The following is a 72,089-nucleotide window of genomic DNA, read 5'->3' as shown; positions in this document are numbered from 1 at the left end:
TACGCTGTGTGCTCGATGTAAGCCATACAAAAGGCAATACACTGTTGTGTGAATGCGATTGTACGCTAATGTTATCAATACCCCTATCTGGACTAAGGTTCAAATAGTGTATCCCTGTGGGGAATCGAACCGGAGTCTCATTGAGGAGCGTACGCTCCACCCGCTAGATTACTAAGAAACCATCCTCCAAGTAATAACACTTTTCTCTGGTTAAAAAAAGACGTAAGCACTTGATTGCATTTTACGATCTGATGAATTTTCGCCCTTGTCTTTCAATAACCGTCACTGTATATGAACACGAGACCCGCCTCTATGAAGTGAAGGTCAATATTATCTTATTCATGAAGTCATTACAACCATCCTGACGGAGTGCGGATTTAAAAGCTTTCCATAAAAATATTTATGTTTTATTTCCCTCCAACAACCGTCAACAACTACCACCATTGATGAAACACGTGTTTGGCTTTTGGTTAGAAAGGACCGACTCTTGTCACGGTGATTTTATCATCAATCTTTGTCCATCTTCAGGCACAGTTAATGGATACATCTCGTGAAACCACGCGTGATGTTGACGTTTATAGCACAAATGCACGTGCAGGCTGACGTCAAGTGACCACTGAAAAGGTGAAGCACGGGCGAGACTGGTCAAGCAGCTCGCGCGGAAATGACTCTCTGTCGGCCATTGTTCCTTGGCCAAGGTTTCTACAGGTGCAATTGTTGGTGGTCAGAGTTAATTGGTAATCAGGTAGGGCTCAGGCGCGCTCACCGGACCAGACCAAATGGAAACATTAACAAAGACGCGACACGTGGCTATCGCCAGATCACATGGATGGCTTCTGTTTGATTTGGTCAGCGGTAAGTGAAGCACGGTTCAACACGATGAGCTCGGATTAACGAGGTTTCGGGGAAGAGTTACCTGGATAATATGGATTACAGGAGACAATAGGACAAGGTGTGATATCGTCAGTTTTGGAACATTGGCATTTCCAAATTAAGTTAGGGAAATCCTTCAAAAGTTATAAACAATGATAGTCATCGGAAGAGTTCAATGTCTTTGGTTGATATGGAATGGCTTATTGATTTGTGACACCAACTTGCAAGGGCTTTGGGTGATGGTAACAGAAGAGTGGTTGAAACAACAACTTTTGATCAACTTTTATATGAAAATATAATTACTGTCATCTGATAAAATCAACTTGGATCAAGTACTTTTTTTCTTCTTATTTAGGCATTAGTAACAGGCGCTCCCAAATTCAACTTATCCGTTTTCTAGATAATTTTATGCCAAAAACAGCATTGCAAGGAAATCCCAAAACTTGATTATTTGATAAAAATGCAAACTGTCAATCAAATGAATAATATCAGTTTACCTGACGTTTACAATTTTGCAATTATTACCAGGGTCCACTTGCACAAAGCGATCTTAGCGCTAAGGTGATCGTAACTCCCATACTTCAGCATAGGCTTACAATACCCATGAATGGCTCCATTGAAGATCCCTGTTGGAATTGGTCAAGATCCGGGGTAGAATTGGTCTTCAGCAACCCATGCTTGCCGTAAAACGCGACTATGATTGTCGTAAGAGGCGACAAACGGGATTTGGTGGTCAGGCTCGCTGACTTGGTTGATGCATGCCATCGTATCCCAATTGCGTAGATCGATTCTTATAATATCAATAACTGGATTGTCTAGTCGAGATTCGATTATTTACAGACCACCGTCATACAGCTGGAATATCGCTGAGTGCAGCGTTAAACCAAACAAAAATACAACAACTCATAAATGGTTGCAAAAATAATTTTCCGCAAGCTGTTTATGCCATTAATTCTTGAATACGATTCAGGACGAAACAGATCGTGAAATAAATCTTTATTTTGAGAATACATTCAAAATGAACAGTGACGTGTAAATGAAAAAGACAGCTGATGTTATCATCTGAAAACAACATCAACTAAGCTATTTTCTAATCACTCCCAACTGACACAAGCCATCAGTTGTGTGTACATGCAGTTGTGGATTAGATCGCTACCGATAACGCCCGAACAATTACGATATTCTCCGAATGTGTAACAGCGATCCGACAAGACAGTGGGAGGATGCCCGCATACAATCACAGAGATAGCTGAAGGCATACGAGGTGGTAAAAGACAGCTCCGAGTTGTGGTTGACATTGAAAGAAGAACGGGAGGGGGTCGGGATAACGCGCGTTCTCACGCGAGGGGGAAGGGTAATTGCCCGCGTTATTCAATGAATCAAACCAGTCCTTGCTAAGCATTCATTGACACCTCTGGTTGAGGGAGCAATCAGTACCCTGGTGCCCGAGGGAGATGTGCCAGAACCTCCCCACCCCTATGTTCAGGGTGACGGTGAATCTGTACAAGCGTCCGCGTTAGATGTCTGAAAACAGATACGTTGGATAGACGGACGCCGGACAGGGCCATACGTGAGTCAGTGGGTTAAAACAGTATTTTTGTACAGTATTTCAGTTATATCATGGCATGTCAGTTTGAGAAAGCCCCAGACCGCCGTCATATATCTGCGATATTGCTGAGTGAGGCGTTAAACGACCAACACACTTGGGTGAAACCCGTGGGCATGATGCTGATGAATCTAAAACATACTCAGGGCGAAGCTGGAAAACCAAAGCACATAGGATTCTGGCATGCATGAGGGGACGCAACTCTGCATAGCGAAGAAAGCCGATCGCAGTAGATTCCTACTTTGGTGAAATCACGAGTATGGTGCTGGCAAACCATTGATGACAAACAGATCTTGGCATGAACAGTTAGACCAAGATAGATCAGGGAAACTGTAGGATGTCACTCACACAATCTGCAACAGGGTTCATCATTATGGGGTGGGGTGGGGGGTGGGGGTTGCGCACGGGTGACCCAGTCGTCTAAGGCGCCGCGATTCGCTGTGCGGAGTTGCGTCCCCTGGGCACGCCAGATATCTATGATTGTGGGATGGAATCCCGATTCGTCCCAATGATGTTTCTAGGTTTGCCAGCACCGTACCTGTGCTCGTGGGTTTCACCGAAGTGGTAAACGTCTGAGACTTGCATCACTTCGGGCTCTCCTCCCACATTAAGCTGACACGCCGTGATATAACTGGAATACTGTTAAAAGCGGCGTTAAACCCAACTCACTCACTCACTCCTCATTATGGCATCACTTTGTGTTCAGTACTGGTTGGTATATTTTGTAGTCCAATAAATATGAGTTGGTTTATTTAGTACTACACTACATATTAGTTGGTATATTTAGCAGTTCAATCAATTTTAGTTTGTTGCTGAATCTTTACAGGTTTCAAGCAGTGAAGTAGAAGAGTCAGTGGTATCTGTCACTGTAATCTCGCAAAATACAGATCAGAAATAGATTTTCACTACTTACTGCATTCCGGTCACACCCATTATTGAATGGGTCATGCCAAAATTCTAGATAACCTATGAACTTTAAGATTAAGATTTTTTTATTTTAAACATATATACATGCTCTCAGTGGTTCTTTCATAAATGAATTGTCATACATTGTAATTGTTATAAAATTGTCCAATGTCAGTTGAAATATTGTTATAAAATTACACGCATAAAACACCAACCATAGTATTTGTTTGTTGTCTTTTTCACTAAAACTGGAAGATGCCATTACTGTGACTGGGGGATTAGGTTTGAGAATGGCGGTGCAATCAACCTTAATATTTGCTGTTTCAGCGGTTGTGCATTTTGGTAGAGATACCCATCCGTATGATAAATACATGATAATCTTATTACTTCAGTAGGTCCACCAGCAGTGTTCGGAAAATGGGACTCGGAGCTAGATAATTACATAGATTGGCGACAAACGTTTTTGCAAATTAGAAAAAGTACGAAATTACTAATTTTTCAATTCAAATTCTTACACAGAAATATTTACACTAAACGAGAATTTTGAAAATGAAACTCGACAACGATACCTGCATCTTTCTGTGGAATAGTGAAGAAAATATATACCGTGTTTGTCTAGAATTCACAAATGTCAACAACTGTTGAGACGATCTTAAACAATTCCGATGTACCATGACATATTATTCAATTTACTAACAGAAAAGTCATCTGGGAGGGCTTAAACACAACTATCTTAATCCTACTGGCAGCAAAAAGACACATTTATGTTATGAGAATAGAAAGGGTTAAAGCCCTGGCTCTCCAAATTTCGAAAAGCTATAGAAGATATTAATTATGTGAAATGAATTATTGCTAGAAGAAACAATACAATATTAATACATCGCTTTAACTTGAAATGGGGAAATTGTACTTTTATATCAAATGCCCGCTTATACTTATTATATATTCGTATTTAAGAAATGCACTCCACTACACCGGGTCCCTCACGTTCCTATGTTATTGTTATCACATTCGACTAATGTGAAGTTTGTTGCGGTACATACACATGTGTACAGTGTGACTACACTACCTGTATGTATTATTGTACCAACTGAACTGAATACACATTGGACAAATACACACCCAGGCACAGTAAAGCAATGTTCGCGTAGGTCTCGACCGACAGGTCACTGAAGTCTCATGTCTGTCCTTGAAGTTCTCCGCCGTGGTTACAACACACGGGCTCATGGGGTCTCTATTTATGGAAGCTGCAGGCTACAGAGATTATCCTCACCTGCAGACAACACGAGGAAGAGCTGGTTAGTCAAGCGAATGCAAGCCTCAGAGAACAAAGTGGTATGGCTTCACATTCTGATTTATATGTTATATTTTAGAAACACCCCTAATGCGTATATGTGTGTATGTAAATGAATATACATCATTTTAAATTAACAAAACGAGTGGTATATATGAATCTCGTCTTAATACTTTCTTTGCCGACAACATGGCAAATCAACAAACAAATTCAAGATTTCACAATATTAGCCGTATGAGATTCTTTGAAGTTCGGATTCTGAATTTTTTGTTAAAGAAAATAATGGTTTTATTTGCAATAACAATATTGCCCTCTCGAGCATTTGCATTACTTTGAAACCCATATTACTTAAATGTTACATGTTCAGCAAATCATAGCTATCCACACAGCTGATAAGTTCAAACAAGCAGTAAGTGCACACTTCCCAAGCGTGTTGTTTAACACTCAGTCCGTGCAGTCTCTGATGTTCTTTTTCATCCTTCCTTCAGTCTCAACCTCTCGTCTAATTGCCCGCTATGTCTTCCAGCGCCTAGCAGCCATCTTCGAGAAGCACAAAGCCCTGTTGCCCTCTTACCGTCTCCCACCTCTCCTTCCCTCCCCCCGACCCGCCCCTCCCTCTGTCCTAGCACCTGAGCCGGGAGGGGGTGGGGGAACACCACCCTAACGCCCCCTGGCGAGGCGGGCTGTAATTACAGGGGAGGTAATCGAGGCTCGTCAAGGAGAAGAGGTCTTAGCTTGAGCAGAGAGCTGCGCTACTTAAGATTGTATACAGATCATAATAGGTCTTTTCTTCAGCGGCCGTCTTTTCTTCAAGTTATCAATTTATGTACAGCGATTGAATCGGTATTTGAGAAAAACACCGACAGAGTCACAGCTTCTGACTATTGTTATATGACGTGCGGTATTTGACGGCTTTGTCATAGACCTGGCGGTGATGTCTTACGTCGGCTAACATCAGAAAGACAAACGTGACATTGTCAGTTTCAGATTTGGGCCGTTTGGCAGACAAAGAAAAAACCAAATCTCCGCATATAAATTCATTAATACATTGGCTTCTGGGAACATGTCATACTTTTCCGTCGGAGTTGATAATTGTTTGAATAATTATTTGAATGTTTCAGTTTAATAAAGTGGTACAGTTTATTTTCGTAGTAACTTACATGAAGCTGAGGTATATTTCGTTTCTTTAGGTAGGTTAACGCCAAATTGTGTCTGTGGACACGTGGTGTGACCAAAGGCATCTTAAGATTAATATATTGGAAGTAAATATTAACTTAATCTACAATGAAATATTTAACACGATATTCAGAATGTGTATAAAATGTAAAAAATTGAACTTGTATTTTACTACTTTTTTAACCTTATATTGTGTTACGATGTTTATGGGAAGGTGTTATTTGAAGACATATTTCATCAAAGAAAAGAGTAAAACCCTTCAAGACGACCCTCCCCGGGGTCAATGAGAAGTAACAGGGAATGGAGTCACAAGATTCCATCAAACTGGAGGAGGTTTTATATAAGGTACTCATCCTATATGGTAACCGCTGGTTCCAGTTTCTTTTAAAATCTAACCCAAATATCATGTTGTCACGTCTTCCTGCCGAAGAAGACCGCCATGTCTAACCAAGTGCAGCTCAAGGCAACAGTGACTTCTGACACCTCAAGTAGAGCTCTCCCACTGGCTGTTGCTTTCTTGACTCGGGGCGCACTTGATTCGCTGCAAAAGGACTGCCGGATTCGTCTTTTGTCATGTTCTGACCGCGGGCCTGTCATTAGAGGTCTTCAGCAATCACAGACCAAGTTCTCGGAGTTCCCCAGGCAGCTTTGCCTTGTCCTATTATGCCGACAAGCCGACGAGTTTGCTAATGATTTGTTATTCTTAGTACTTTTTAAGCATTTGAAAAGGCCGGGTTTGCATCTTGCTCAAGGAAAGATTTCTTAAAGGTTTACCCTATTGAAAGACATGTTATATGATTTCAGCATTGTGCTCTCCCACCATTGATTCATGGTGGTTCTTGTGGTGATAATGATGATGATGGTTCTGGTAACGATGAAGATGTATGTTGATAGAGGTTAAAGGGAGGTGCTCTTCACGTATAACTGGTAGATGTAGCGCGAAATTATTTTCAAGTTTTACGCTTTGCCCGAACGTTTGTCGAGTCTTTGTGAGCCAGTCATGTTGCATCGCCACAGTAGTAGCTTTGCTTCATGAAATATAACATTTATTACTTTCTCGAACAATGCGAACATAATCGTGAAATAGGCAGTCCACAAATTGGGGCCTGACAGTCTGTTCCCCGAATGCATGGATCGATGTTCATGCTGTCAACCCCTTGTTTGTGTGGTCCATTAACTCACCATTGCCGACACGGCTCCCGCTGGTCTTCTCGGAGTGAGTGCGGCACAGATTACTTCAGATTACTACGACTGTCAGATTCCATATATCTTACAAAGAGATGTTTCAAAATGATTCGTTATAACCGTAGTTCGTTATAAGCATTTATAAGCCAATAGCCTGGACAGAAAAACAGTTTATTATATCCCTCATTTCATTATAAACGTGTTCTTTATAAACGTATTTTACCGTACTGTGTTTTGTCCATTCTACATGACAAAATTAAATGTTAACACTTTGGTGTAAGGTAAGGCATATAGTGAAGTGGCATAGGTTGAGTTTAACAAACTGACGTCCAAAAGAAACTTTACCAGAGTTTGAAATCACTCTTGCTCAAAAACAACAAAATATACATGATTGAGAAGATCAATATATCAACATAATCAACACTGAAAATGACAATCATACCGAGAATGACGTCAGAGCCCCCCAAAGTTGGGTGTGGTACAGCTTTCAGAATCATGGACAATAGGCAGAGTACGTAAACAATCGCTCACGTTCATTCACAAGTCATTAGTAGCGTGTGACCACCAAATGCCTCAATACACGCAAAAACTCTTCGACGCACAGAAAAAGTCAGTCGTCTGATGAGGTCACGTGGGATTTGACGCCATTCTTCTTGGAGGGCCAAGATCAGTTCTTGCCGGTTAGCTGGCGAGTGTGGTCGTTGTCGAACACGACGATCCATCAAGTCCCAGAGGCAGGCCACGGCAGGACGTTGGCGTCGTTGTTGGCTGCGAGGAAGTAAGTGACAATTCTGGCTGTATGGGCTCTAGCGTTGTCATGCTGATAAATGACTCCACGTGGCTGCTGTTGGAGAAATAGTAGGACGACTGGACGAAGAATGTTATCCATGTAACGCTGAGCTGTCAAGTTTCCGTCAACGATGACCAGCGGTGTCCTCTTCTGCCCACAGATCCATCCCCACACCATGACACTCCCTCCACCATATGGTATGACCTCCTGCACGCAACACGCCGCCGTTCGTTCACCCCTTCGGCGGTAAACACGTTGTCTTCCATCAGCCCTAAACATACAGAATCGACTTTCGTCAATGAAGACAACCCTCTGCCAGTCACGTCGTTGCCAACGTCGTACAGCCCGGGCCCATCTCAATCGCAGACGACAATGTTGCGCTGTCAATAGCTGTACTCTGTATGGCCCTGATTCCATGAGCCCTGAGTCTCCTGGCCACTGTCTGTCGACTAACCCTGTGACCTAATGCATTTGTCGCCGATGACGTCACTGTCAGGAAGCGATTTCGGAGGTGCAAGGTACGCAAGTACCGGTCATCATGGGGCGTGGTCATCCTGGGTCTGCCTGTTCTTGGCCTGTCAGCGGTCCGCCCTGTCTGTCTGTAACGTTGCATCAAGTTGGTAACGGCAACACGGGAGCAACCGAAGGTTCGTGCAATATGGGCGTGGGTGGCTCCCATCTGTACCATACCCAAGGCTCGTTCACGTTGTTCGACTGTGAGTCGTGGCATTTCTTTTGACTTTTTTTTTATCACTGTAGATGTCTGACTTGCCGTTGCAATCGTTTTATACCCTTACCCGCACGTGCATTTGCAGTTGTCCGTGGTGTTTGTATTTTTCACTTTTTCGCGTGTTATCTCGCAAACATGTAACAGAAGATTAACATTTTCTGCATACACTATTGTTGTATTTAGGTTATGTGTTTTAGATAGACTTCATCGAAAAAAAAACTTTTTCTGAAATTTATATTTTCAGTTGGTAATGTTTCTTTTGGACGTCAGTTTATTTTCAGTTGGTTGTCGATATGAATTAATGAAATACCTAAAGAAAATTAAGCAAGCCTCGCAGGTTTTAGTTCTATACGCGTAACTGTATTGTATTGTGGCAGATTAGATATAAGCCTTCGTGGTACCTAAAACTTGAACTACACTGTCTATGTCGATTTCTATCGTGTTTTCTACCCATAATGCATTGTCACATATACTTTGAATATTGTAAAAACCGCATTCTGCATGTTTGAAACCTATACATGTGCACACATGGGTACAATGTGTGCAGCCCATTTCTGGTGTCCCCCACCATGATATAGCTGGAAAAACGCCAAAAGTGGCTTAAAATCCAAATCATTCACTCACGTTAATTGATCATATCATTATTTGTGAACGCCTACTGATAATGACTCAGAAAGAAGTGCTTTTCAATAAATGTAAGCTTCCGCTGCTCTCAAATCGGCTGTTTCGAGCAGACGTTGTTGTTGTGATTTGATGCTTCCGATTGACCAATCGGATTTTTTTTAAGTGTCGTCGGTCGTGACTATTTACCTGTTCAGTGAACCAACGAGTGAGTGAGGGGATAGCGGTTAACGCCGCTGTGAGCAGTATCTCTACTCTGTCTCAATCGGTCATCTCAATGCTGGAGGAAAGCCCAAAGTGATGCAGAACACGAGCACGGATATGGTGCTCACAAACAAAGGATCGTGTTAGTTTACATTTGGTTATGAACTGTACGGATAATGATATCCTTCCTCGTAGTCTTGGGAGCATGGGCGGCCCAGTCGTCCAAGGCGCCGTGATTCGCTGTGCAGAGTTGCGTCTCTTGCGCACGCCAGAAACCTATGATTGTGAGTTCGAATCCCGGTTCGCCCGGATTGTGCTCTAGGTTTGTCAGCACCATACCCGTGCTCGTGGGTTTCACTGAAGTGGTAAACGCCTTAGACCTGCATCACTTCGGGCTTTCCTCCCACATTAAGCTGACACGCCGCGATATAACTGTTATAGTGTTAAAAGGTAGGTATTTCAATATTGTTACAAAACTTCTTTTTTTTAATTTTGCAAAGCAAATGGTGTATCCTTAGTTGAAGACGAGTTTCACTTTTTGTGTATTTGTCCACAAAATAATCATAACAGAGCTAAATGTTGACCGATTGTATTGGGAATGCCCGTAAGAATACCAATGCGTCCAGTCGTTACAGTCAAAATCGAAGATAACTTTACCTGACTTTTCCAGATTTATTAAATGTTCAACGTAATAAATCAAGAGTTACCTGTTCCAGGCCGGGCTCTATGCTCTGATATGAATATGTATATGTAATAGTGAGTGAGTTGGGGTTAACGCTGCTGTGAACAGTATCCCAGTCATATCAGCTTAACGTAGGAGGAAAGTCCGAAGTGCTGCAGGTCTTAGATGTTTATCATCTGATGAAACCCACGAACACGGGCAGGGTGCTGACAATCCCAGAAACATAATCGACGCGAACTGGGATTCCATTCCATAATCACGGGTTTCTTTCATGTCCAAAGGACGCAACTGCAAAGCCATTGCGGCGCCTGTTCTGTTCTGTTCTGCTAATCTGGGATTCGAACCTACAATTAGAGAATCTTTCATCTTCTCTCATGACGTATTCGTTTGTAGAATTACATTACTGTAACATGGAGAAAGTCAATTGTTAGTGGGTCATACCATTTACAAAAATGTATACCGTTTGTAGTTCAAGGGCATAAAATCATATTGCCATTGTTAGCAAAACCCTTTGTATTGTTGGTGTAAATAACGTTTCTTTAAAACGTATTATAGACATATATCCAAAATAGCGCCATGTATGTATTATATAAAAAACAACAACTTTGAAATATTCTCTGTAATATGAAGTTAAAGTTACATCGTCCCACATGCCATCACACCTGGATTAACGGAATCCTCCTTCGGTTTTAGATGTCCAGTCAATCGGAAGAAACTCAATCTGTATTGCTGGTTTTAATTCCACGTCCCAAAAGCTTTAAAATATATTTACCTTCTCATAACAATTTGATACTGCAGACATTTTGCTTAAAACACACATGATAAAAAACTGATTGCCTAGCGTTTGATCGCAAAATACCTTCGCCAGGTACTATTGGCCATGGCCACACATCACATTGTATACACATTTGCGGATATGGACGCGGTCGACTTCATCGCAATATTCCTCAAAATGATGTCTATTTCTCCAGTATTTACACCCATTTGACTGATTGTGCCATTCGGTTCCATTTCTCACGTGTAATGCTTCCGATTAAATGGCACTTTGCTGTTGCGACGCTTTGATGTAACGTTGCTATTGACCTCGTCATTAAGGCAGAACGCTTTCCATAATGGTCTAGTCACCTGGGACTTGAAAAGGACATCACATATCAGGAACCATTGGGAAGGATTGCTCTGTTGGCTTCCTGATAAATAAACTACTCATTTATTGTGAATGAGATTGAAAGCCGAGGCGATACGCCGGTCCCTCTGTGCACGGTTTGATCGTTTTGCCGTTTTCGTTTCATTTAGGATATTGAAAATTGTGTACATTATTGATACGAGTACACAACTGACGGCTGGCGAGTCCCAGGTGTGGAATCAAATCTTGCTCGAACCTGAGCACTTTTAGAACAATCGTTGACCATTCCTGAAATTAGATGCCGAGAGAAATGGTCAGTGGTATCCCGTGAACTAGACTTGGTCAAACTGTTTTCAGTTAAAAGTGTATGTTCTTGTAAACCTGTCGAAAAACATGCAGAGGGGGAAGAAAATAGATATCGGTAATTAGAAAAAAATATCATTACGTTTCAAGGGGATAACAAAACACCAAGAGAATATAATTACAAACGTACATGCATTTCGGGTATTTGATTTTTAAGCGGGACTGGGCCAAGTCTATGGAGCCATAGTTTCCTTGAATTTGATGACTACAGAAATAGCAGGTTTCCGCCCACATTATTCTGGATTCAACAAGAGATCGTGCGAGGAAATATCTTTTTCTCCTCATGCCGGATAATTATATTTGGTCTGGAAGGAAAGAATAAAAAGAACGTTGAGTTTTTGTTTGGCAAATGGTAATAAGAATGGGATGTGACAAGTTGGACTTTCTGAATTTTGAATTTCATTTTCAAGATGTGTTTTTGCTCCATGGTTGGCAGGTATTAACTTCATCGAAGAATGGTCTAAAATGTGGTTAAACTGTTTCGGAATGATACGATGTATGTGTGCACGAGCACTCGTACGTCGATGTATAAAGAGTCAAAACTCTTCGTAAAGCCACCAAAGAGCTTTATAGCAAATTTGGTACATGTTTCAGTTCAAATGTGCAAATCAGATTCACAGGCAAATTCAAAACGCATATACTATCATAACTTACAATGTACTTGGTACACTATTAACACAAAAATGTACAAATGATTTAATAATGACATTGAAAATTTGTTGTGGCAACTGTTTCCGTGACACAGGTGGTAGCGTGAAGGACTACATATAAGGATTTTGCAGGGTCATATTCCGCCGAGTTTTAAAAGTGTTGCGTTCATAAATGTGTTACACACAATCCCAAAAATATCTAAACCTGAACATGTCAAAATTATGGGAGAAGGAACGTGTTGGGATTTGTGTTTAGGGCCTAAACACATTTTTTTACAGTGTAAGTCGTATCATTATAATTCTTTGTGTTATCATAATCATCTTCGTAACAATAATCATCATAATGATCTACATTGCTGAAATATTGCCTATGCAACGTCAAATCATTAGAATCATCACCTTCGTCGTCGTAATCACCATCACCATCTACATCACCATCATTATTGACATCATCATCGTCGTCCTAAGTAGTAGTAGTGGTGGTGGTGGAAACATTTCACCGAACTCATAAATCCCACAGAAGAAATGCCTCAAATGTGAACAGAAATTTCAAAAACTAAAGAGTATTTAAGTAAACGTTATAATGATTTAAAATGAAACATACTGGCCTTGGTAAAGCCCTTTAATCTATTGTTAAATGCTAATACACCCATTTAAGACAAATATTATGACGAACAACCTTGTGTATGTACGTTAATGATGTTTAGCTACCAATGATAACTTTGAAAGGGTGTATAATGTGTACTGTGTAGTGAAAGGGTATTTTGTAGATACTTTGAAACCCATTAACCCCTCGACTGCTAATAATGCACCCGGAAGCCGAATATATTTGTTTCCGACTTTGAAATTGTCGTTTCGTGTGTTGGTCCCCAGATGGCGTTCAAGGAGTTTGTGAATTCTGCATCCGGGTACCGATAGAATGCACTAACTGCATGTCTCCATTCAATAAATGCGGACACTTTTTAACGTTGAACGATCTCTCCAAATGGTAAAAACAATTACTATATTTTTATTCTATTTGTATGACTGATTTTAGGTTATTACTATTTTGCTTATATTACAGATTGTATATTTTATGTTGCATCTTATATAGCGACGTGGGTGGTTTCCTTTTAGTTGAGTTGAGTTTAATTAAAGCACTGATTCGATAAGTAGGTTCCTCATTCTGGCCTCACTTTGACATTGTGTTAAATACTGGTTGGTATATTTTGTAGTCCAATAAATATTAGTTGGTTAATATAGTACTACACTACATATTAGTTGGTTTATTTAGTATTACAATATATGTTAATTAGTTTATTTCGTACTAAACTAAATATTACTTTGTATATTTAGTGGTTCAAAAAATATTACTTGGTTTATTTAGTACATCTAGTACTTTAAATATTAGTTGGTTTATTTAGTAGTACATGTACAAAAAATATTACTTGGTTTATTTAGTAGTACTTGTACAATAAACATTCCATGGTTTATTTAGTAGAACTTGTACTATAAATATTACTTTGTTTATTTAGTAGTACTTGTACCATGAATATTAGTTGGTTTATTCAGTAGTACAATATATATTAATTAGTTAATTTCGTACAAAACTGAATATTACTTTGTATATTTAGTGGTTCAAAAAATATTAGTTGGTTTATCTAGTAGTACAATGAATATTACTTGGGTTTTTTAGTAGTGCAAGAAATATTTATTGTTTTGTAATAGTACAATGGATATTTGTTTGTGTATTTAGTAGTACAATCAATATTAGTTGGTTTTTATTAGAAGTACAAGAAATATTAGCTTTACGCAAGCACTAACTTCATAACATAGCGAAGCATTGTGTCTTTGATAGATTGAACCTGGCATCTATGTTGATGGTGGAGCGACTGATCATCAGCTAACCCTGATTACCCAAATAAACAACTGCAAACAACGCCCTAGACACATACAGAGAATCTCACCCGAGTGTCTTTTGATATCAAATATATCAACACGAGTTGATAAAAGTGGAAAAAACACGAGGCTTGCCGAGGAGTTTTTTCCCTTTTTGTCAACGAGTGTTGATATATTTGATATCAAAAGACACGAGAGTGAATTTTATTTATCATTCAACATCATTCTTCCAACTTTTTCTGTTTTAAGACAGTAATATGCAGTGTCTTAAGTCTTAAAACGTACTGCTCACAGCTTCAGTAGCAGAGCCATTAGTGATGTCATTTGATTGTGACGTCATTATTACCAATGATGTCACAATGGTCTGCAAAGCATATTGAAGCAATTTCATTGCAGCAATATCTACAATGTAATTATCGCTTGATCTCACCCGAGCGATATCTCCTGTGGGAGCCAGTTGGGATGATAAATAGACATTTACATACATACATTCATTCATGTACAGGCAAGGAAACAGTGTACTAAATTGTTTCTCATTATGTTCCAAAAGACAACCATGGCAACCCCCCCTACCACATTTGATAGCCAACATATACTGCTGGAAATTAACAAGGGAACGCTTAGTTTTAGACACAGATTATATGCTGTCATGGATTCCCAGTCTTAACTGCCAAATACGCGCTGGAAACAATGCACACAAACACGTCTCAACATTTGACCTGTTTAATTTGTATGCACGCAGTATATTCCAGGTTCCGCCGGCATGCTAAGGTTTGTTTGGGATTGGCGTAAGGCCCCTGACACTAAGAGCATGTCGCTGCCATGGACCTGTCCAAGGCTTTTTGCTGTACCCCTCATGATCTGTGTGTGGCACAGCTGTTGGTTTCGGGCTGTCGGCAGCAGGTCGAAATGGGTTCGGATTGCAGCGATTGGTCTAATATTATCAAGGGGTTACCTCAAGGGTCTACACCAGGGCGATTGCTTTTTAACGTTTGTAATAACGATATTTTCTACTGTCAGGTTAAATCTTCTCTGTGCAAGTATGCGATAATATGCGCAATAAATATCCCGCAATTCTCATGTCCACAATTGAAAATGACTGTGAAATTCACTCTAAGTTGTTTGACAGCAACCAGATTTCGACCAACCCAGGCAAGTTTCAGGTCATGTGCTTAGGGAGTAGAACCGACCCATATCTTGGATATTGACAAAGAGCTGACCTTTAATAAACATTTTTCTTTTATCTGTAGGAAATCTTAAAGAGATTTGGTACAAACAAAATCTGACCAGAGTCGGTAAAATGGTCAACTACAAATCATATATATTATTTCTAATTTAAATTAGTGTCATCTTGTTTGGCTGTAACAGGTAGAAAATCAATCAGGATCGAGCCATTCGCTTTGTTTATAATGACTACTGTTCTCTCCTTTCATGTCTTCTTCAAAACGCTGTTACAGACTTTCTACATGTAAGGCGTATCAAGGACATGGCACAAGAGGTCTTCAAACTTTTCAATAAAACATCACCCTTTTTTTATTAAAAAATGAATTGAAATCAAAACCCGTATGTAACAGTTCATGGCTGAATTAGTTGAGGTTAATACAATGAAATTCGGCCTCTAGTCTTTGGCGTATGAGGCTGCTAGGGTCTGGAACAGCCTGGCGAATGAATTCCGTAAGAATTCTGCAGTTCTGCAGACTGGTCGGAAACTGGGCCGTTCAGTATACCGATGACTCTCGTCGATTCTAGTATTTATTTTATATTTTGCTTCTATCCATCTTCTGGTTTCGTTTAATTATTTCATGCCCTGTGTGTATATTCTTTTTCTTGTTTATATTTCTGTGTTGTACATTTTTCAAACTGTTTCGTCGGAAAAACAATCCGACGCTAAATAAAGCTATTTGTGTCTTGTATCGTGTACCTTGTATATTGTATGATACAAGCCAGTTCATATTCAGTGTTCTCCTACCAACTACCCATGGGTTATCAGTAGTATTGTCAAAATTGTAATGAATAATAAATCAATATCGTCAGTATAGATATCCCCAAAACTATCGTAAATAAAACTCTGCGGGGAGAATAAATCACTCGGGGCTGCACCCTTCATGGTTTATTTTCCTTGCAGTGTTTTATTGTACGATGAACAACGACCACGAGTCGTTTATTTCTTAAATATCTCGAAGATCTTACAATATGTCTTACAATATACTAGTAGCACTGCGGGGAGAATAAACCATGAGAGACGCAGCCTCGACTGGTTTATTTTCTCTGCTGTGTTTTATTGTACGATAAACAACGACCACGAGTCGTATATTTCTTATATGAGATATCAACATTATGTACAGCCTCTTTGAGGATGTTAATAAAATAAAGCCTTAAAAAATATTTACCCGTATTTAAATAATGATGACTCCCTGAATAGAATCCGACTTCACTAATGTCGACAAGTCCATTTTATGAACAGGGTTGGTTAAGGTTGGTATCTCACGGATATTCTCACAATCCTCACGTCGATTATCTGTACCTATTCTCCCAATACCAATTGTCATCTCTCTGCCACTTTTGGATGCGATCGTTCGGTCATTGCGTTTATCTGCGTTGTCTAGCTAAATCTATGGAGAACAACTCACTAGACACTTCCCTCTCTAAATTGACGACGTCTAATGTACTACGTCATCAAGTTGCGAGTGTGTGTTTGAATCTTCCGAAATGACGTCATGATAGAACAATGTTTTACGCTTATATGATATAATATAAAATACAATATAATATGATATAGCATATATAATATGAAAAAAGAAGAGTTGGTGCTATTCCATGTGGATGACCTTGACATGTTTCATAATGTTGATACTTAGTGTTAAGAACTAGTGCGTGCAATTACATATTGCGCTGTTTATAATAAACAAATGTTCGACAAATGGGCCGGTTATCAGCAGGCTAGACAGGTGTGTCAGGTGTGCTGCAGGTGTGCTGCAGGTGTGCCCTGTGCATGTCCCAGTTCGAGTGCCTCGAGATATCCTTGACAGGAGACTGACTTTTTCCCCAAACACCCATTCCATATACAGGAATTGCTGATCTCGATTTCATTTTTTTCGGAAACTAAGGGGCAATAAAAAAGCATCTATCTTCGTCCAAAGTTATGACACATATCTTAACATACATTGAATTATAACTCTGGGTGCTAAATTAGACGCGTTTGAATCAGAAACAAACTCTTTAAAGAATACATACCAGTTTGTATCTTGCAAGCCGCTCAACATAATTTCTGCGTAGGTTTGTGGACTTAACGTTGAATCACAAGTATGGAGTTTATAAATGATATACAATTAATTCTGCTTCCAACTCAACTGCGTGATGAAGCGTCCGTATGCGTGTGTGTGTGTGTGTGTGTGTGTGTGCGTGCGTGCGTGCGTGTGTGTGAGTGCGTGTGCGTGTGCGCGCGTGTGTGTGTGTGTGCGTGCGTGCGTGCGTGCGTGCGTGCGTGTGTGTGTGTGTGCGTGTGCGTGTGTTAATTATTCAGAAATATAACAGTCACTGTTTAAAACGCTTTGCATTTTTTTACATGTATGTTTTAATCAACTCATGGACACTGGTGTAGTAAGACCAACGTTTCTGATATCATACATGGAGGGTGGCGGGTGGTGAAAGCGTTCGCTCGTCACGCCGAAGACCCGGGTTCGATTCCCCACATGGGTACAATGTGTGAAGCCCAATTCCGGTGTCCCCCGTCGTGATATTGCTGGAATATTGCTAAAAGCGGCGTAAAGCCATGGTCCACCACTCCATCGTGGATATTATATTACGTGTTATTACTGGAGCCCTTCAGCGGAATCCTACATACAATGACACCAGGGCCCACTTGCACAAAGCGATCTTAGTGCTACGACTACTGTAAGCCTCTGTTAAAGTATGGGAGTTACGATCATCTTAGCGCTAGCTATAAACCGAGGGGCAAAGGAAAGTCAACCGAGTTTGTTTTGGGTGGAATTGAAAATTAAAAGAACTGTTGTTAAATTTGCTTGTGTCTATAGCTATCGCTCATCCCTGCAACGATTTCTAAAAAGTAATCAGTGGCTGGATAATATTGTGTGAAAATATATTCGTTCAATGAAGACTGGGGTAAGAAATGAATTTGCAACCACATGACCCCTACCATGTTTGTCAAAAAGAGAATTTACTGATTTTTAAAGAATCTTTCTTTACGATACCCATCAGCAGGTGTGTATTATATACATACCAAATGAGACGGGAAATATCCGATGTTAAAACATTTGGAAAGAGCAGCGGGTTAGGTGGAGGTGGTACATATATCCAACAATTGTTGGCCAATCACAGACTGACATACACAGAGTGCCCGGTGACGTCGCGTTCAGCTTAAGACCTGGTGATCACACAAATGTATCGAGTAATGAGTGCGGTAAAGACGTTGTAATAGTGATTCAGTCGAGTTACACGAGTTCGTGTTAACGAGGTTTCATTGTATTCCAAGCGTTGTTACAGCTTTAGAGAAGGTAGTGTATGCTTGATGCTTGATGCTGGGGGAATAAAAAGAAAACCCAGAAACAATTTGCGTTTTGAAGTATTGTTATTTTGTTTTAAACATACAACTAACTTCATACGTTTACATGTTTAATTCGTATGCTTTAAAAAGGTGGCGCACCCCATTTCGCCTGACATCACAATAAGATAGATAGGTCTAGTACATTTCAAGGACAAATGTTTCAGATTGTCACATGTCACTACCGGAAATGCACGTATTTGAGCCTCTCGGTGTTATAGTTCATGGGCTTAATAATGAGATATTCTTTTTGTGTTTCAGTCTGTAGGTATAAAGTTATCTAGTTTCAGCTCGCGTTTTTCCTTGTGTTACTGTCGATTTTCTAACCATAGCTGTTACCCCGCCGCGCCACAACAAAACAACGGCATTGATTTCACCGTAGTTTGTCAGTACAAGAGATGGAAGTAACATACAGACTACAATTCACATCAATTTACGGAATCAACAAATACCAATTTTTACCAGATTATAATAAATGTCCATGGGTTAACATGTATCATAGATCGATGCTGTGTCAATATTCATATCAAAAGAATGATTCGGGAATTCTAGAAAAGTACGAAGTATACAGGGTAGATCAAGTTGATCCATGTTTGAATCAAGTCAACCAGTGCAAAAGTCGCAATCAATTGTGTCCGTGTAAATGTTGAACTGACGGTCGGTGTGATCAAAGGGGCCGTCGTTGTTATAAGCCAGTTGTTGTCAAGTTTTTGTCTTTTGGAAACCTGCTAAATCAATGTCATTAGGCTCTCACTATGTTGTGTTCAGCGAATGGCTAAATGTGTTATTGTAAGTTTACGGTTCACGGTTGTACGGCAAAATATGAACACCAAAATAGAAATGTCAATGGTCACATTCAAATAGCGACTTTTCGTGTTTCTTCTGTTTTAATGTAACTTGGTCCATTAATCTGTAACGAACCCCTGTGTCATAATTCAAGCAGCATTACTCATTGACTCTATATTACCATATAACAACCCGGAGAACGGGTGGCCCTGCCGTCTGAGGCGCCGCAGTTCATATGCGTTATATGATCGTGGGGTTGAATCCTGTATTTGCCCTATCAGCACCATGCACGCGCTGGTGGGTTTCACCAAAGATGCAAACGTCTCCGATCTTCATCACAAGCAACTTTCCTCCTCACACGCCGTGATATGATTAAATACGTATTGTGTGAAGCGAAGATAAACCCAAACTCACTCACTCTCTGACAACCGGTGCAGTCCACAATCCACGAGTGGTATCAGGTCAATTGCAACATGGTCAAAGGGAAACAACTCTTTATCGACGCGCCTTGTTAATACTTGGTTATCTTCAGATAAAATTAATTTTAATGCATTTACAGCACAAATTCTCGCATCGCTATGAGAACCTGGAACCACCCATTCCTCAAAACAATCTGGGCCTAGATTGCCGAAACGATATTATTTATAGGGCTAGCCCACTGAGATACCATGCCGCACTTCAACATGAACACCCCCTCAGACACAGTATACTGACTCCCAGCCAACCAGTCCCCAATGCCGAGCGTCAGGCAGGGTAACGACAAGTACCATCTTTTAACGTGTTGTGGTATGACACGGCCAGGGATCGAACACCGGACCGTCCGCACTCCGGGTGGACGCTCTACCACAAGACCGCGGAGGTGAGGAAGAATCCTCACACTATGTGTGCTATGCTACATGGTGTAAACTCTTTGTAACTTATAATATTTGATACTTTTGTAAATCATGGTTTTTTAATACTGTATTGTGTTGTAGCTATATAATGAACTTCTCACATATCAATTATGTGCTCAACTTGAATTAAAGGTCGATAACTCTTTGCTTTGAAGCATTTGAAGCTCTCATAAAATACCTAATCTTTACCATTTATGAGCTTTGTTTATACCCAGAGTGTTTAGCTCATGGATATTTATATTTGTAAACTGTTTGCAAGAGAAACACTTACCATATTTATGTATTAGTGGCTATATATGCATTATACTATATTCACATGCAATTTAGGCCTGAGGCTGAATGAAATCTTGAATCTTGAAAATACGATGCTAATGGCTTCATACCTGTCGTAAGTTTATTTCATCTTCATCCAAGATGGCGGAATACCATGATAGAGTTAAGTTTCTAACACATAATCTGCTGTACGTTCAAGCATTGACATTCCATTTAGTTAATTTGTGCGATCCACCTAGACCCTTCGAAACCACGAAGAACACATCAAAGCCCTCATGTCAGAATTGTTGTGAGTCGCGATAGTGAGCCACAAATCTATGGAGCCAATAGCCTGAACGTTAGGTACATCGTGAATATCGTTATTTGTTTAAATTATACTACATCACAATTCGCAGCGTAGTTTTTTTTGTGTGACTCTTGAAATCCAAATATCTGTTACTTTCTTTGAGAATTCAGTGACAAAAACATCACATTAGTGATCACGGGTATCTGTAAGTCATTAAGACACCAATAACCATTCTGAAACGCCAGCTATAACCTTAGAATCCTTCAGTATACTAGTACTCATACGCAGAATCTCGTTTCCCGTATGCAGGTTACAAATATTTCACACTCAACTGCGACACATATTCTTGAATTCCTTATACATTTTAGAAACAAATTTCAAACTGACACGAATTATTACAAACGGTCAAGATGAAATTGAAATAAATCGGGTGCAAAACGAAGGCCGCTCTCTGAAGGCCGTACTCCTGTACATGTTTGAAAACGTAAACAAAGCCAGATGTAATCCAGATATTACATATTGCAACATTTTCTGCTATTTTGAGATGCCCATTCATCTATTTCGCGACATTTCATTACATTTTTGAGAATATGCTTGGGACGATTATCGTCGGAATAATCAGATGATAAAAAATAGACAAATTACAGTGATAATATAAACGGTTTAAAACTGTGAGACCTTCTCGTGGATTTACCAAGACTAAAATCTAGTCTCTGAATGAACATATCGTACAGAAAAAAAACAGTTGCTAAATTATCTCTAAAAAAATAATTAAAAGGAGTCCAGAGACTCTCTTCATTTTTCTGATACTGCAGAAATCTAGACTTGCCAAACATTATAGACTTTCGTGGGCTGTATTTGATATATTTGTATCAGGGTCTGTAAAACAGACTAGGATTTACCGTAAAATAGCGTCACAGTTACGGTACGGGTTCACAGCGAAGGAAGCATTCTAATTGTTTGATTGGCATTCTAGAAGCTGGGAAATAAGTAAGAAAAACGTACAACTTTATATATAACAACTTCTGGTTTATTGCATAAAGCGACGTTTCGCTATAGATTCTTTCACCGTTATCAAGCTGGAGTGACAACAACCAAGTGATGAGAGGTATATGTGCATGTCATGTTGTGATAAACGGCAGATAAACATAGACAACAACCAAGTGATGAGAGGTATATGTGCATGTCATGTTGTGATAAACGGCAGATTAACATAGACAACAACCAAGTGATGAGAGGTATATGTGCATGACATGTTGTGATAAACAGCAGATTAACATAGACAACAACCAAGTGATGAGAGGTATATGTGCATGACATGTTGTGATAAACAGCAGATTAACATTGACAACAACCAAGTGATGAGAGGTATATGTGCATGTCATGTTGTGATAAACAGCAGATTAACATAGACAACAACCGAGTGATGAGAGGTATATGTGCATGACATGTTGTGATAAACAGCAGATTAACATAGACAACAACCAAGTGATGAGAGGTATATGTGCATGACATGTTGTGATAAACAGCAGATTAACATTGACAACAACCGAGTGATGAGAGGTATATGTGCATGTCATGTTGTGATAAGCAGATTAACATAGACAACAACCAAGTGATGAGAGGTATATGTGCATGACATGTTGTGATAAACAGCAGATTAACATAGACAACAACCAAGTGATGAGAGGTATATGTGCATGACATGTTGTGATAAACAGCAGATTAACATAGACAACAACCAAGTGATGAGAGGTATATGTGCATGTCATGTTGTGATAAACAGCAGATTAACATAGACAACAACCAAGTGATGAGAGGTATATGTGCATGACATGTTGTGATAAACAGCAGATTAACATAGACAACAACCAAGTGATGAGAGGTATATGTGCATGACATGTTGTGATAAACAGCAGATTAACATAGACAACAACCAAGTGATGAGAGGTATATGTGCATGACATGTTGTGATAAACAGCAGATTAACATTGACAACAACCGAGTGATGAGAGGTATATGTGCATGTCATGTTGTGATAAACAGATTAACATAGACAACAACCAAGTGATGAGAGGTATATGTGCATGACATGTTGTGATAAACAGCAGATTAACATAGACAACAACCAAGTGATGAGAGGTATATGTGCATGACATGTTGTGATAAACAGCAGATTAACATAGACAACAACCAAGTGATGAGAGGTATATGTGCATGTCATGTTGTGATAAACAGCAGATTAACATAGACAACAACCAAGTGATGAGAGGTATATGTGCATGACATGTTGTAATAAACAGCAGATTAACATAGACAACAACCAAGTGATGAGAGGTATATGTGCATGTCATGTTGTGATAAACAGCAGATTAACATTGACAACAACCAAGTGATGAGAGGTATATGTGCATGTCATGTTGTGATAAACAGCAGATTAACATTGACAACAACCAAGTGATGAGAGGTATATGTGCATGTCATGTTGTGATAAACAGCAGATTAACATAGACAACAACCGAGTGATGAGAGGTATATGTGCATGACATGTTGTGATAAACAGCAGATTAACATTGACAACAACCAAGTGATGAGAGGTATATGTGCATGTCATGTTGTGATAAACAGCAGATTAACATAGACAACAACCGAGTGATGAGAGGTATATGTGCATGACATGTTGTGATAAACAGCAGATTAACATAGACAACAACCAAGTGATGAGAGGTATATGTGCATGACATGTTGTGATAAACAGCAGATTAACATTGACAACAACCGAGTGATGAGAGGTATATGTGCATGACATGTTGTGATAAACAGCAGATTAACATTGACAACAACCAAGTGATGAGAGGTATATGTGCATGTCATGTTGTGATAAACAGCAGATTAACATTGACAACAACCAAGTGATGAGAGGTATATGTGCATGTCATGTTGTGATAAACAGCAGATTAACATAGACAACAACGGTAACAGGTAACAAGCAGATAATTGGATGAAGCCAAATGTAATGTGAGAGAGTATTCACTTTCAACGTTGAAACTATGTGTGTTATCACTGCTTATTTCTCATACATGTTTACCAAATCAACCTTTGTATTCCAATCAAAGATTGATATGTATTAGAGAGTTCGGTTGGACAGCACGTACGTTATATCACGGTGTTGTGTATATTTCTACATGTAGAAACACGGACGAGTATAAACAGGGCGCCTCGACATAGAGTTGTTTCCCTTTGACCAAAGTGAAATTGGCTTTGAATCACATCCGCAGATGTAGGCCGCACGATTTTTTGTGAGTTTCTGAGTTTGGGTTTAACGTCCCTTGAACAGTATATCTGTTATGTTTCGGCCTGTCAGCATGATGTGGGAGGAAAGCTCTCAGAAGTTTACCGGTTTGGTGAAACTCTCGCGCATAGATATGATGCTTATAAATCTCGAAAGTTTAATTCGGGCGATTCAGCGTTTAGAACTCACGATCAGAAGTTTCTGTCTAGCGTAGAAGACGCAAAAACGAATCGTGACGCCATAAAGGAGTGAGTAACCGTGTCATCGATATTGATGTGAAATTAAAAAAATATATTCCTATTATGTAATATTGATAGAATTTTATTGAGGCACAGTTCTCCTTTTTGTCTTCAGGTTTAACATGGGGCACAGGTGACCCCGTCCTCTAAGACGCCGCAATTCGCTGTGCATAAGCACCGACAGCGTTTCTCTTTTCTGTGTGGATGTTAACGGTAACAGCTGGCTGCAAAAGGCAATCCAGTAATTTTGTTCAAGCGGGATACGTCACAAAGTCTGTTATGACTCCATGATTCCGGAGCGCAATGCCATGGTCAGTGGTAAAACATTCAAATATTATATAATTTTTAACACCTGATAATAATAATGATCATATTCACATTCAAACAGAAACATCTTATCATAACTCAGATAAAAAAAACCAACACATTTAATGACCCATTATCAAGAAAATAATCTAAAATGTATAATTTCAAAACATTGTTCACCACAGAATTTATATGATGATATCAAATTGTTTATCTGTTTTTTAGCAAGAGTGATAAAGTGAAAGTTTCTTTCAAATATATCCATAAATCCAGTTAGAAATGAACAACTTTTGCAAAGCTCATTCCGACGCATGTCACTGAAAGCACAAGCAAGTATTGTTACCGAAGGCTATCTATCACATGTTGTGGACGTGTGTTGCCCTGCTGAAAGCTACGAGCATCGTGTTTGTGTTTACAAAACTAGATTCATAATCAAACGGATGGACCACGACCATGGAATTCTGACTCGCCCAAGGGACGTAGCGACCGGTCCGACCTGTGTATTTAGGAAGCTTTAACTTGTTATAAGAAAGCAGACAACTGTTTGTTTGTTTTTAGATCAATCACATTATGAATATGTGTACTGTAGGTGCATTGACAAATGGAGGTACCTATGACAAAACTGTAGGTGTATTGGCCGATACACCACGGAGGTCTCATGACAAAACTGTAGGTGTATTGGCCGATACACCACGAGGGTCTCATGACAAAACTGTAGGTGTATTGGCCGATACACCACGGAGGTCTCATGACAAAACTGTAGGTGTATTGGCCGATACACCACGGAGGTCTCATGACAAAACTGTAGGTGTATTGGCCGATATGATGAAACTGTTTGTGTATTGACTGATACACAACGGATGTCCCATGATAAAACGGTGATCGTATGTTTTAAAAACATATGGACACATCTGTAATGTTCTATGCTATGAGGGCACTGTCTGGAACTTTCCAGTGGCTGGGTTGGTTGTATATAAATGACGTGTTTATTATTATTATTATTATTATTATTATTATTATTATTATTATTATTATTATTATTATTATTATTATCAGCCAATCAGGAAAAGGTAGACCGCTAGAAGGCGTAGCGTATTTTTGTTTTCCGTTTGTGGGAATTACTTCGTTTGCCAATCAAATACCATGAAATCGTTTGCAATTTATTTATTTAGGGGTTTCTCGATTTGTAATAAAATTAGATTGGTCTGTAACGGTTTTCGGGTACAGACGTCCTTATAGCAAAAGGAATGTCTGAAATAAGCTCCGTCCGAACTGAGACAATCTATTCTCCTTGAAATCTTGGAGAGTCCTCCAAAAGCTTTTCTTATATAGAAACGTTTCTTCCCACCAATTACCTTTACACACAGTGTTTAGACACAAATGAAACGTCTCTACTGTAGGATTAATGAAAAATGTGAAAAAAGAAAGTATTTGGAAAGTATTTTTTTTCTTTTATCTGACAAGATACAAGTAGCTTTTGATGACTGGTAGGGATTCTTCACTTTATATAGTCACGTAGTATGGCTAATCCTGTTTACATTTGAATATTACAGGGAATGGCAGGAATTCTTCACTATATATAGTGTTCTATGGCTAATCCTGATTGCAGTTGAATCTTAAGGGGATGGCAGGAATTCTTCACTATATATAGTGTTCTATGGCTAATCCTGTTTGCAGTTGAATCTTACAGGGAATGGCAGGAATTCTTCACTATATATAGTGTTCTATGGCTAATCCTGTTTGCAGTTGAATATTACAGGGAATGACAGGAATTCTTCACTATATATAGTGTTCTATGGCTAATCCTGTTTGCAGTTGAATCTTACAGGGAATGGCAGGAATTCTTCACTATATATAGTGTTCTATGGCTAATCCTGTTTGCAGTTGAATATTACAGGGAATGGCAGGAATTCTTCACTATATATAGTGTTCTATGGCTAATCCTGTTTGCAGTTGAATATTACAGGGAATGACAGGAATTCGTCAATTCATATAGTGTTGTACGGATAAGTTTGTTCACCTGTGTGTTTCTGTAAATACGTGAACATGTCTCGATATTACTTTAAGAAAGTCCCAAACGAAATCCAGGGTCGATCTATTAACAATTAAATCTCGGAGTATTCTTCAAATGCTTTTCATGTGTGTAGGTTTAACTTCACTGTTGTTTGAGTGCAAATGAACGTTTTCTAACAAAAAGGCGCTATTTAACTGCTAAAGTGCGTTTTGAACCCAGTAACTTAACAATTCACCATCATGAATTAGTTACAGATACATATCGTGAAATGGCAGAAATCCGACAATTCATAAAATGTTTTGTAGCTCAATTTTTCATTCAACAATATGATGATCGGTCCATTATGAGTTGGGGCGGTCGGGTAGCCTAGTGGTTAAAGCGTTCGCTTGTCACGCCGAAGACCCGGGTTCGATTCCCGACATGGGTACATTGTGTGAAGCCCATTTCTGGTGTCCCCCGCCGTGATATTGCTGGAATATTGCTAAAAGCGGCGTAAAACCATACTCACTCACTCACCATTATGAGTGTCGGAAATCAATGGTCGTGAGATCGAATCCCAGATTCTCCCTGATTATGTTTCTAGGTTTGCCAGCACCATACCCGTGCTCGAGGGTTTCATAAAAATGGTAAAGATCTGAGACGTTGAGCACTTCGGGCTTCACTCCCACAATAAGCTGATACGTCGTGACATAAGTGGAATACTGTTCAAAGACCACACCTGGCACACTTGCTCAATGACAGATTCGTGTGCATGAAATAGTTATTACACTTGGGTTGCGTATGGAATTCTATCAACTCGCTTACCTGGAACCGTCTTGATAAAAAAAAAACAACATTGGAACACTGACAGACAAGAGGGTACAGTACCACAAGCATCGAAAAAAACCTTTTCATATATCATGGAAAAACACTCCATTGTCAACACTGACAAGGCAATGCGGGACTGTGCAGAGCGCATATTTCATAAAATAATCAGTATTAAAATACAAACATGCCCTACGTGCCCTAAACCTGAGATGTGATTTCAGTGAAAGGAAATGTTTATATTGTTACGGCCAAACACCGTTATGTCGAAGTTGAAGGTACCTACATTAATACTTCGAGTTATCCTAGGTTCGACACAACCGAAAAGTGATGAATAAACAGGGAATACGCAGGCAAAACTTAACTTCGAGACAACCGTAAATTCGACACATCAAGGTTCGACACAATGGTAGTCACAATCGTACCCTGTCCGTGTGGGGCGTTGTCATACCCTGGTTTAACTGGCTATGATCCTGTTAGTCACACGATGTCGAGTAATGTATGACAGAATACTCACTTTAATATCATCACGAATTATGTGTCAATACAATCGCTGTTTCCCACATTGCTTTTTTCTTCTCTGTTACAAGAAAGAGATGCTAGGTTCTGATTTTCGTCAAACTGGTCATTCGCAGGGTCACGTGTTGTCCCTCCGTTGCCCAGGTGTTTATAGGGGGCACGGGTGGCCCGGTCACTCTAAGGCGCCGCTGTTCGCTGTGCAGAGTTGCGCCCCTTGGGAACGCAATGGAAAGAAACATACGATTGTGGGTTCGAATCCCGGTTCGACCCGATTATGTTTGTAGATTTGTCGCCACCATACCCGTGCTCGTGGGTTTCACCAAAGTTGTAAACGTCTGAGACCTGCAAGACGTCGGGCTTTTCTCCCACATTAAGCTGACACGCCGCTATATAACTTGGATACTGTTAAATGCGGCATTAAAGCCAACTCACTCACTCAGTTTATAATACCTTCATATTATAGCTAGAATTTTGCCACAGCGTCGTAAAGCAAATTTCATTCACTCATTTTTAGACATTTATATAAATCTGAAGATATGTATTGAATCATACATATTGAGAAATATCAACAGCCGGGATAAGAAAGAACACACTTGAAAATTGGATTTGACCAAAAACATTACAAATATTATAATTATCAAAACGTTACTAGGCTGAAATCGGTCACTGAAACACCGCAATAATAAGGTCCAAGACACAACTATGACACCTCACCATCATACATCCTACACATGATTTCATAACCATTTCTTTTTTGTTTCATTTTAGCCACGATCAACAAGGGTGTATACTTCCTGTTGTCCGGTAGGTTAGTAATAACTGCCTTTGCGTTTAAGGACATTATTTTCTCTGGATCAAACATCCATCTACCATCCACAACCAGCCAGCCATGATGATCACCCGATACAAACTGAGACACTTGTGAAGGTGTCCTTGACACCTATTTAGTGATATTGTTGAACATATCTGTTCGGTAAGCGAGTGGACCAATGAACATCCGGGTTAGAATAGGTCTTCAGCAACCCATATTTGCCGTAAGAGGCGACTAACGGGATCGGGTGGTCAGGCTCGCTGACTTGGTTGATGCATGTCACCGTGTTCCTATTGCGTGGATGGATGCTCATGACATCACTCACTGGATACTCGACACTCCATACTCGACTATTTACAGACCGCCGTCATATTGCTGGAATATTGCTGAGTGTGGCGTTAAACAACAAACAAACATTGTAAACGAGGGATTTGGGTTCTACAAAAACCACGGCGGGCGGACACCAGAATTGGGTTCACCCATTGTACCCACGCGGGGAATGGAACCTGGGGCATCGGCTTGATGAGCCAAAGCTTTAACAACTTGTATGCACCACGATCCCGTTTGTTCAGAAAACATCGTATCCCACACTCAACAGTGTCAATGAACTTAAAGTAGGTTACAGTAACTGTAATATATATCCGCCACTGTCTTCAAAGTCACGCAAATGAGTAAACTAATGTCAGTGAACTTCATGAAGTGTGTTACATTAACCTTGATATAATTCTGCTCTTGTTTACTGGTGGAATAGACGTCATGCAGTTTCACAAGTTTACATGCGTGTATTTTTGTTATGGAGGTCGTTTGGGGGACTATTTAACGATGTATTTTGTATTATTGATGTATTATTTTTTTTTATTTTTTTTTTTAATATCTAAAAAAAAAAAAATATTTTGTTTTATATAATAATAAAATGTACCATGTTTATCCCTTCGATGAAACGCCGGCGTTACTATTAATGGTGCATATACGCGAGGTTCCACTGCAAAATGTTCCTTGTTTAAGTGTCAAGGTGGGTCTGCAAATACATTGTACATCGAAACCGATAGTTACAACACTGGTGTCATGTGCAGAACGGGAATGACGTATTTAGATCACGTGATACTCTAGGTCTTGTAACCTTTGTAAATCGATCGATGGCTACCATCGATTCATTGCAATCGAATTTACCATCGGTGAATTACATCGGTCCCGATCTAGTTCACCAGCTTTATAGGAGTCGGTGGTTATATACATGAACACCGTGAATCGAACGTAACACATAATCTCACTCACTCACTCAGTACATATTAAGGAGAATACATTGATAATGTTGGGCAGGTTAAGGGTATTTATATACGTAAGCGTTAGCGGGTATGCTTTTAAGCCGATGTATAATATTGCAATATTCCATACAGGGCGGATATACCAAGAAAAGGGCTTAACTCATGCCGCCCCACAAGTAACATTCTCTCACACACACACACACACACACACACACACACACACACACACACACACACACACACACACACACACACACACACACACACACACACACTCACTCACTCACTCACTCACTCACTCACTCACTCACTCACTGACTTACTCACACACACTAACTCACTCACTCACTCACTCACACACACACACACACACACTCTCACACTCACTCACTCTCTCTCTCTCTCTCCCTCTCTCTCTCACACACACACACACACACACAGAGGAATATTGGCATACTTAAATATTGTAATTATATTATTTTCATTATGGTGAACATATATCCATGTTTTCGTATGAATAAAGATGAATACAAAAATGATGACAGTGCAAGATCGACAAAACAATAATTATTGCGTAAGGCGCCTCACTACCTGAGGATAAATAACAGGAGAAATTGTGATTGTCTAGTGATATATACTGAAACACTTTGAAAGCGAATATTCCATGTTTTGTAATATTTGGCCACAAAAATCAAATTAAGTTGTGGGTATTTGGCATGAAATTATCAAACGCAACAACATCGAACTGCTTCGAATCTCATGCGATGTGTTTGGAGATTGTAAACACGCCATTTCTGATTTCGAGTTAAAATTGATTTTGCGTTTTCAAAGTGTTTCAGTATATTTTTAATTTTATTACTCTGTTCCTGATGCTATTCGATTTACAAAATACAGAAAATTATGTTTTTGTCCTGCGATCAGCGACTGGAGGATAGCTTCCTACTGCATCTACATGACAAGTACATGCCACTGAAAATCGCTCCACTGCCCATTTCAAACACTTCCGTCGTCGATGACGTCGCAGCACCGTTCTTGGGACGTACACAGGCTTACAGGCGCCTCTCTGAGATGAGACACAAAAAAACGTTAAGTATCTTATGGCATCGGAGATTTCCCATAACGCTATGGCAATAATTATTGATTTTGCATGAGGAATACTTTCGGAATCTATTGATTAAAATATCCCTCGTAACGATGTTTCTGTTGGGTTTTATTTCACCGATGTTTTCCGTGTCATGCAGTGAAGGACGGTCTTCATTTACCAAAATAATGTTCACATAACAGTCGAATACAAGATTAGGTGAGGTGAAATGGGGTTTAGCGTCGCGTCTAAGATTATTGCATTCATATAACGACGTACATGCACGTGTGTGTGCCTGTGTGTGGCTGCTTGTACTAGTCCGGACTAATTTAGATTTTTTTAGTGCTCGCCCACTGAGATACCATGCCGCAGTTTAATAGGAATACCCCACTCAGACACAGTATGCTGACTTCGAGTCGTCCTGTCCTTGTTTTAGCCCCTTAAAGTCGGGCGTCAGGCAGAGCAATAACAAGTAGATTTTTTTTAACGTCTTTTGGTATGACGCGGCCGGGGGTCGACCTTCCGCCCTTACAACCAAGTTGACACAATTTATGGATAACAAGTTTTATAATTACTGTTAAGCCGAAGTTTCTGTATAGATCTTTATACCGTTGTCAAGCAAGACAAAATGTTATAAGGTATCCATACCTATACCGAAATGTTATAAGGTATCCAATCGAAACGTCGCCTTTAAAGTAATAAAAGAAGTTGTTATCCGTCTACTTTGTCATCCGTCAACATCTAAGTAATGCCAATAAAACAGTTTCGCTCTCCATGCAGGCGTTCTATCATTAGACCACGGAACAAGTTGATGAATAGTGAGTGAGTTGGGTTTAAACGCCGCTTTTAACAGTATTACAGTTATATCGCGGCGTGTCAGCTTAATGCGGGAAGAAAGCACGAAGTGATGCAAGTCTCAGACATTTACCACTTCGGTGAAACCCACGAGCAGGGGTATAGTGCTGACAAACCTAAAAAACATAATCGGGGCGAACCGGGATTCGAACCCACAATCATAGGTTTCTGGCTTGCCCAAGGGACGCAAGTCTGCACAGCGAATCGCGGCGCCTTAGACGACTGGGCCACCCCAATTGATGAATAACCCGGACACTGACTATCATGACGATGATATTCGACCAAAAGTTACAATAATATTCTGTGAAGAAACAGATAATGAGTTAGTGAGAAAGTTTAAATACTATTTCAGTTACAGTAAACTACGTTTATAACGAACACGCCTATAACGAACTGACTGAAATAACGAACTTACTTTTTAGTATAGATATGTATATATGCTTATAACGCACTACGGTTATTACGAACTAAGACTAGAGGTCCCTTTGAGTTCGTTGTCATCCTGATGTGACGAAGGATCACAGTCACCTGACATTTCAACCAAGGACACGTGTCTGTACAGACTCAGCGCTTTTGACGAATGTGCTACCCTAGTCCCTTGTTGAAATTAAAACAATGACAATATTGATAATGAAAATGTAACGTTATATCTGTGAGTGAGTGAGTATGGTTTTACGCCGCTTTTAGCACTATTCCAGCAATATCACGGCGGGGGACACCGGGATTGGGCTTCACACAGTGTACCTATGTCAGGAATCGAACCTGGGTCTTCGGCGTGACGAGCGAACGCTTTAACCACTAGGCTACCCGACCTTACATTTGTGAAATTATGCGACAAGGTAAACGTTTCTATTGTTACTCTATATATTTATATAAATCATTTAGTATTGAAAACCCATTTAAAGCAAGTTAACCAAATAGATTACCGTGCTTCTGCATTGGCTACAACTACACATAGCTTCAATGATCAAGCTGGGTTCCCTGTCGCTGTCGTGGTTGATGCGGTAGTGCCAAGGACAGACCCGACCCCCAGACAGACCGAGTGGCCGACACGTCCTCTCCCCGGTCAGGTAGGCATAGTGGGGGTGTGACCCTGGGATGTTGTTCCTGGACAGTTGGGGCACCAGGAACATGCTTTCCTCCAGGGGCACCGACTGGTTGGGGCACAATTGTTGGGGACTCGCAACGACGACAACTACGGCGACCAGCCACAGGCACACCTACAATAGAACGTAGTGCAGACACGTGACATTACTGTTGTTGTTGCTGTTGTTGCTTCACAAGTGTACACATTTTAAGTGTTGTTATTACTACATTTATTGTTTTGTGTAGCAGTGCTAATAGTACACCCGTGACGATCATTAGTCGTCATTAGTATATATTACATTGCTTAACGACCCATGAAGATCCGGGGTAGAATAGGTCTTCAGCAACCCATGCCTGCCGTAAGAGGCGACTATGCTTGTCTAAAGAGGCGACTATCGGGATCGGGTGGTCGGGTTCCCTGACTTGTTTGATGCAATGCCTTTCAGTTTAACCCACCTGCGCACCGTTTGTGGTTGGTGTGCGAGGCTCTTTCTCCACCTCCGCTGGTATGATGTCGTCGTCATCGTATCTCATTTGCGTTGATCGATGCTCATGATATCAAACAGTGGATTGTCTGGTCCAGACTCGATTATTTACAGACCGCCATCATATAGCTGGAATATTGCTGAGTGCGGACTTAAACACGATATAAAACAAGCAAATAGAACTACTACTACGACTACTACTACTACTACTAGTAGTAGTGGTAGTAGTAGTACAGAGAAGGTATTAGTAGTCGTCGTCGTCGTAGTAGTAGTAGTAGTAGTAGTAGTAGTAGTAACAGTGGTACTAGTAACAGCACTACAGTACTGGCCTGACTAGGTCTGTTTGTAGTAGTAATAGTAGCAGTAGTGGTGGAAATAATAATAGTAGCAGTAGTGGTGGAAATAATAATAGTAGCAGTAGTGGTGGAAATAATAATAGTAGCAGTAGTGGTGGAAATAATAATAGTAGCAGTAGTGGTGGAAATAATAATAGTAGCAGTAGTGGTGGAAATAATAATAGTAGCAGTAGTGGTGGAAATAATAATAGTAGTAGTAGTGGTGGAAATAATAGTGGTTGTAGTGGTGGTGGTAGTAGTTGTTGTAGTTGTGGTGGTAGTAGTTGTTGTAGTGGTGGTGGTAGTTGTTGTAGTGGTGGTGTTAGTAGTTGTTGTAGTGGTGGTGGTGTTAGTAGTTGTTGTAGTGGTGGTGGTAGTAGTTGTTGTAGTTGTGGTGGTAGTAGTTGTAGTGGTGGTGGTGTTAGTAGTTGTTGTAGTGGTGGTGTTAGTAGTTGTTGTAGTGGTGGTGGTAGTTGTTGTAGTGGTGTTGGTAGTTGTTGTAGTGGTGGTGGTAGTTGTTGTAGTGGTGGTGGTAGTTGTTGAAGTGGTGGTGGTAGTTGTTGTAGTGGTGGTGTTAGTAGTTGTTGTAGTGGTGGTGTTAGTAGTTGTTGTAGTGGTGGTGGTAGTAGTTGTTGTAGTGGTGGTGTTAGTTGTTGAAGTGGTGTTAGTAGTTGTTGTAGTTGTGGTGGTAGTTGTTGTAGTGGTGGTGTTAGTAGTTGTTGTAGTGGTGGTGTTAGTTGTTGTAGTGGTGGTGTTAGTTGTTGTAGTGGTGGTGTTAGTAGTTGTTGTAGTGGTGGTGTTAGTAGTTGTTGTAGTGGTGGTGGTAGTAGTTGTTGTAGTGGTGGTGGTAGTTGTTGAAGTGGTGTTAGTAGTTGTTGTAGTGGTGGTGGTAGTTGTTGTAGTGGTGGTGTTAGTAGTTGTTGTAGTGGTGGTGTTAGTAGTTGTTGTAATGGTGGTGTTAGTAGTTGTTGTAGTGGTGGGGGGGGGCACGGGTGGCCCAGTCGTCAAAGGCGCCGCGATTCGCTGTGCAGAGTTGCGTCCCTTGGGCACGCCAGAAACCTATGATTGTGGGTTCGAATCCCGGTTCGCCCCGATTATGTTTCTAGGTTTGTCAGCACCATACCCGTGCTCGTGGGTTTCACCGAAGTGGTAAACGTCTGAGACCTGCATCACTTCGGGCTTTCCTCCCACATTAAGCTGACACGCCGCGATATAACTGGAATACTGTTAAAAGCGGCGTTAAACCAAACTCACTCACTCACTCACTGTTGTAGTGGTGGTGGTAGTAGTTGTTGTAGTGGTGGTGGTAGTTGTTGAAGTGGTGTTAGTAGTTGTTGTAGTGGTGGTGGTAGTTGTTGTAGTGGTGGTGTTAGTAGTTGTTGTAGTGGTGGTGTTAGTTGTTGTAGTGGTGGTGTTAGTAGTTGTTGTAGTGGTGGTGTTAGTAGTTGTTGTAGTGGTGGTGTTAGTAGTTGTTGTAGTGGTGGTGGTAGTAGTTGTTGTAGTGGTGGTGGTAGTTGTTGAAGTGGTGTTAGTAGTTGTTGTAGTGGTGGTGGTAGTTGTTGTAGTGGTGGTGGTAGTAGTTGTTGTAGTGGTGGTGGTAGTTGTTGAAGTGGTGTTAGTAGTTGTTGTAGTGGTGGTGGTAGTTGTTGTAGTGGTGGTGTTAGTAGTTGTTGTAGTGGTGGTGGTAGTAGTTGTTGTAGTGGTGGTGTTAGTAGTTGTTGTAGTGGTGGTGGTAGTAGTTGTTGTAGTGGTGGTGGTAGTTGTTGAAGTGGTGTTAGTAGTTGTTGTAGTGGTGGTGGTAGTTGTTGTAGTGGTGGTGTTAGTAGTTGTTGTAGTGGTGGTGTTAGTTGTTGTAGTGGTGGTGGTAGTTGTTGTAGTGGTGGTGTTAGTAGTTGTTGTAGTGGTGGTGTTAGTAGTTGTTGTAGTGGTGGTAGTAGTAGTTGTTGTAGTGGTGGTGGTAGTTGTTGAAGTGGTGTTAGTAGTTGTTGTAGTGGTGGTGTTAGTTGTTGTAGTGGTGGTGTTAGTAGTTGTTGTAGTGGTGGTGTTAGTTGTTGTAGTGGTGGTGGTAGTTGTTATAGTGGTGGTGTTAGTAGTTGTTGTAGTGGTGGTGGTGTTAGTTGTTGTTGTAGTGGTGGTGGTAGTAGTTGTTGTAGTGGTGGTGTTAGTAGTTGTTGTAGTGGTGGTGTTAGTAGTTGTTGTAGTGGTGGTGTTAGTAGTTGTTGTAGTGGTGGTGGTAGTAGTTGTTGTAGTGGTGGTGTTAGTAGTTGTTGAAGTGGTGGTGGTAGTTGTTGTAGTGGTGGTGTTAGTAGTTGTTGTAGTGGTGGTGGTAGTAGTTGTTGTAGTGGTGGTGTTAGTAGTTGTTGAAGTGGTGGTGGTAGTTGTTGTAGTGGTGGTGGTAGTTGTTGTAGTGGTGGTGTTAGTAGTTGTTGTAGTGGTGGTGGTGTTAGTAGTTGTTGTAGAAATCCATGTTATTTCCTGTTATCTCATTCGCCAAGCTTTGTAATATGTTATCACATATATATGCGCTATTAATAGACGCTACGTATATAAGGAAATGGTAACAGCGAACATGACCAATCCCATTGTTCAGTAACTTTTAGTATACGTCGACATTTATTCACTAACTGGTTTATAAACAGGAGGTGAGCCACAGTTGAACTGTGCTGAATTGTACAGTTGTGCCTATAGAACCTGTAGTAACTGATATATATAGCCGATTTATGTATATCCATAGAAAACGTATTGTACATTATCTGATAACATTTGAATATTTAAAGAAATGCATGACAATAGTTTTTATTCCAGCTGCTTCGTGTATAGATGTTTTGAAAGGTAAGTAATGTCTGATTTGTGTTGACTAACATGTAATCTCTGAAATGAACATACATTACAACACATGTTAAATTATCTATATATACTGAACCGAAAAAGAAACGTCACCGTGGAGAGATATATGAGAAACCTCATTTATCCAAACACCGTAAACATACTTTGAGATGAAACTTGGCAAAACTGATCATAATGGTTGCAATTAAAGTGTCAAAGTGAAACACAACACTATTCTCTGAGAAAATGGCTTCACAAGTCAGTATCACGTGTGTCCGTCTCTGTCTGTCTGTCTGTCTGTCTGTCTCTGTCTCTCTCTCTCTCTCTCTCTCTCTCTCTCTCTCTCTCTCTCGTCGACGCACGGTGTCCGCGCTAATGTGTCGCTGGTGTGTCCCCATGGTCTGTCGAGCAGTTTCCGCAGCAATGACAAAGCGATCTTGAAGACGCTGTGGCACAATCTGACTCTTCCACTACGTGGTCGGTCATATGTAGTGTTTGTGGTCTGGTACTGTTGCTGGACAAAAATTACCCACATATTTAAATGACAACTTTTCATACAATGTTACTTGGGGTGAGGTTTCTTTTGCGGTTCAGTAATTAATAAAAAGGATCCCAGAAACTCTCTTTATTTTCAGAGTGAGTGAGTGAGGTAATGCTTTACGTCACATCGGCAATATTTCAGCCATATCGTGACGTGTTATTTTCAGAGACCCTGGGAGTAATCTAGACTTGCCAAATATTAAAGACTTGCATGGGCATTGTATTGAGAACAGATATATTTTGCAATTGGAACACTCAAGGGCTAAGGAAACTATACCAAACTTTAACTTAAAATTTGTCGTAATCTAAAATCAATATATTGTTACAAAATTGCTATAAATTAATCACCAATCCGCAACCAACACGTGGGTTTCTCAAAGCCCACGAGACTTTAACCGTGAAACTTCTATGCACGTGCAACACGATGTGATTTGGAAAGTCAGGACATAAAAGTAGCGTCGCTGTGTCCTGTGGCTCACAAATCAGCGTGTGACGATTTTTCGGTTGTACCCGCACTACAATCACTAAAGTACTGTCGGAAATACTTGAAAACTGATTTTATATCAAAATAAAGCGAATTGACATAATATAGCCTGTCCTTACTGACATTTTGATTACCCTTAAAATGTACTTTTACAGGCAAATTGATGATAAACTTAGAAAATATTCGTGTGTTGTCATGCATGTATGAAACGGCCTATAACCTGAGGTAATTACCTAACACCTGTCCCGAGGTGATGACCTCACACAGGCCCGTGCATTCTCCCAGGTGCAAATGTCACTGAGTTGGGGGTGGTCTCAAAATGTTGCTGTTATTGTACTTAATTGTCATGCGTTTATGGGGGAGCAATTTAGGATATGCTGCATTATATTTGCTTGGAAACATGATAGACTAGTTAAGAGCTATGAAACGGGATGAGTATTGGAAGGTTTTGGTATCCAAAAGTATTTGTTGTTCTACAGATGGTTTCTTGAGGTAGCATTTATCTCCGCTGATGACGTATATGAATCTGTACTTTTGAATGTTGTGTTATGTCTTGCTACGTACCCGTTACACTTAGCCAAGATAGGCACAACAGGGTTAAGCTCACAATGTCTGACTGGCGTACGTAAGACAACGTGACCGTGTTGTGCCGCCAACACATATGTCTTGTACTTTACTGGTTTCTTATTCAGCCGACTTTTCTCTATGACTTGAACTTTCGTTTTTAAATGGGCAATAGCTAAAGTTCCAACCAGTCTATGAACACATCACCACATATAATTTTCTTATGAAAATCACCGGTTTTCTTTTTCGCCTCGAAAACTCGTACTTATCCATCTATAAGCCCCATGTCATGGGTTGCCTCGTGCAAAACAATGACATGATTACCTTTGCCTGATGGTACTATGGGTGCTTTTTGTCCATCTGCCGATAGCTACATGTAGTCAGTGGGACAATTATCTGGACGCCCTGACTGGGATAGTTTTGAATGGTTCGGAGATAATGTGACCTCATAGACAGGATGGAATATTTTCCCCTGAAAAGTGCTCGGTCATCGTCACGCGCAGTGTATCGAAATCCCACCTATTGGAGAGCAATAGTTAGTGCAGTCCGGGAAACATTAATTCCTCCCAAATTCTACTACAAATCAGGTAACCTTCTGCTCATAAAGCATGTACGCTATACGCCTAATCACCCTGTATCAAAGCTGTCTTATATTCTTTTACTTCCCAGTTTTGTTTTGTTTTCTTACCGTACTGTAGACTTGATGATTAATTGAAAACCCCATAGCTTGGGCAGTTTAGTCATTCACCCTATCTAAATTAATAAATGGTTTCCCTCTATCTCTCTAAAGTGTAAAGGACTTGTATACAATCCCCAGTACAGACTCCATATCGTGTACCATGGTTATGGCTATGCAAGTGTAATGTAACATGCATCATGGGAGCAATGTTAACAAAAGACCGCAGCGTCGTTTTGTCCTCTAGAATGTTCTCAAAATGATTTTTGTGTGTGGATTAGATGTTTTATGAAGATTACATTATTATCATTATAACGGAGTCACGTGTGCATATTTCTATAGTCCGTTTCAGACTGCCATCATTGGACTTAGAACAAATGTGAACTTTCTGTTTTCGATCGAATTTGTCCCTGTAAACTTGTTGATAGGCCTCCTTGTGACTGAAATACTTCAAACAACAGGTAGGGCGATCGGTAGTTACTCGATATTTCAATAGCAACAGTCTGTGAAAAATAATATTCTTTTTTTAACCTGCAACAAAACTCTCGGAACATGTTCCAGCAAGACAACGCCCGATAACACACAGCGCGAATCGTCATGAACGTTCTCAATCACTTATTGGGCTATAAATCGTAGGGTTTTCATTTACATGCCATCACAATCTTACACCAAGTGAACAGCGAAAACATGCCACGACTGTCGGAAGCCCAACGCAACGACGCCATCGGCCGACTGCAAACAGGAGAATCATCTTCAGCTGTAGCCAGGTTTTTCCACGTAGCACCAAGCACCATTGCAAGACTGTGGAACCGTGACCTTTCCAGATCCGGTCGACCACGTATCAGTATTAGAGCACAGGACAGAGCATACGGCTGCGTCACTTTCGTGAAAGAACATCCACGACCACCTCGACAACTACGGCAACACCACGATTTCGTAGGATATCAGCCCAGACGGTGAGGAACCGTTTACGCGCTGAAGGTATTCGCGCTAGACGAGCAGTTTGACAGGACCTGCATCGTCGGCGGTAAAATATACTGTTGCATGTGTGCCATGTGCACGCTGGGTCAATGACAATGATGTGTGCCAATTTGAACACTCGATCTGTTGATTATTTTTATGATCTATGAAATATTATATCTAATATCACCTTTGCGTTTCTTTTTTAGCAGAGTATATCTTCGTATAAGTCTATGAATGGCATTTAGAAGTGATACACACAAGAGAGAATGTATGGATGTCAACTTCTATATTATGTGGAACAACGTTTTATATGCTTACTCCTTAAGAATACTTTCTTTGAAAACTTTATTTTGTGTGTGAGTATATGAGGCTAAATGTTTTTTAATGTTTAAAAAAGCCTCCTGCAACAATATTGTTTTTTTTTGCAGAGAATTTCTTTTTTCAACCGTTTGAAGCATACAGATATTTTCAAGCATTTTCGGAGTCAGTTTGTGTTTTTCGTTAAAATCCCAGTTCCCCTCAACCTTTGAAATAGCATGTGGTCAGTTGCTGGGGTCGTTTGGTAAGAGCAAATGATAGTTCATGATAAAAACGGAACAATAATTCACGAGTATTTGGGAACTGTCTAGGTACGATCACAATCCGTGTTAAACATGAAATTACCATCACATATAAAATTAATATTTGTCAAAACATAGCTAAAGACACTCAAAATATTCGTGGTTACTTCTTCAAAAGACTTAATTTATATATGTACATCGTGTTCGTGTGTATACATACATAAAACATACATACATACATACATACATACATACATACATACATACATACAAGAAGCGCAGTAAAACATTGTATTGTTCATAGGCTATATGTTTGTATATGCGTAATAGCCACATCGGTGAGCATGACAACACGTTTCAATGGTAAAAAACTTCATAACTTACCGTCAGCATTATTTCTGCAGTCTACGAGCACCCACGGATGACAGGTGAGTGATGCGCGATGCCCTGTCGTCATTCAGTGTGGGTTTTTACACCTTCAATCAATACGAGGAAAACGTTCCGATACAGGATATCACGCGATAGGGTGAGCTGCACCAAAACGTTCCTGTCGTTAATTGCGTCCACATGACCTGATTATGAATGTCTGTCGAGTGGTAATTTCCACTGACGTTGTGAAGAGAGGGTTTGTACCATTGAGGTGCGTATCTGTAACAGACCTTGAATGGAGTCAAACAACAAACAAACCTACGACTACCCCAACATTGATTTGGGGGAATCCTACATTGAAAACACAGTTGTACAAATGGTATACTCTGCAAAAAATGAAACGCATAACTGATTTCAGATGTATATTTTATATATCATATAAATAATCCACAGATGGTAATCTATTGTTCACAATTGGCACACATCATTGCCATTGACCCACGTTCCAAATGACACACATGCAATAGTAGTTTTTCAATGTGAAGGTCATGTGTTCTCAATATCTTGTATGGCCACCATTAGAGTCCAAAACTGACTGCCATCGTCGTCCCATGGAAGCACTGATTCCGAATTGTGGCCTTGGGAATCTTCACCCACTCTGCCAGCGGTGGCTGTGTCAACTGTCGGAGGTTCTGTGGTTGTTGCTGACGTGCTCGCAGTCGTTGATTTATTGAATCAGCAGAGAACGAGTGACAGTGAGATCTACGACGTCACAGTTGAATGAGTGGGATGTTTTATCATTGTATTCAAACAAATTCTCCCTAACTTGTGACCAGTATATTTACTGACGAATATTTACCCACAAAGTAAATATCATAAGTCAAACTATAACCACTTAGATTAGAATTAAATGTTTGAACTTCACACTGACGCCTACGCCAGGAAATCTGTTTCTCCTCTAAAGATAGCGTATGATCAAATAAAACATAAATTACCCGAGGAAAGCAGCATTGAATACTACTACCTCACTCTATCGTGACTGGGGGCGGTCGGGTAGCCTAGTGGTTTAAGCGTTCGCTCGTCACGCCGAAGACCCGGGTTCGATTCCCGACATGGGTACAATGTGTGAAGCCCATTTCTGGTGTTGCTGGAATATTGCTTAAAGCGGCGTTAAACCATACTCACTCACTCACACACTATACGTCTTCACACTTATTGTTTAAGCTGTGAATTTCCTATGTGTGCAACACAGAGAACGTGAATCACATCTGTGTGTAACATAGATAATGTCCTATACTACTGTAAAACACCACGTCGTTTACATCTGTGTGTAACATAGCTAATGTCCTATACTACTGTAACACACACCACGTCATTTACATCTGTGTGTAACATAGATAATGTCCTATACTACTGTGTGCAACACATGACAAGTCGTTTACATATGTGTGTAACATAGATAATGTCCTATACTACTGTAACACACACCACGTCGTTAACAAATATGTGTTATATAGATAATGCCCTTTACTACTGGATGCAACACACACCACGTCGTTTACATCTGTGTGTAACATAGATAATGTCCTGTACTACTGTAACACACACCACGTCGTTTACATCTGTGTGTAACATAGATAATGTCATGTACTACTGTAACACACACACACCACGTCATTAACATCTGTGTGTTATATAGATAATGTCCTATACTACTAGATGCAACACACACCACGTCCTTTACATCTGTGTGTTATATAGATAACGTCATGTACTACTGTAACACACACCACATCGTTTACATGTGTGTGTTATATAGATAACGTTATGTACTACTGTAAAACACACCACGTCGTTTACATCTGTGTGTTATATAGATAATGTCATGTACTACTGTAACACACACCAAGTCATTAACATCTGTGTGTTATATAGATAATGTCCTGTACTACTAGATGCAACACACACCACGTCGTTTACATCTGTGTGTTATATAGATAACGTCATGTACTACTGTAAAACACACCACGTCGTTTACATCTGTGTGTTATATAGATAATGTCATGTACTACTGTAACACACACCACGTAAATTACATCTGTGTGTAACATCGTTTACATGTGTGTAACATAGATAATGTCCTATACTACTGTGTGCAACATACATCACGTAAATTACATCTGTGTGTAACATAGATAATGTCCTATAGCACTGTAACACACACCACGTCATTTACATCTGTGTGTACCATAGATAATGGTACATACTACTGTGTGACACACAACGTAATTTACATCTGTTAGTGAGTGAGTGAGTGAGTGTGTGGGTATGGTTTTACGCCGCTTTCAGCAATATTTCAGCAATATCACTGCAGGGGACACCGGAATTGGGCTTCACACATTTTACCAATGTGGGAAATCGAATCCGGGTCTTCGGCGTGACGAGCGAACGCTTTAACAACTAGGCTACCCGACCGCTCCACATCTGTGTGTAACATAGATAATGCCACATACTACTGTGTGCAACACACACTCCGTAATTTACATCTGTGTGTAACATAGATAATGCCACATACTACTGTGTGCAACACACACTTCGTAATTTACATCTGTGTGTAACATAGATAATGCCACATACTACTGTGTGCAACACACACTTCGTAATTTACATCTGTGTGTAACATAGATAATGCCACATACTACTGTGTGCAACACACACCGCGTCGTCGTTTACATCTGTGCGTAACATAGTTAATGTCATATACTACTGTGTGCAACACACACCATATAATTTACATCTGTGCGCAACATAGTTAATGTCATATACTACTGAGTGCATCTGTGCGTAACATAGTTAATGTCATATACTACTGTGTGCAACACACACCATATAATTTACATCTGTGCGCAACATAGTTAATGTCATATACTACTGTGTGCAACACACACCATATGATTTACATCTGTGCGTAACATAGTTAATGTCGTATACTACTGTGTGCAACAAATCGCGTCGTTTAATCTGTCTTTAACATAGTTAATGTCATATTCTACTGTGTGCTACACACACCATATAATTTACATTTGTGCATAACATAGTTAATGTCATATACTACTGTGTGCAACACACACCATATAATTTACATCTGTGTGTAACATAGATAATGTCATATACTACTGTGTGCAACACACACCATATAATTTACATCTGTGTGTAACATAGTTAATGTCATGTACTACTGTGTGCAACACACACCATATAATTTACATCTGTGTGTAACATAGTTAATGTCCTCTACTACTGTGTGCAACACACACCATATAATTTACATCTGTGTGTAACATAGTTAATGTCATGTACTACTGTGTGCAACACACACTTCGTAATTTACATCTGTTTGTAACATAGTTAATGTCATGTACTACTGTGTGCAACACACACCATATAATTTACATCTGTGTGTAACATAGATAATGTCATGTACTACTGTGTGCAACACACACCATATAATTTACATCTGTGTGTAACATAGTTAATGTCATGTACTACTGTGTGCAACACACACCATATAATTTACATCTGTGTGTAACATAGTTAATGTGATGTACTACTGTGTGCAACACACACCATATAATTTACATCTGAGTGTAACATAGTTAATGTCATGTACTACTGTGTGCAACACACACCATATAATTTACATCTGAGTGTAACATAGTTAATGTCATGTACTACTGTGTGCAACACACACCATATAATTTACATCTGTGTGTAACATAGTTAATGTCATGTACTACTGTGTGCAACACACACCATATAATTTACATCTGTGTGTAACATAGATAATGTCATGTACTACTGTAACACACACCATGTAAATTACATCTGTGTGTAACATCGTTTACATGTGTGTAACATAGATAATGTCCTGTACTACTGTGTGCAACACACACCATATAATTTACATCTGTGTGTAACATAGTTAATGTCATGTACTACTGTGTGCAACACACACCATATAATTTACATCTGTGTGTAACATAGTTAATGTCCTCTACTACTGTGTGCAACACACACCATATAATTTACATCTGTGTGTAACATAGTTAATGTCATGTACTACTGTGTGCAACACACACTTCGTAATTTACATCTGTTTGTAACATAGTTAATGTCATGTACTACTGTGTGCAACACACACTTCGTAATTTACATCTGTTTGTAACATAGTTAATGTCATGTACTACTGTGTGCAACACACACCATATAATTTACATCTGTGTGTAACATAGATAATGTCCTGTACTACTGTGTGCAACACACACCATATAATTTACATCTGTGTGTAACATAGTTAATGTGATGTACTACTGTGTGCAACACACACCATATAATTTACATCTGTGTGTTACATAGTTAATGTGATGTACTACTGTGTGCAACACACACCATATAATTTACATCTGAGTGTAACATAGTTAATGTCATGTACTACTGTGTGCAACACACACCATATAATTTACATCTGAGTGTAACATAGTTAATGTCATGTACTACTGTGTGCAACACACACCATATAATTTACATCTGTGTGTAACATAGATAATGTCATGTACTACTGTAACACACACCATGTAAATTACATCTGTGTGTAACATCGTTTACATGTGTGTAACATAGATAATGTCCTGTACTACTGTGTGCAACACACACCATATAATTTACATCTGTGTGTAACATAGTTAATGTCATGTACTACTGTAACACACACCACGTAAATTACATCTGTGTGTAACATCGTTTACATGTGTGTAACATAGATAATGTCCTGTACTACTGTGTGCAACACACACCATATAATTTACATCTGTGTGTAACATAGTTAATGTCATGTACTACTGTGTGTAACACACACCATATAATTTACATCTGTGTGTAACATAGTTAATGTCATGTACTAATGTGTGCAACACACACCATATAATTTACATCTGTGTGTAACATAGTTAATGTCATGTACTACTGTGTGCAACACACACCATATAATTTACATCTGTGTGTAACATAGATAATGTCATGTACTACTGTAACACACACCTCGTAAATTACATCTGTGTGTAACATCGTTTACATGTGTGTAACATAGATAATGTCCTGTACTACTGTGTGCAACACACACCATATAATTTACATCTGCGTGTAACATCGTTAATGTCATGTACTACTGCGTGCAACATAGCCAAAACGGTTACATGGTGCGTTCTGTACACCATTCATTTCCTACCGTTTCCTATCACTTCATACAAGGGACCCCATTCATCCTAGAGTTAAAATAAAGATCTTCAGATTAGGTTGCTTCGTGAAAAGAGGCCCTGACATGCCGTTTTCTGTTGATCACATATGCTGTAACATATTCGGAGCACTGGTGGCCTGGCCTCACGGGCCGAGTTGCGTCACTTGGGCTTGCTAGAAACCTTATATCCTTCCTGTCATGCAATGTCCTGGTCTGCCATGCTGTATGTCTTTTGTCCTGTCATACAGGCGACTAACGGGATCGGGTGGTCAGGCTCGCTGACTTGGTTGATGCATGTCACTATATCCCAATTGCCTGGATCGATGCTCTTGATATCAATCACGGGATTGCCTGGTCCAGACTCGATTATTTTCAGATTGCCATCATATAGTGTGGCGTTAAACAACAAACGAAAAGAAATGTGACAATGGGATTTATCATACAAAACTACTGAAAGCGACCCTCAAAAGACAACTGCCATTACAGTGTTTCCAGTATAGGTGTAAATATAGGTCTGATTGACCAGCTAATGCACCGTCACGCCTGATTGTTCTCTTGAATATCTTAGTCTGTCTACACATTAAATACTTCAATGTTATCAGAAGGAAACTGATAACATTGTCTCGCGGGATGTGTCGGGCCGACCGATAGTGGTTTGACCCCATCTGAAGGTCACGGGATGTAATAAAATAAGCAAACACGTTTGGTTTAATTTCATTCAAATCCATTTTCTGAAAACAATCAAATTTTGTGTAAAGCTACTATGAATGAATGAATGAATGAGTATGGTTTTACGCCGCCTTTTGCAATATTCCAGCAATATCACGGCGGGGAACACCAGAAATGGGCTTGACACATTGTGCCCATGTGGGGAATGGAACCCAGGCCTTCGGCGTGACGAGAGAACGCTTTAACCTATAGGCTACCCTAAAACCCTTGAGAATCGTATGTAAATGTTTTCTGTTCATCGATTGAGGCCAGAGTGACGTTTTTACCAGAAGGTAAGCACAAGAATCATCACTTTATATTATTATTGAAGAACTGAACAGATCTGTTCTACTATATTGTTATATGTCTATAATATGTCATCAGAACAATATGCCAGTCATGTAGACTGCTACATTGGGGATCGGATGGTTGAGATGTGACCTGCTGTGTGCCACGGTATTCGATGGCACTCACTCACTAACCGACCCGTGGAGATCGGGTTAGAATCGGTCTTCAGCACCCCATGCTTGTCGTAAGAGGCGATTAACGGGATCTGGTGATCAGGCTCGCTGGCTTGGTTGATGCATACTCGATTATGTACAGACCGCCGTCATGTCGCTGGCATATTGCTCAGTGCGGCGTTAAACAACAAACACTGTCTTCTGTGGAATATAAGTTATGCTCATGAATAAACTAATGTCAGTGAACTTCATGAAGTGTTTTACTGGAAGACAGGACAAGACAAATGTATCGGTATAAGGCCTTTGGTCCAAAATACACAGATTTAATATCGAACGCATTTACAAACATTTTCAGATTTGTTCTCTCTCTTTTTAAATTCATACTTAAAAGTTATATTTTTTAATTTCTAGCAATGCTATTTTTATAGACATAATACAGAAATAAACTAATGTTATAGATGGCTTCCTGGTGTTCTTTTCGAAAAAGAATCACTATAGTGTGCTGTATATGGTTCATGAATAAATGTACCAATACATTTTTTTCTAATTTCTCTTTGAATAGTGCAAACGAATAACACATGGTATTCATCTTCCATACAGGAATGACCCCTTGATTTGCAATATGGACAAAATCTTTCATTATATTCAATTCCAGTACACCAGTTTCAACTGCTTGGACTATGCATGTCATCGTATCCCAATTGCGTGGATCGATGCTCATGATGTCAGCCACCGGATTGTCAGGTCGAGAATCCATTATTTACGAATATTGCTGTGCGCGGCATTAAACAACAAACATTCGCTAACCACAGAATACTCGTTTACCTACACAAACAGGGTACATATGTTCACTGTAAGTTCTTCAAATAGGAATATTTAAAAGCAAGATTAAGTACTTTCATACTGTTTTCAATATAGCGACAGCCTATGTATTCGCGATCATTCCGCAGATAAGGTATATCACAGTAATGACAAAAATTGCAAATTTCGCTTTAACAGAAATATCCATTTTGCTCACGATAAATATCATCATTGAGCTTTGACCACGTCCATCGCACTCTGTACATCATACGATATCATAGCCTATAAATACAGTATACCGTACACTGTAGTTAATAGCTGTCGCCTATACACCGTACGTCGGACACTGAACATTTTACATTGCACACAATAGCGTACGCCATACTGCTGTATGTAGAAATATTACAAGTAAATGATTGAACAGTTTGCTGTTCTTCATAAAAAGAAAATGCTAAATTTAAATGCCAACTTTGATTCACCGGGGCCGTCAGTATGTCTACTTTGAATATACACTAGGAAACATCTCACAAAATTGACATCTTCCAGAAGCAAATACCAAACAAGAGTTTGCCACTTAAGTGGCCATATGCCCCACCCCTATTGCAGAATTTATAACATAATTAAATCTAGACAAACCCTAACCTTTTTTAACCGAGGTGGAACTTGTCATGGAAATTGTAAAAAAAAGAAGAGTTTGCCACTAACATGGCCAACTCTCCTGCCCAGCAAATGAAGTTTATATCATGTCAACAACAGTGAAATTTGATCACACAAACACATACATTTGAAAATATTCAAAATTTTGTAAGGAGTAAAAGGCAGCAGGGGAGCATCTACTCGATGTACATGCAAAACATCCTGAAGAAACAAAATATAATGCTGCAAAACACAAACCAAATGAAACCTTCTCCACAAACACATGATGGAAGTACAAACTGACAAAACCAGTTACTACATTTACCACTGAATTCATTAGGGTGGGAGAAAGAAAAAACATTGCAAGTCACATTTTGACTCGTAATAATATCTACATGGAATATTTGTTAAGAAACATAAATGGTATTAGTTTGTGATATGTGACTATGGTCATTACCAGTTCAAACCCAAGATGTTGCTTTGGACATAGTAGATTAAATGCAAAATATTAAGATTAAGAAAGTTCAGTTCATTACCACATTGATTAACATACAAAGAAATGATGATAGTCACTTCAATATACTACACCTATTCCGTCACACCCCACACAAGATGATGGTCAGTGTTTGGAACCGGAAAGACTCTAGTTGAGATGGGCTCATTACAGAAGATTAAGTCTAGTGTACCCCCAAGGGTGGGCGGGGGATAATAAACGACTCTCTCTAAAAGTGTTAGGTACCGTAAAGTCCTCGATGAAAATCTACTCTTTCAGCACTTTTCTTATCGTATGGGCAGCATTAGGATTTGGCAAGTCTAACAGTTTAATATCATTGCACAACATCGTTGTTTTATCTGGCTGGTATTCGAGACTGACATGGCCTATATTCGAGACTTGTCATATTCGACTTCTTTCACTTAGAGGCTAATGAGCGACATAACCGCTGATCCTTTGGCCCGTGACCAGCAGAAAAGTCAGATGGCTACCTATTTTTTAAAGTTAGTTTGAACAGTACGCACACATATGTGGATGGGGTGGGTAATTTATGTACCAATGCCCAACTCTTGCATGTTAATAACTATGCCAATGAAAATAGTGTATGTCTAATGTATTGTACGGACTTGTTGGCTTTCTCCAGAGTCTGGCCGGAGAGCGGAAGGTTGGTGGTTCTATCCCCGGCCGCGTCTTACAAAAAGACATTAAAAGATGGTACATGTACTCGTTACCTGCCTGGCGTTCGGCATTAAGGGGATTAAACCAGTACCGATAGGCTCGGCGTCAGTATACTGTGTCTGAGTAGGGTATTCATGTTAAACTACGACATGGTATCTCAATGGGTTAGCACTATAAATTCGGCGTAAGTCAGGACGAGTACAAGCAGGCAAGCACGCACTCACACACACGTGCATGCTATATTAGTGAAATAACCTTCAACGCGACGTTAAACCCCATTGCACCTTCACCACGGAAGGGTGAGTTCTTGTCAACATCAGCTGACCATTAACTATCCACACACATCTGCGTCTATTTTCATTCAAGAAAAGGGTATTTGAGCATGATTTTCAGTCTGTGGGGGAGTCTGCGGATTATTCCATCTTTGAGGTGATAATCTAGCAGCTCTGTCAGAGTGAGGGCTTCCTTCTGGTCCTTATATATGTAGAACTTGTTGCCGTTGTAACTTGACCTCTTCTTGATAAGGAAGGTCATGAACGAAGAGTTATACCTACGGACGGAAGAACGACGGTGAATGGGATAATAATAATCATTAATATCACAGCTTGATCATGACCTAAATAGAACAGGGAAGACTAGTGGTCGATCATGTGAGCGATAGGCTTTGTAAATTGAGCTATTTGTTGATATTTTGTAAAAAGAAATCTAAAACAAAACAGCGCCAAGTCTTATCGGTGCTTTCCGATTGAGCTGAACGCGTTATTGGGAACTGTTGTGAGTGAGTGAGTTGGGTTAAATGCCGCTTTTATCTGTAAACCATTTATATCACGGCGTGTGTGTGTGTGTGTGGGGGGGGGGGGGGGGGGGGGGGGGGGGAGGGTGTGTGTCTGGAGTTTCAATACTTCAAATGAAACAATAGTCATCAGTCATGACACATGCCCCGGTCATACCCTACTTCTGCCATCAGATACCTTCAGCTCAGTGCATGAGGATATATGGCTGTTCAGTATTTTTCAAAATCCCAAATCATCAAAAGGCACCAGTTCACCACAAGACTGATCTGTATAGCAAATTTCATCTCGAAATGACCGCCAAGAATATGACAGTCTGATGTCAACGAGTGAGTACGTTGGTTTCATTATTTCAGTTTTATCATGGCAGCTTAATGTGGGGGTAAATCCCTAATAACAGGTCGGAAGCGGCAACCACGTTTGTAACGCCTACGAGCACGGCTGTGTGTACAATCAGCGGCTTGTAGCACGGAAGGGAGGCAACTCTGTACAGTCTACTGTCACCGGATGTGAGAGAGAGAGAGAGAGAGTATAACTTACAACTACAAATACTTTATACATTCATCACGCTTTAATGTTGCATTCATCACGCTCATGTTGCGTCAATCCCGGTTCGCCCCAATTATGTTTCTAGGTTTGTCAGCACCGTGCTCGTGGGTTTCACCGAAGTGGTAAAAGTCTTAGACCTGCATCACTTCGTGATTTCCTCCCGAATTAAGCTGACACGCCGTGATATAACTTGAATATTGTTAAAAGTGGCGTTAAACCCAACTCACTCACTCATTCACCAATGTTGCGTCAGTTGAACTGAGTGAGTGAGAGAGTGTTTATGGTTTCACGCCGCTTTTAGCAATATTCCAACACTATGACGGCGGGTCTTCGGCGTAACAAGCGAACGCTTTTACCACAAGGCTACCCCACTGCCACTAGATGAACTGATTAAACCACCAATATATGCGAGTTTATATACAGTGAGAGGGTTGTTAGGAAGTAAAGGGACATACAATTTCATTTGTTTAATCAAAGCTAGAGACACGTGTGAAAATACGTCACTTACACAACACCGAGTGCTGGCCTCTGTTCCAAGTCACAGTACCATAACACATATGTACTGTCTTTACATCTTTCGATTCTGTTTTTCACCTGGGGAAACAAGAGCATGCAGTTACCTTGGCAACACACTCGACTCATGACACACATACATAGTTCATAAAATCTACAGTAGTACCTTCATTTACAATGCGCCATTCATTTCACCTGTGAATGCTAGTACCAAAGTCATTGAATCAGTGTGGACTACAATTTCATTCTCAGCTCCCTGGGGAGTATAAAAGCCAAGCGTTATCAGGCACTAGGGGAATGATACATATGGTCTCGAACATTGGAATCTATGAAATGTATCTATCTACAGTGCAGCGTTACCCACCTCGGCATCTGTGATGGTTGGTATGTAGCCCCATATCTTCTACAGTGTTACCCACCTCGGCATCTGTGACGGTTGGTATGTAGCCCAATATCTCCTACAGTGTTACCCACCTCGGCATCTGTGATGGTTGGTATGTAGCACCATATCTCCTACAGTGTTACCTACCTCGGCATCTGTGATGGTTGGTATGTAGTCCCAGTACTCTACAGTGTTATCCACGGAGGCATCTGTGATGGTTGGTATGGAGTCCCAGTACTCTACAGTGTTATCCACGGGGGCATCTGTGATGGTTGGTATGGAGCCCCAGTACTCTACAGTGTTATCCATGGAGGCATCTGTGATGGTTGGAATGGAGCCCCAGTACTCTACAGTGTTATCCACGGGGGCATCTGTGATGGTTGGTATGGAGCCCCAGTACTCTACAGTGTTATCCATGGAGGCATCTGTGATGGTTGGAATGGAGTCCCAGTACTCTACAGTGTTATCCACGGGGGCATCTGTGATGGTTGGAATGGAGTCCCAGTACTCTACAGTGTTATCCACAGCGGCATCTGTGATGGTTGGTATGGAGCCCCAGTACTCTACAGTGTTATGCACAGCGGCATCTGTGATGGTTGGAATGGAGTCCCAGTACTCTACAGTGTTATCCACAGCGGCATCTGTGATGGTTGGTATGGAGCCCCAGTACTCTACAGTGTTATGCACAGCGGCATCTGTGATGGTTGGAATGGAGTCCCAGTACTCTACAGTGTTACCCACCTCGGCATCTGTGATGGTTGGAATGGAGTCCCAGTACTCTACAGTGTTATGCACAGCGGCATCTGTGATGGTTGGAATGGAGTCCCAGTACTCTACAGTGTTATCCACAGCGGCATCTGTGATGGTTGGTATGGAGCCCCAGTACTCTACAGTGTTATGCACAGCGGCATCTGTGATGGTTGGAATGGAGTCCCAGTACTCTACAGTGTTATCCACAGCGGCATCTGTGATGGTTGGTATGGAGCCCCAGTACTCTACAGTGTTATGCACAGCGGCATCTGTGATGGTTGGAATGGAGTCCCAGTACTCTACAGTGTTACCCACCTCGGCATCTGTGATGGTTGGAATGGAGTCCCAGTACTCTACAGTGTTATGCACAGCGGCATCTGTGATGGTTGGAATGGAGTCCCAGTACTCTACAGTGTTACCCACCTCGGCATCTGTGATGGGTGTTATGTAGACCCATATCTCCTACAGTGTTATCCACAGCGGCATCTGTGATGGTTGGTATGTAGTCCCAGTACTCTACAGTGTTACCCACCTCGGCATCTGTGATGGGTGTTATGTAGCCCCATATCTCCTACAGTGTTATCCACAGCGGCATCTGTGATGGTTGGTATGGAGTCCCAGTACTCTACAGTGTTATCAACGGCGGCATCTGTGATGGTTGGTATGGAGACGCTGTACTCTACAGTGTTATCCACGGCGGCATCTGTGATGGTTGGTATGTAGACCCATATCTCCTACAGTGTTACCCACCTCGGCATCTGTGATGGCTGTTATGGAGTCCCAGTACTCTACAGTGTTACCCACCTCGGCATCTGTGATGGTTGGTATGTAGACCCATATCTTTTTCAGTGTTACCCACCTCGGCATCTGTGATGGTTGGTGTGAAGCCCTATATCTTTTTCAGTGTTACCCACCTCGGCATCTGTGATGGTTGGTATGTAGCCCCATACCTCCGACAGTGTTACCAATCTCGGGATCTGTGATGGTTGGTATGTAGCCCTATATCTCCTACAGTGTTACCCACCTCGGCATCTGTGATGGTTGGTATGTAGCCCTATATCTCCTACAGTGTTTCCTACCTCGGCATCTGTGATGGGTGTTATGTAGCCCCATATCTCCTACAGTGTTATCCACAGCGGCATCTGTGATGGTTGGTATGGAGTCCCAGTACTCTACAGTGTTATCAACGGCGGCATCTGTGATGGTTGGTATGGAGACGCTGTACTCTACAGTGTTATCCACGGCGGCATCTGTGATGGTTTTATTGGAGCCCCAGTACTCTACAGTGTTATCCATGGCGGCATCTGTGATGGTTGGTATGTAGACCCATATCTCCTACAGTGTTACCCACCTCGGCATCTGTGATGGCTGGTATGGAGTCCCAGTACTCTACAGTGTTACCCACCTCGGCATCTGTGATGGTTGGTATGTAGCCCTATATCTCCTACAGTGTTACCCACCTCGGCATCTGTGATGGTTGGTATGTAGCCCCATACCTCCTACAGTGTTACCCACCTCGGCATCTGTGATGGTTGGTATGTAGCCCTATATCTCCTACAGTGTTACCCACCTCGGGATCTGTGATGGTTGGTATGTAGCCCCATACCTCCTACAGTGTTACCCACCTCGAGATCTGTGATGGTTGGTATGTAGCCCTATATCTCCTACAGTGTTACCCACCTCGGGATCTGTGATGGTTGGTATGTAGCCCCATACCTCCTACAGTGTTACCCACCTCGGGATCTGTGCTGGTTGGTATGAAGCCCCATACCTCCTACAGTGTTACCCACCTCGGGATCTGTGATGGTTGGTATGTAGCCCTATATCTCCGACAGTGTTTCCTACCTCGGCATCTGTGATGGTTGGTATGTAGCCCCATATCTCCTACAGTTTTACCTACCTCGGCATCTGTGATGGTTGGTATGTAGCCGAGGAAGTTGGTCAACTCTGTGTCCACCTCCGCTCGTGTGAAGTGGCCTCCATTCGTTGTCTATGCAACAATAGACCCACTGTTTACAATGTATAGAAAACATCTACACCCTAAATATATGCTATTCTGTATCAGTATAATTACTGTGGCTCTTCTAGGACACATTTGCCCTGTGTCAAGTTGTGGAACTGTGTTCCTGATATTTATCACATATTTTACGATGCCTCTGTCACGCAGATAAACAGTGACTGTACCCGTGAAGATCCGGGTTAGAATAGGTCCTCAGCTTGCTGTAAGAGGCGACTAACGGGATCGGGTGGTCAGGTTCCCTGACTTGGTTGATGCAATGCCTTTCAGTTTAACCCACCTGCGCACCGTTTGTGGTTGGTGTGCGAGACTCTTTCTCCACCTCCGCTCGTATGATGTCGTCTCCACCTTTTGACATGCATTCAGTATAGGTTGCATCCCGTGTTGAACCAGACGCCGTCTATTTAACAGTAACATGATTATACGTGTACAAGCTGTCAGCGATGTATATTCACAAACATCCTTTTGGGCTATGTATAAAGATTGTTCTCAACACTTGGGACAGTCAGCGGTCGAAATATAAATAAGAATTAAAATTGGACCTTTCGAAAAAAATGGTTTCTGTAGTGAAAATAAGGTCCTTAGGATGAGAAAGAAAGAAAATTTCTGTAAGACAAAACGTTTCCATGGGAACTAAAAGACGCACTGCTTCGAGTACTGGTGACACTTTGAATGGTGTTCATCGTAGCTACATTTCATGCTTTTAGCGAACATTCACCGCTTATTTTGCCTACATGTACATCTGTTTTTCTGCATTAGACTGGCAAACAACTTGTGATTTAATTGTTTCGTAAATGTGATCAGGCTAGGCGGCAATACAGCTTTAGACTGGTTTTTCTCTCAATATTCCTGATTTAAGGGTCGGCGGATCAGTTAAAAAAGTAAAGAAAGACGCTTTAAGTATGTTTATGGGTGAACGGTTTGCTAACTCGTGCTTATTAGCCGTGCAATGGTCCATTGGTTGTGGGTTCGACTCACCGAGTATCATTCCTGTTATGATTCTGGGTCCGTCAGCTCCATGACAGTGCTCGTGGTAAACGTATAAGACCTGTGCCCTCATGGGCCGCCTGCACAAAGCCGTATTACGTCCACTGGGGGACTAGGCTTTGGCAGTCCCAGTAAGTGTTTTTAAGTCATTCAAAGCCCGCTTTGTGCATTTGTAAACTCAAAGTGTGCATATCGATCTAGCAGTTAGCTATTAGAGACAGGGACGGAGACGATGTGTCAGTTTAATACGAGTCACTACTTTCAAAATTTGGACTGAGACATCTTCCCGGGACAGGGGAGTTAACTGACAATAAAAGTCCAGTTTCATCCCTTGCCGAACTACGCTGGAATTATGTACTTATACTTTGTCTGGGCTAACGAGTCTATGCCTAGTCCAATCAAAATCGCGTAACGAATTCGACACCCGGTTCTTAAACTGACATGTAGATTTAGGCTGATTACAGGATTTGCAAAGCTTCTTTTTCTTTTCTTTTTATCAAGGTGCTCACGTGATGTGCTGCACTTCGCGAAGTAAACTTTTACAGTTACTTAACTCCCTTGCCTCGGGAAACTAGACGTAGACAGTAGACTAGTACTCAAGCTAGTGGTGAGAGTCCCTCGTTAGGACCATTGTGAAACATAAACGTTACACAGGCGTTACGTTACACAATGCACGTACAAGGATTTACAACTCGATTTAGAAATAAAGTTATTTTATTTAAACATATACACTCTTCAAAAAATGAAATGCACAGGTGGTATGTAGTTAATTGAACCTGACTACACGAAAATATCCTGTATATATATTTGATATATGTTATTGGAAAATGTTGGTGGCCTGATATTCGACAAACAGTGCGTCAAAACGCAGCCATTGTCGATTGGCAGTGTATTAAACGGCATTGTTTCCACACTTGTTCCAAAATGTCACGGAGGAAAACAGTAAAACAAAATGCACGTGCAAGTTATGGCATTTGTAACCCGTGGTAGTAACTTTAAAAAGGCAAGCATAAGCCAAGAACCTGTCATTCACTTGTCAAGATTTTTCAAGTTAGAAAATGCCGAGATTCAGCGCTGCCAATCGGAACATCGCCATAGGACGTATCCAAAGAACAGTCTTCTGTTGCACGCAATTCAACGTCCCCCACAGCACCATTTGCCGCCTTTGGGACCCATTAACACAGTTCAATTCCACTGCAGACCGTTCGACAACCGGCCGACCAAGAGTTACCACCCCTGCACACGATCGCTACATTCGACTGTTCCACCTACGCCATCGCAATGCCACAGCTACGGAGACTGCAGGACGCATCCCTGGTTTGAGGAGGATATTAGACTAGACTGTCAGGAACCATCTTCGCGAGACTGGAATCCGACCCAGAAGACAAATTTTCGTCCCTCTTTTGCAACAGATCCATCGGCAGTGACGCTTGCGTTGGTACCATACCTTAGAGCCTTGGAATTTAAGAAACTGGAAACGAGTGTAGTTTAGCTATGAACCAGGATTTCTTCTTCACCGGCGACATGGAAGACAACGTCGTCGAAACATCACCTTCTTCCAATCATTGACCGCCAGAGGGAGCTGTTTCAACAGGACAACGCCCCACCGCACACAGCTCGTGTCAGGGAAGACTTAGTCTACCTTCATAATTTCAGCATCAACGCCTTGCCCTGGCCGTCGAGGTCTCCAGATCTCAACCCAATCGAGCACCTCTGTGATGAACTCGATCGACGTGTACGTCAACGTCAGAACAAGCCCCAGACACTCCCACAACTGGCCAACGCGTTACAAACAGAGTGGCGCAAAATTCCGCAGGACAGAATTTATACACTTTTCCAGTCACTACCGAGCAGATGCAGAGACGTGATTGCTGCCCGGAGCGGTCACACGAGATACTGAGTTCAGCGCACCCTTGTGGCTTTACGTTACATGACAATGAACAGTTTTCAATGCCTTTGTACAACGACAACATGTGAGTATCGAGCTCCAAAATTTCATTGTATCTATGATATTGATTTAAATATATTGACTTTTTTAGGTTCAATAAATGTACTTGAAATCTACCTGTGCGTTTCTTTGTTTTAAGAGTGTACATTTACAAAATAAAAAATAATTAAATCTAAATAATGCCCAGATAATGCTTAATTTCAGTCTAGAACTGATGCAATGTAGATTTGGCAAATCATTCTTGAGTTGGACATTGAGGCAGACTATTCGTATACAGAGTCCCTGGGTTAACATTTTCATAACTTTCTTTCAAGATTTAAGACATGTCGTTACGTCCATTTCAGTACACGATGCTACATTATACATCTTGAAAGAACCTTCACATTCATTTATGCAGGTTCACGAGCATCTTCCCGAGGCATGGGAGTTAACTGACTATAAAAGTCTGGTTTGCACCCTTGCCAAAGGAGGCTGATATTATGGATTAACATTTTGGCTGGACTAACGAGTCTATGAATAGTCCAATGAAAATCGCGCACCGAAATCGAAATCCGGTTAGTAAACTGTCGTGCAGATTTCGGTCGATTACATAATTTTCAAAACATGTGCACCACCAACTCAATGTCAACAGATATTTTCCAAACCTTTTCACGTTTTTAATCAAGGTGCTCACCTGATGCACTTCGCGAGGTAAGACCCGTTTTATCGATCAGATCTTCTTGGCCGGGGGCCGCCATTTTGTTTGAAACAAATGCAAGTGAAACGAGAGTTGGAATCTGTTTGGTCCAAAGGAGAGGGTTACAAGGGACATAACTCGTAATAACAGCTGGTGGCGCTACGATCGAGCCCAGAAATTCCAGCCTTGTTCGGCAAGGATGGAAATTGGACTTTTACAGTCAGTGAACTCCCTTGCCTATCGAAGATGGTACACGAGCGATAACGTCAACTATTCAAATATGCACCCAGATATGACTTTTGCTCATTTAGTGACCGATGATTTGATATGCAGGGGTCGGGAAGAGAAGATACCTGCCACAAAGGTGAAATTGTTCTTAAAAAACACCAGACTCATAGTTTTAAATATAAAAACCCATCTGGTTGTGTAGCTGTAGCTGATAAAATGTCTATCTCGATACCAAATCCAGAGAGAGAGAGAGGGGGTTGGATTTGGTATTGAGACACACACACACACACACACACACAGGTGTGTGTGTGTGAGAGAGAGAGAGAGAGTGTGTGTATGTGTGTGACTTCCTGGATGGGAGGAGGGGTCATACCTACACCTTCAATCTTACTCCACTTATTTAATTATTACTATATTTTCTGCCTGAGAGTTAGAACTTTTACTGTGCTTCAGATACATATATATATATATACCACCGCCACCACCACGCCCTCGATATCAACTGGTCGGTCAATATGTGCCAAGCGCCGGTTCTGTCTTTAACCTTAAAGTATAGAGAGGTACCTACCCTTAACAAGTCTCCTCTGTTGAGATTGGAATACGTCGATGGCTGGCGAGACGGAACACTAGACTGTGGCATAGGTTGTATCCCGTCGCCAATGTGAGGTGACGTCAGGTCATACCCCTGAGGCCTAGACCCCTTCGCACTACGACTCCTGCTACTGACGTCCTCCTGGCGTCTTTTGTTATAACTGCAAATGTTGTCTTCCTCACATTCCTTTGAGGTGTTTCTTGGCTGTAACGAGGTGTCAACGTTCCCTGATGGCCGGTTCATGGACCCGGCATTAACACTCTTAGAAACAAATGTCTGAGCCTCTTCTTTGTAATATCCGGATGAAGGTTGTGGACCACCTAGGCTTGAACTTTGAGATGGAAAAGCCGACTTAACACCACTATGTTGTGTAGTCTCGTCATCACGTGACCTGCCATGTGACGTACCGGAAGATGGACGTACCAACGAGGGTCCGGCTCTCCTCAATGGTTGGCCTACGTTTTGGGTATTGGTGTCCCTGGCAACGGGTGTCTTGGTGTTTGTGGTGATCTCCCTTGAACTGGTTGCTGGTCGAACCATTGAGGCACTGCCCCTACTTGGAATGACTGTATACCCGTCACTGACACGTTGTGTCACAGCAGAAGGATTCGGACGTGGCGGGATACTACGTGATGACCTAACTCCGCCCCGTGTCGTACCAATTGATTCTTGGTGACGTCCCGATGCAGTAACGCTGGTGGACGATATGCTGCAGTAGTAGTGGTCGCTTGGCGATAGAGAAATTTGATCTGCAGCTTTCCTGTCCTGAATTGTGCTGTAAAAATAGCAATGAAGGGTCCTTCACATACATAGATTTGTACACTCTCTACTTCCAACAATTCAATATCTGTGCAATCCTAATTCGCATTTGTGTTTTATGTAACTTACATACACATTGTGTCTGCAGAAAAAAATGCAAAATGAATATAGCTAATGATTGTCTTTGGTGTATATTGTAAAATCATATCAACTTATTTTAATGGATGTGGGAGGAGTGGTGAATTGTTTCATAAAACATAATATAACATAAATGTAACCTTGAAGCAGTGGAAAATTGTCTTTGAAAAGCCTAAAAAGCAGTTTATTATTCTGTTTCTCCATTCTAACCTTGGTCGTGTTCTGCCTTGACTTACTCCATGTCGGTCTTCAGAACTTCCCTGGAAGGAAGAAAATACACAAAAAAGCACCTTTGTATTCGCATCCATTATTAATGAATGATGCTATTCACGTCCAAGAAACGCAAATACGTAAATAAACTGACGTCCAAAAGAAACTTTACCAACTGAAAATATAAATTTCAGACAAAGAATTTTTTTTTTCGATGAAGTCTATCTAAAACACATAACCTTAATACAACAATAGTGTATGCAGAAAATGTTAATCGTCTGTTACATGTTTGCGAGATAACACGCGAAAAAGTGAAAAACAGGTGCACCACGGACAACTGCAAATGCACGTGCGGGTAGGGGGAAACGATTGCAACGGCAAGTCAGACATCCACAGTGATAAAAAACACAAAAGAAATGCCACGACTCAGAGTCGAACAACGTGAACGAGCCTTGGGTTAGTACAGATGGGAGCCACCCAACTTTGGGGGGCTCTGACGTCATTCTCGGTCGCGGTATGATTGTCATTTTCAGTGTTGATTATGTTGATATATTGATCTTCTCAATACACTTTACTTCATGCATGTATGTTTTGTACTTTTGAGCAAGAGTGATTTCAAATTCTGGTAAAGTTTCTTTTGGACGTCAGTTTATATCTGTGTCATCAGTACATGTACGCGAGTGTATCAGTTCTGTTATTTCACAGGACACGAGACTTGCTTACAGGCTAGGGTGAGAAGTACTACCCAACCCGATGTCTGATTGTGTGGGATGAGGAATCATACCTACTCAAATGATATGCTGGGTGGGTGGTGGTGTCATACCTACCCACATGAGTTTATGAGTGGGAGGAGGGGTCACATTTACCCAGATGACCTGCTGGGTGTGTGTGTGTGTGTGTGTGGGGGGGGGGGGGGGGGGGGTGTCACACCTACTAAAATGACTGCCTTGGTGGGAGGAGGGGTCACATTTACCCAGATGACCTGCTGGGTGGGAGGAGGGGTCACACCTACCCTAATTACTGTCTGGGTGGGAGGAGGGGTCACACCTACCCTAATTACTTCCTGGGTGAGACGAGGGGTCACACCTACCCTAATGACTTCCTGGGTGGGAGGAGGGGTCACACCTACCCTAATGACTTCCTGGGTGCGAGGAGGGGTCACACCTACCCTAATGACTTTCTGGGTGAGAGGAGGGGTCACACCTACCTTAATAACTGCCTGGGTGGGAGGAGGGGTCACAACTACCCTAATGACTTCCTGGGTGAGAGGAGGGGTCACACCTACCTTAATTATTGCCTGGGTGGGAGGAGGGGTCACAACCTACCCAAATGACTTCCTGGGTGGGAGGAGGGGTCACACCTACCTTAATAACTGCCTGGGTGGGAGGAGGGGTCACAACTACCTTAATTATTGCCTGGGTGGGAGGAGGGGTCACAACCTACCCAAATGACTTCCTGGGTGGGAGGAGGGGTCACACCTAACTTAATAACTGCCTGGGTGGGAGGAGGGGTCACACCTACCTTAATTATTGCCTGGGTGGGAGGAGGGGTCAGAACCTACCCAAATGACTGCCAGGGTGGGAGGAGCGGTCACACCTACCCAAATGACTGCCTGGGTGGGAGGAGGGGTCACACCTACCCAAATGACTGCCTGGGTGGGAGGAGGGGTCACACCTACCCTAATGACTTCCTGGGTGGGAGGAGGGGTCACACCTACCCTTAATTCTTCCTGGGTGGGAGGAGGGGTCACATCTGCCCTAATGACTGCCTTTGTGGGAGGAGGGGTCAAAACCTACACCTAATTACTTCCTGGGTGGGAGGAGGGGTCACACCTACCCTAAGTTCTTCTTGGGTGGGAGGAGGGGTTACACCTGCCCTAATTACTTCCTGGGTGGGAGGAGGGGTCACACCTACCCTAATGACGTCCTGGGTGGGAGGAGGGGTCACACCTACCCTAATGACTGCCTGGGTGGGAGGAGGGGTCACACCTACCCACATGACGTCCTGGGTGGGGTAAGGGAGGGATCTGGCATCATCATAAGGTTCTTCATTTTCGTAGTAGGGCAAATACCTACCCAAATGACTTCCTGGGTGGGAGGAGGGGTCACACCTACCTTAATAACTGCCTGGGTGGGAGGAGGGGTCACAACTACCTTAATTATTGCCTGGGTGGGAGGAGGGGTCACAACCTACCCAAATGACTTCCTGGGTGGGAGGAGGGGTCACACCTAACTTAATAACTGCCTGGGTGGGAGGAGGGGTCACACCTACCTTAATTATTGCCTGGGTGGGAGGAGGGGTCAGAACCTACCCAAATGACTGCCAGGGTGGGAGGAGCGGTCACACCTACCCAAATGACTGCCTGGGTGGGAGGAGGGGTCACACCTACCCAAATGACTGCCTGGGTGGGAGGAGGGGTCACACCTACCCTAATGACTTCCTGGGTGGGAGGAGGGGTCACATCTACCCTTAATTCTTCCTGGGTGGGAGGAGGGGTCACATCTGCCCTAATGACTGCCTTTGTGGGAGGAGGGGTCAAAACCTACACCTAATTACTTCCTGGGTGGGAGGAGGGGTCACACCTACCCTAAGTTCTTCTTGGGTGGGAGGAGGGGTTACACCTGCCCTAATTACTTCCTGGGTGGGAGGAGGGGTCACACCTACCCTAATGACGTCCTGGGTGGGAGGAGGGGTCACACCTACCCTAATGACTGCCTGGGTGGGAGGAGGGGTCACACCTACCCACATGACGTCCTGGGTGGGGTAAGGGAGGGATCTGGCATCATCATAAGGTTCTTCATTTTCGTAGTAGGGCAAATATAAAGGTTCGCAGTCATCGTAATCAGATGCGTCACGCACTGTCGAGCGTGTGTTTGTGAATGGTGCTTGACTCTGTCTTGGGAGTCCGTCTGTTTCGTCCACTGCATTCACGTACTGGGCCCTTTTAACGTCGTCGTCATCGTTATCAGTCGTACAATCCCCGGAGACGCTATTTATGTAGGCTGTAACATAAAAATACAACATTTTTTCCGAGTTTAAGGTTTGAATATGATTAAGGTTTAACGACCTTTTGTGTATGTATATTTAGAGAACAGCCCGTGCTCTACGAGGAATTATATCCCGAGTGAAATAATTTTGGCAAGCTCGAAGTCTTCAAAATTATTGAATGTTATTCTCTAAATACACACGTGTAGTCCGAAATTATTTACTCTCTTGTAAATAATAATAATAATTATTATTATTATTATTAAGATAATAATACTAAATGTCTATTTACTAATAATTAGGTAAGGCCTTCATTTTTCATAACCTTATTTACTGATTCTTTCTCAAAAACAAAGGGGCGGTGGTCGAAGTAGAAATTTTTAAAATCTTTCAGAGTGATTACTACAACCTTGAGTTATTAAGGTAAAATTTGATATGAAACAGCTATCAAGATTTGTGAAATTTAGGGTCGGTGATCCCTTAACCCAGGTCATAAAATACAGACGCCTACCAGGGACTGCGATGTAAAGACCTTTTATTTTGCAATAAGTGACCGCAATGACAAAAGAACAAATATTTTGCTGCGGGAAGATACCTTCTTTTTGTCTGCAGAAGTCAGCAAAATCGGCCAATCCAACGGAAGAATCAGCCAACGCTTTGAGAAGATGTTTGAACCAGTCCGTCTTCTTGACGAGTTGATGAAACAGATAATCACAAGCTACCCATCTTCCCTCACTGACAAGCTTCGCCCTCATTTCATCCTGAGGAAGATTAAAGAAAATGGTAAATTTCTAAATTCCTCAAATTCAGGTAATACGGTAATTCAAATACACACTGATTTATTGAATGGGCCCAGAGTCTAAAAAAGTACGACGGATAATGTATCCTTGTTGACGGCTCCAGGTAAATCGGTGGAGAAGAAATGACATATTTGTACGTGTCGCAAGTCAATGTGGTCAAAGGACGATGCTTACCCCACTAGCTGGGATCATTCATATAAAGTTCCTGGCCTACATAGGCCTTGTGGTTTCAGAGAAGATTTTGGAAATGTGTTTGAATAACGTGTGTACGTTACAATACGCCAACTGGGATGCCGCCCCACTTACCTCATGTCTCTCTGTGAGCCTCACTTTGTGAGACAGCGCATCATTCAACAAGAGTGGTTCGACCCGCTTTTTGAACTCGCGAGCTATAGCACTCTTGAGACGTTCATTAAAACTGAATCTTTCCGTGTCGCTCTCAAAACAAGCCATTGTGCACTCGGGACTCGTATCTGCAATAGTTACAAGCAATATCTGCCGCATGCCAAAGCCATATGAGTCAGCGTCCTCGTTGTTCTGTTGTATAATAGAGAAGAGATGTTAAGTCAGCATCGGGAAAAACATTATCGCTTTTAAAGACGAGTATCACCTTTTACATGGTAGTCAGTTTTATAGCGGACTCCGAAAATGAACTATTAATGAAATTCCAACCAGTTACCTGCTACGGGCCAATGAAAAAGATCAAAGCAATGTCAGGTTAACAGTGAATGTAGTGAACATAGTGAACATAATGTACTACAATAAGGCATATTACATACATATGTATAGCATACATGCCATTATGATACGCCAGTTTCGGCCGAAAGTCTTAAACATACTGAAATACATTTGCCTGCCTCTAATCATCGCAGCTTACCTAGATAGTCATATGTTTCCAAATTCATCAACTTGATAAAGCGAATCTCTTTATATAAATTGGGGGCGGTCGGGTAGCCTAGTGGTTAAAGTGTTCGCCGAAGACCCGTGTTCGATTCCCGACATGAGTACAATGTGTGAAGCTCATACCTGGTGTCCCCCGTCGTGATATTGCTTGAATATTGCTAAAAGAGGCGTAAAATCATACTCACTCACTCAGATTATATAAATTGGTTTACAGATCCGCCGACTTTGCAAATGGCAAATATAGCAATATTTCTTATTACGGCGGAGTGAAACATCTGCATCTGCCCCAAATGAAAATGAAAATCCAAGCAGATGGAGTTTATAGGTGATCTAAATCTAGATTAAGACCCACATCGGTTTCCGCAAGCGACAGTTTAATCATCAACTTAAAACATCGCTATTCACTTTGATTAGTGCTAATACGATCTGACCCGTTTATCTGGACACAATGGACATTAAATGTTTGTGTTTTTGTTTGTTTGTTTGTTTGTTGTTTAACGCTGCACTCATCAATATTCCATCTATATGTCTGTAAATAAACGAGTCTGGACCAGACAATCCAGTGACTGACAGCATGCGCATCAATCCACGCATTTGTGATACAATGACATGCCTCAACCAAGCGGGGGGCCTGACCACCCGGTCCCGTTAGTCGCCTCTTACAACACGCATTGGTTTCTGAAAACACGGGAGGAGTCATAATTTAAGGAGAAGGGGGAGCAATAGAAAGAGGAGTCATGACAATAGAGGAAGGAGTCATGGCAATAGTGAGAGGAGTCATGACAATGGTGAAAGGAGTCATGACAATAGTGGAAGGAGTCATGACGATATGGAAGAGGTCATATCAATAGAGAAAGGAGTCATGGCAATAGAGGAAGGAGTCATGGCAATAGAGGAAGGAGTCATGGCGATAGTTAGTGGACTCATGACAATTGAGGAAGGGGTCATGGCAATAGTGAGATAGCCATGGCAACGGTTAGTGGAGTCATAGCAATAGTGAGAGGAGTCATGACAATAGAGGAAGGAATCATGGCAATAGTGAGAGGAGTCATGACAACAGAGTAAGGACTCATGGCATTAGAGAGCTGAGTCATGGCAATAGTGAGAGGAGTCGTGGAAATGGTAAGAGGAGACATGGCAATAGAAGGAGTAGTCATGACAATAGACGGAAGTCATCAGTAGAGGGAGGAGTCATAAGAATAGAGGGATGAGTCATGACAATATACAGAAGAATCATAACAATAGTGAGATAAGTCATTGCAATAGACAGAGGAATCATAGTGGTAGAGGGAGGTGCCATAACAACAGAAGGGGGAGTCATGACAATAGTGTGAGGGGTCATGGCAAAAGAGTAGGGAGTCATGGCATAAGGGAGATGAGTCATGGCAACAGTGAGCGGAGTCGTGGAAATAGTAAGAGGCGACATGACAATAGGTGAGGTGAGGTAAAATCGGGTTTAACGTCGCGTCCAAGATTATTGCACTTACATAGCGACGTGCGTGCGTGCGTGCGTCTGTGTGGCTGCTTGTACCAGTCCGGACTGATGCCGATTTATAGTGCTAGCTCACTGAGACACCATGCCGCAGTTTAACGTGGATACCCCACTCAGACACAGTATACTGACTCCGAGCCGACCAGTTCTTGTCTTAGCCCCTTAATGCCGAGCGCCAGACAGGGTAACAACAAGTACCATCTTTTTAACGTCTTTTGGTCATGGCAATTGAGGGAGGAGTCGTGACAATAGACGGATGAGTCATAGCAGTAGAGGGGGAGTCATAGCAATAGGGGGAGTCATGACAATAGACGGAAGTTATCAGTAGATGGAGGAGTCATAACAATAGAGGGAGGAGTCTTGACAGAAGATGGAGGAGTCACAGCAGTAGAGGGGGAGTCATAGCAATAGGGGGAGTCATGACAATAGACGGAAGTTATCAGTAGATGGAGGAGTCATAACAATAGAGGGAGGAGTCTTGACGGTAGATGGAGGAGTCACAGCAGTAGAGGGAGGAGTCTTAACAATTGACGGAAGTGTCATAACAATAGTGAGAGCAGTCATAGCAATAGACGGATGAGTCATAGCAGTAGAGGGGGGTGTCATAACAACAGAAGGAGGAGTCATGACAATAGTGTGAGGGGTCATAACAATAGACGGAGGAGTCACATACCGCAATAGAAGACCTTGTCGTGGCTTAGAGAGAGGAGTCATAACGCTAGAATGTATATGACATTAGAGGGAGGAATCATAACGCTAGAATGTATATGACATTAGAGGGAGGAGTCATAACGCTAGAATGTATATGACATTAGAGAGAGGAGTCATAACGCTAGAATGTATATGACAATAGAGGGAGGAGTCATAACGCTAGAATGTATATGACATTAGAGAGAGGAGTCATAACACTAGGATGTATATGACATTAGAGAGAGGAGTCATAACACTAGGATGTATATGACATTAGAGGGAGGAGTCATAACACTAGGATGTATATGACATTAGAGGGAGGAGTCATAACGCTAGAATGTATATGACATTAGAGAGAGGAGTCATAACGCTAGAATGTATATGACATTAGAGGGAGGAGTCATAACGCTAGAATGTATATGACATTAGAGAGAGGAGTCATAACACTAGGATGTAAATGACATTAGAGGGAGGAGTCATAACGCTAGAATGTATATGACATTAGAGAGAGGAGTCATAACGCTAGAATGTATATGACATTAGAGGGAGGAGTCATAACGCTAGAATGTATATGACATTAGAGAGAGGAGTCATAACACTAGAATGTAAATGACATTAGAGGGAGGAGTCATAACACTAGAATGTAAATGACATTAGAGAGAGGAGTCATAACGCTAGAATGTATATGACAATAGAGGGAGGAGTCATAACACTAGGATGTATATGACATTAGAGAGAGGAGTCATAACACTAGGATGTATATGACATTAGAGGGAGGAGTCATAACACTAGGATGTATATGACATTAGAGGGAGGAGTCATAACACTAGGATGTATATGACATTAGAGAGAGGAGTCATAACATTAGAATGTAAATGACATTAGAGGGAGGAGTCATAACAACAAGTAGGAGTCAGCAACAAGGAAATGAAGATCACGGAAGTAGAAGTGGATTCACAGAAGTGAATCACAGAAGTAGATCATAGAAGTGAATCCCAGGAGTGGAGTACATAAGTGGAATCACAAAAGTGGATCACAGAAGTGGAGCACAGAAGAGAATCACAAAAGTGGATCACAGAAGTGAACCCCAGGAGTGGAGCACAGAAGTGAATCACAGAAGTTGATCACAGAAGTGGAATCACAAAAGTGGATTACAGAAGGGGGTCACATAGGTGGATCATTGAAGGCGATCACAGAAGTGGAATCAGAAGTGAATAACAGAAGTGGACCATAGAAGTGGAATCACAAAAGTGGATCACAGAAGTGGATCATAGAAGTGAATCATAGAAGTGGATCCCAGAAGTGGATCATAGAAATGGATCACAGAAGTGGATCACAGAAATGGATCATAAAAGTGAATCACAGAAGTGGATCACAGAAGAGGATCATAGAAGTGGATTACAGAAGTGGAATCAGAAAGTAATCACAGAAGTGGATCACAGAAGTGGACCATAGAAGTGGTTCAGAGAAGTGGAATCACAAAAGTGGAATACAGAAGTGGATCACAGAAGTGGATCATGGAAGTGGATCACAGAAGTGGATCACAGAAGTGGATCACAGAAGTGAATCATAGAAGTGGATTACAGAAGTGGATCACAGAAGTGGATCACAGAAGTGGATCACAGAAGCGGATCACAGCAGCGGATCATAAAAGTGGAATCACAAAAGTGGATCACGGAAGTGGGTGACAAGTGGAATCAAAAAAGTGTATTACAGAAGTGGATCATAGACATGGATCACTGAAGTGGATCACAGAAAGGAATTACAGAAGTGGATCATGGAAGGCGCCACTCGAATAGTGGAATCAAAGTAAGAGTGTGTGAGGTACAACCACTAACATTACCAATTTTGACACGCACACTTACACACCATTAATCAGTTGAAACGTTTGTAAAATATCTCAGTTAGCCATGATTTGTCTTAGAATTGCGCTCCAGTTGGAACTTCAGTTAGAGACGAGATGTTATTCCAGGTAGTTGGTGTCTTGTTTTCATTAACTTGGAATCCAAACTATCAACATTTACACGTGTATCAGGTTATCCCTTAAACTTTCCCGTTGTACATTTCTGTCCACTCAACTATTGTTCGGACTTGTTATTGTTGGTAATAAAAGATTTTCATATACACCATACACTTCAAACGAAATTACGTAAGGTACACTTTGAGGTCACAGACATGTAAAATCATAACTGGCACGGGTACAATGACGCGTGTTATACAATATACGATAAAACAACTCGCTATTTATGTACGTGTCGTCAAGTTACACTCACCACTGGGTGTTGGGCTTGTATTCAACCAGTACATTAATATCCCACATTGTGAAATTATTCAGTCAGTTATAACAGTTGGCTGTCATGACGTAGATCGTTGAAGTCCACAAGTTACTCTATGAATGAAGACGCCGGTTATTGATTGACCACGGCAATCAGGAAGTTAAATGGGGAGATTCCCTCGTCAAAGGGAGATAATTCGGGTAGACTGCGAGCTCGAAGAATGTGCATAATGTATATCTAAGTGAGTTCGAATCTGATTGCTGAACTTTTTTATTCAATTTGAGTTGAATGTGATCCTGTATTTTAATGAACCATCAAGCACGGAATACATCTTCTCGGAAGTAAACGTTTATAATGATTACTTAATATAAGTAAAAGAAAAAAGGATACTATTTGTTTCACGTAATAGAGGCACCATTATCAAAACCTAATATTGTTTTGGTTAATTCAATACTTAATACACAGACTGACAATTTGCCAGTTGCTCAAGTCTGTGTACAAGATATCTTGAGCACACGTCTGTAATGTACTGCGGTTTATAAGTACGCAGTATGCAAATACTAGTGCTCAACATTAAGAAGGGACTTGTTGTTATTAATTCACATAGTAATTGAATGCATATGTCGCCCAAGTTTGTTACCATTTGGAATATTGTAATGTAAACAACATTTTGTCTTTTCCCCTTTAACAAAATATCTGCTTAATTTTGTTTTGTGCTCTGCTTATCCTTAGTCCTTAATAAATGGCAAAAAGAACACACGGACGTTGAAAAACCTAGTTGTAAATAAAAGCGACAAAGCCCTTACCATATTCATCCTGTTCAAATGTAATCTGCTAAAAGCAGAATCGGTTTACGATTCCAGCCTATGAGTATGTGTTTATGAATCGTGACTATCAAATGATGATGATACCAGAGTGTTGGCGAAAAGGTGAGCGTATCGAGCGTTGTGAAATGTAGACACCAAAGGCTGGCACAGGTTCGGTATTGCTCGACATAAATGGAAAGTTAACTATTGGAAAGTTGAAGTGATCCCTGTTGTCATACAATCTTGTGGAGAGTTTATTGTCAATCTGAATCTTTATGCATATATATGAATATAAAACAGATAAGGCGTTTTCATTGGCCTCTTTAATTCCTAAACTGACGGCCAAAAGACACTTTACCACAATAAAAAATTGCAAAAATATAAAAACGCGAGTTCGAACTAAATTTATGCAGAAAGTGGTACACGTCAACACACGTTGACGGCACGTTGCTGCCGAAATTACTCGTGTAAAAAGGGTAAATAAATTATACTGATGGCATATCAGACACTCAAACTGATAAAAAAAACATACTAAAGAAATGCCACGACTGACACCCGATCAACGCGAGCGGCCCCTTTGGTATGATACAGATGGAAGCCATCCATGCCAACATTAAGTGGTTGCTCCCGTGTTGCTGTTACTAACGTGATGCAACGTTACAGCCAGACATGGCAGACATGAGACAGGCCAAGAATAGGCAGACCCAAGATAACTACGCCAAATGAAGACCGGGACTTGCGTACTTTTCATCTCCGGAATCGCTTCCTGACAGTGACGTCACCAGCGAAGAATGCCTCAGGGCATAAGGTTAGTCGATAGACAGTGGCTAGGCGACACAGGGGTCAAGGAATTACAGAGGACAGTTATAGACAGCTCAACATCGTCATCAGAGATTGAGGTGGGCCTGGACTGTACGTCCTTGGCAGCGACGTGACTGGCAAAGGTTCGTTTTCACTGATGAAAGTCGGTTCTGTTTTTTCTGAAGGAAGACAGCGTGTTTACCACCGAAGGGGAGAACGGAAGGCGGCATGTTTAATGCCGTATGGTGGAGGGGCTGTTACGGTGTTGGGAGGAAATCTGTGGGCAGGAGAGAACACCACTGGTCATCGTTAACGGAAACCTGACAGTTTAGCGTCACATGGATAATACTCTTCGTCCGATTGTCATAACATTTCTACAACAGCTGCCAAGTGGTGTCCTTTGTCCGCATGACAACGCCAGACTCCATACAGGCCGACCCCATGCAGCCCGAATCGTCAACGTGTTGCCATGACCTGCACGCTCCCCAGACATGTCCCCCATAGAACATCTCTGGGGTGTCATGGATCGTCGTGTTCGACAGCGAACACATTCTCCAACAAGAACTGATCCATCCCCTCTAAGGAGAATGGCGACGTATACCCTGTGACGTCATCAGACGACTGACTGCGAGTTTTTGCCTGTCTTAAAGCAGGGGTTGGTCATACACGCTATTAATGGGACGTGTCAAAACTTGTTTCTGCTACCCCACATCAGTTTCGCCAACTGTATTGCCAGTATCAGATGCTGTATGGCTGTCATTTAAATGTTAAT

At 41.3% G+C, this 72,089-nt stretch overlaps 2 protein-coding genes across 2 annotated transcripts; both read right to left on the bottom strand.

The window, feature by feature from the left end:
• Window positions 1-30,753: 30,753 nt before the first annotated feature.
• LOC139445795 (interleukin-25-like) lies at window positions 30,754-41,128 on the bottom strand. Its single transcript, XM_071227018.1, has 3 exons — window positions 40,970-41,128; window positions 32,993-33,286; window positions 30,754-31,193 (listed from the first exon to the last, which is right to left on the bottom strand). The coding sequence occupies exons 1-3, from the start codon at window positions 40,976-40,978 to the stop codon at window positions 31,029-31,031; spliced, it is 468 nt and encodes a 155-aa protein (XP_071083119.1). The 5' UTR covers window positions 40,979-41,128; the 3' UTR covers window positions 30,754-31,028.
• A 6,451-nt stretch (window positions 41,129-47,579) lies between these two features.
• On the bottom strand, window positions 47,580-69,874 carry LOC139445903 (uncharacterized). The gene is made up of 10 exons (XM_071227158.1): window positions 69,708-69,874; window positions 64,656-64,886; window positions 64,145-64,310; window positions 63,307-63,566; window positions 60,565-60,614; window positions 59,434-60,232; window positions 55,307-55,426; window positions 54,910-54,999; window positions 51,873-51,958; window positions 47,580-50,574 (listed from the first exon to the last, which is right to left on the bottom strand). Exons 2-10 carry the CDS (start codon window positions 64,851-64,853, stop codon window positions 50,382-50,384), a joined length of 1,962 nt encoding a protein of 653 aa, XP_071083259.1. The 5' UTR covers window positions 64,854-64,886; window positions 69,708-69,874; the 3' UTR covers window positions 47,580-50,381.
• Window positions 69,875-72,089: the final 2,215 nt, after the last annotated feature.

The sequence above is a fragment of the Haliotis cracherodii genome, unplaced genomic scaffold, assembly GCF_022045235.1.
Source record: "Haliotis cracherodii isolate W230 unplaced genomic scaffold, xgHalCrac1.p SCAF_6, whole genome shotgun sequence".
In the NCBI taxonomy this organism is placed as follows: Eukaryota; Metazoa; Mollusca; class Gastropoda; order Lepetellida; family Haliotidae; genus Haliotis; species Haliotis cracherodii.
Note: the sequence above shows the minus strand (reverse complement) of the source record. Positions and strands in the feature narration are given on the sequence as shown.

Bases quoted from the DNA above. Each gene is read 5' to 3' on its own strand.
- LOC139445903 (XM_071227158.1), bottom strand. From the start codon at position 64,853: ATGCGGCAGATATTGCTTGTAACTATTGCAGATACGAGTCCCGAGTGC. The intron at 60,233-60,564 runs GTTAGAATGGAG...CTATTTTTACAG, and splicing joins CAAGGCAGAACACGACCAAG to CACAATTCAGGACAGGAAAG. The intron at 55,427-59,433 runs GTAGGTACCTCT...ACTGTTAAATAG, and splicing joins ACAGAGGAGACTTGTTAAGG to ACGGCGTCTGGTTCAACACG.
- LOC139445795 (XM_071227018.1), bottom strand. The intron at 31,194-32,992 runs GTAATCTATTTG...GTCTCATCTCAG, and splicing joins GTAGCCAATGCAGAAGCACG to AGAGGCGCCTGTAAGCCTGT.